The sequence below is a fragment of the Rhodnius prolixus genome, unplaced genomic scaffold (genome assembly GCF_049639745.1).
Source record: "Rhodnius prolixus isolate KJV_2025 unplaced genomic scaffold, Rpr scaffold_26, whole genome shotgun sequence".
In the NCBI taxonomy this organism is placed as follows: Eukaryota; Metazoa; Arthropoda; class Insecta; order Hemiptera; family Reduviidae; genus Rhodnius; species Rhodnius prolixus.
In genome coordinates this window covers 811075-883163 of record NW_027411596.1, presented here as the reverse complement: position 1 = coordinate 883163, position 72089 = coordinate 811075, and the positions used below count along the sequence as shown (strand labels likewise).

The 72089-nt window shown below is 41.2% G+C and overlaps 4 protein-coding genes across 4 annotated transcripts; all 4 read left to right on the top strand.

Annotated features, from left to right (window-relative positions):
* Positions 1-31391: 31391 nt before the first annotated feature.
* LOC141451997 (uncharacterized) lies at positions 31392-33287 on the top strand. The gene has a single exon (XM_074123817.1). The coding sequence runs from the start codon at positions 31392-31394 to the stop codon at positions 33285-33287; it is 1896 nt and encodes a 631-aa protein (XP_073979918.1).
* An 11897-nt stretch (positions 33288-45184) lies between these two features.
* On the top strand, positions 45185-54741 carry LOC141452039 (uncharacterized). Its single transcript, XM_074123858.1, has 2 exons — positions 45185-45543; positions 52789-54741. The coding sequence occupies exon 2, from the start codon at positions 53272-53274 to the stop codon at positions 54475-54477; it is 1206 nt and encodes a 401-aa protein (XP_073979959.1). The 5' UTR covers positions 45185-45543; positions 52789-53271; the 3' UTR covers positions 54478-54741.
* On the top strand, positions 49149-49586 carry LOC141451996 (uncharacterized). The gene has a single exon (XM_074123815.1). The coding sequence runs from the start codon at positions 49149-49151 to the stop codon at positions 49584-49586; it is 438 nt and encodes a 145-aa protein (XP_073979916.1).
* Positions 49659-52439, top strand: LOC141451995 (uncharacterized). The gene has a single exon (XM_074123814.1). It carries the CDS (start codon positions 49659-49661, stop codon positions 52437-52439), a length of 2781 nt encoding a protein of 926 aa, XP_073979915.1.
* Positions 54742-72089: the final 17348 nt, after the last annotated feature.

The window sequence follows — 72089 nt, the reverse complement described above, 5'->3', positions numbered from 1 at the left end:
AAGTTACCGTAAACGATGAACAGTTGGAACAGCAATTAGTTAATCTATTTAGTTCGTTGCGGGGTACTAAAGAGTATTGGCAACCTCGTCGCCAAGAACTCAATGCCATGACACGCGATTTTGGAGCGCCGACTTTTTTTTGTAACTTTGTCATGTGCAGAATATGATCATTCCGAATTATTGCAATACATTGTCAAAATTAATAAAGATGTTCCTAACGTAGAGAAAATGTCCGCCGGGGAGTTATGTGCGTTAGATCCGACTAGCGTATGTAGATATTATCATCGTCTCATCCGAAATATGTTCAAGTTCCTAATAAACGATAAAATAAACCCGGTATTAGGTTTCGTGAAACATTTTATTTGGCGCGTAGAATATCAAGAAAGGGGGCGCCGCATTACCACATGTTATTGTGGATTCGGGATAGTCCGGAAATTAATAAGATTCCTTAAAAAAGGTTGCCGATTTTATTAATACATATATTTGTGCTCGGTTACCAGATTCTTTAGAATCACCTGTCTTACACTCGTATGTACGGAAATATCAAATGCATAAGTGTAACTCGTACTGCCAACGCAAATATCGCCTTAAACAAAAAATTTATACTAAATGTCGGTTTCGATTTCCGCGTAAAGTTACCGACAAATTAATAATTAATGATATTGTTTCCACAATCGCGTCTAGAGTTAAATGTTTCGGTCCGAAACGTGTTTACGACTTGCCTAGACAGCGAAATGAGGTATCTATTAACGATTCCAACCCTGTCCTTCTATTAGCTTCCGGCGGGTTTAACGTAGACGTGCAATTTATTAAAGACAGAGATTTGAGATTAGTAATTTAGGTAACCAGTTACATTTCTAAAAAAATGAAAAAACGGAATTAGAAGATCTATGGGCTGATATATGTAAAGAATCGAATAAAAAAACGTTGTGGAGTTTAGGCTTAAAAAAATTAACGCATCGGCAGATCGGTTACTCGGGCATCATTTGTACGGTAAATCGGAAGATATGAGATATATCAGCACCACGTTTCGCGAGAATAGAAAACGATGTTTAAAACCGTATAACCAATTACAAAATATGCCGGCTAATTCTACGGATATATATTTGAAGTCATGGCTAGACGATTACTATCCGAATCGAACCGACCATCTAGAAAATTTAAAGTTGTACGATTTCTCTCGTTATTACGATCTTTCCCGATCTTGTTTATCGAAAGGGTCTAACTTTATAATCAGGTTAATTGGCATGTGATCGGAAAACACTTCTGGAATTACTCTATAATCTTGAACAATATGCAATAAATCAAACGCCAAAACGCACAAACAGAACACCCCCGTCCTGAAATATATGTATACTGCTCTTCATCTCCCGCAGTTCTACCATTCAATACAATTAAATTACAATTATCACAAGTTTCTAAAAACATTTTACCTCTATTATTTACAATTAAATCTTTTGAATTCCTATGTACATTCACATTACATCTACCTTCCATGTATTCAGCTGGTATAGACTGCAGATTACCTATTCTCACGTTTAAGTCACCTATTACAATAAATTTAAAAGATGAATTATTTAATAAATTATCTACAACATTAAATTCATTTGTCCAATTATTACAATTTATATAGGCCGGCAGGATATAAAAAAATGCTTGATTAATTTTACCTTGAACTAAAGTAATTTCTTGTATATCGACAAATCTGAATATATTTGTAATTAATTTACTAGATTTTATACCGTACAAAGAGCCCGCCTTCGCCCTTCCAAACACACTTTCCCTTGTTGCTCTTATCCAATACAAATTAAATCCACTGAAATACTTTTCCCACAAAACAAAATCTTTATCCTCTACAAATGTCTCAAAAAGGAAAAAAATATCAAAATTTTTAACAAAATCAAAAAAAGAAAAATCTTTTTTGTTACTTATTCCAGCAACATTATAACTTAAAATAGAGCAACTATCACCATAATTTACACATTCATTCGCACCTACCTCACTTCGTACTTGTACTTCATTGAACTCATAGCCTATTTTCTCTTCTCCAAAAAATGCTCTAGAAATTTGAGATCCTCTTCCTTCGCTGCAAGGCCCTCCTCATTATCCCAAAAGTACTTCCGGTTTGTGTAAAACAAATAATTACTTCTGAGTGAAACTCTAGCTTCCTTATCCTTAGTTAATATTTTTTGTTTAACTTCCGCCAACTTTCTTTTTTTTTGCCTGTCCTGAAGCGTCATGTCTCTGTTAATCCAGATGCCAGTACCCCTAAGTTTCCTTGTATTACTTAGGACCAACTGCACTTCTGCCAATTTCAAAAATTCCGCTAACAATATTTGACCCTGCCCAATAGAAAATACTCTATCTAACGACAATTCACTGATCCCAAGCACTCTCTCAAAAAATTCCTTAACCAATAGATACCAAATTATCACCTTCTTTGAAACCTGACAGACCTCCAATTATTAAATTCTTAGCTTTGGACTTTCTCAAAATCGCTTCTATGCTTTTCTTAATATTTCTATTTTCCTCCTTGAGGCATAAAACTTCTTTCTTCAAATTTTCATTTTCCGTTATTATAAGGTCTAATTTGTTTTCAAATGCTATAAAATGTTCTTTCGTTGGAAACATTGCGAGCTTAGCATCTAGCATATTATTTATTTTACTCAATAGAATATCATCTCTATCACTTGATTCTCCTTGACCCTTTTTACCCATAATTTCCTCAGGTGAAGAGTAACTTCTCCTTCTCTTAGTAAATCTATCTGAACTAGGAGTACCTTCTTTTATTTCTGCAATTTTTATTTCATTACTCATTGCCTGAATTACGCTAGATATTAGTAAATAATGTTGTTTTAAGAAAGCGTGGCAAACCTTACGTGATCCAACATCCCAATTACAAAACTTTGAATACCGAACAAGATCGCAACAAATATTACCACTCCCCTTTGATTCTTTTTAAACCTTGGCGAAATGAATCGGATATTTTAAAAGGTTTTCGGACATATCAAGAAGCGTTCGCGCATTATTCCCGGGAATTAAAGGTGGCCATGACTTATCACGATAAATTAATTATAATTGAAGAAGGAATCAAGGAACTTCACAGAAAAATTGTAGAATTCAAAGAAGAGAATTTCATAAATTTAGATGAGGATAATATTATCCGAGAAGTGCAGGATGCAGACGTGGCGATGTTAGAAGTTTGCGCGGCGATGTCTACCAACAATACTGACCGCGATAATAATGTATTTAACCTAAATGAAGATTAAAGCCGCCCCGCAAGGGGTAACTGTTGTATGCAGTTACTTGGGGAGTAGCGTCCCCACGGCTTCCTGAGCTCAATACATCATGCACATTCACCAGAACATTTCAAGCATACACTCATACACCACACATCCTACACTACAGATAAGGTCAAATACATTACACACTCTAGGGCTACCGTCCCTAGGCAGCCCCTCCACTAGACTCGGTAGCTGTGGGCTGATAACCCACTCTACTTAAATACCTATTATTACGAGACCTAACAACGCAGATGCTGGAAGGACTAAACGGCAACGACCTGGCGACTGTCTAAAGGATTTTAATTTTGGATTTTGGAATGTATTGACACTTTACAGACCTGGAGCACTTCAAGTGCTACTAAATGAATTAGGGAAGTACAAGGTTGACTTAGCAGCCATACAAGAAGTCAGGTGGACTGGCAGAGGGATACTAGAGAAAAAGAACTACTCTATATACTATAGCTGCCACGATAAGCTTCATACATTTGGTACAGCATTTATTGTGAATAAAAGATTAAAGGGAAAAATAATTGATTTTAAACCTATAACTCCGAGATTGTGTTACCTACGCCTAAAAGGAAGGTTCTCCAATTACAGTATACTAAGCTGTCATGCACCAACAGAAAATTCTGAGGCAGATGAAAAAGACGAGTTCTACGAGCTTCTTGAAAAAACGCTAGATGACTGTCCAGGATATGACGTAAAAATTGCCCTTGGAGATTTTAATGCCAAGATTGGGAAAGAAGAATTCTATCACCAAATCATAGGGAGACATAGCCTGCATGAACAGTCTAATGAGAATGGACAAAGGCTTATTCACATGGCTGCTGCAAGAAATATGACAATCGGAAGCACTCTATTCCCACATAAAAGGATTCACAAGGCAACATGGAGATCGCCAGATGGCCTTACTCAGAACCAAATAGATCATATGCTGATTAGTGCTAGTCATAAATCACAGATCATGGATATTCGGGTCTACAGAGGCGCTAACGTGGATTCCGATCATTACTTGTCTATTGCACGGTTTAGGGCTAGAATTTCTAATTCACGATGCGAATATAATGAAAAGATAAGAAAATTCAATACGCTAAGATTAAAGAATGAAGAAATCCAGACAAGATTTCAGGAGAAAATTGAACTAAACTTAGCTACCTCAGCTATTGGTGGGGATAGGTGGGAGCATTGTTCTAAAGCCATTAACGATGCAGCCCATGAGATAATAGGGCTTAATGAACCTAGAAAAAGAAATGATTGGTTCAATGAAGAATGCAGTCGTGTAACCAATGAGAAAAACAAGGCATATAAACAACTAATTGCAAGAAGAGGGACTAGAGCTTCTAGAGAGGAATACCGTGCTAGGAGAACAGCTGAAAAGAAACTTCACAGGAAGAAAAAGAGGCAAAGGGAAAATAAGAAAATTTCGGAGTTAGAGATGCAAAAGGAAAATAGAAATAGCCGAGCTTTCTTTCAGAATATTAATCAGGCAAGAGCGCCATTTAAGCCGAACGGCGCCTTCTGTAGACTGGAGGATGGGTCCTATGGCTACGGAGGAAAAGGAAATTCTTAATAGATGGGCACGGCATTTCGGAAATCTTTTAAACGATGAAACAAGAAATGAAAGCACCCAGTTAGCTATCCCTAATGATGATGAAATGGAGCCTCTTGATGAAGAAGAAATCAGGGATGCTATTAACAAAATGAAGAATTGTAAGGCCCCTGGGTGTGATAATCTTAACCCGGAACTGTTCAAGTATGGGGGCAAAAATCTTATAAAAGAACTGAGGGAACTGTTTCTCGAAATTTGGACTACGGAAGTTATACCCGATTCCTGGAGAAAAGCAATTATATGTCCCATCTTTAAAAAAAGGAGATCAGTTAGAGTGCAGTAATTACAGGGGAATATCACTCCTATCACAAAAGATGAGGGGATGCTGCAAGTTTTCGAGAGAAAAGTTCTTCGACGAATTTTTGGCCCTATTAAAGATGGCGCGATTTGGAGAAGAAGGAAGAATCGGGAACTGCAGCATCTATTCCAGGAAGCAGACATCGAAAAGGTAATCAGGCTTGGCAGGCTCAGATGGGCAGGCCATGTGGCAAGGATGTCTGATTTGGAAAAACCCAAACGGCTTCTGCAAGAAGAAGTACATAGGATCAGGAGAGTGGGCAGGCCCAAATTAAGATGGAATGATGGGGTATGCGTGGTAGAATAGTAAAAAAGGCGCTAATAACCCCGTAGTTAACGAGCAAAAAATAAATACAATAAAATAAATAAAAAATTAAAAAAATTAACCTAATTTATGAAATATTTCGCTTTTAAAATATTTTCAAATATTCAATAAAGAAAAAAAAAATTCAAATAATTATTTAATTTAGGAAAATATTAGTCTTTGAAAATATTTTAGAAATCAACAAAACACATGCTCTTCAACTTAATTATGATTTACCACTGGAAAAAGCACCCTTATCTGCTTATCATCAGAAGACAGACAGACACACATGTGATACAGTTACCAGCAAGGAAGGTGAAATTGAAATGGCCCTTATTGCTATAGCTAAATATCTAGAGACAAAAAATTATATTACCTAAAGAGCGTACTTACTACAGACTCCCTCCCACTCTTATTATTTATTTCACAAACATTCGGCGATTGGAAATATTTTTTAGCAAAATATTCTATTCTATTTATTCTAAGCAGATTCTTAAGTTGATTTTAATTTTTAAAATTTATTTTTGTTTATTACTCTTATAAAATACGAAGAATTTCAGATAAAATATGATATACAAACACAGAATGATCTAGTGCACAGGGGGTGTCAGTCATTGTTACCATGGCAATGGAACCATTAAACAACTCCGGCTCCTGCTCCAGCATTTTCTATTGGCTAGATTCAGTGAACGAAAAAATGGAACGAGTCTGGTTTCAAAAGGATTTAAATCACTCCGGATTCGACTCCACTAACTCCAGTAAATTTAACCAATGAAAATAGTAGAGTGGGGCCGGAGTTGTTTAACGGTTCCACTGCCATGGTAACGACGACTGACTCCACCTGCGCACTAGATCATTCTGTGTTTGTATATTATATTTTATTTGAAATTCTTCGTATTTTATAAGAGTAATGAACAAAAGCAAATTTTAAAATTAAAATCATCTTAAGAAAGCGTTATAATGTTTTTTGTATTCAAATGAAACGAATATTTAACTAAAAAATATTTCCAATCGATTAATGTTTGTGAAATAGGTGATAGAGTGGAAGTGATACTACAGTAAGTAAACCAGTTAGGTATTATTAAATTTTGGCTCAGTTTTACTTTGACCATGCTGCGGACATGTTCACGTTTAAACTTACGCCACTGAAGATAAGAGTAAGAGTGCCCAGCGCTAAGTTAAAGATTAAGCACACAGCTTTTTCTTTTTGTAAAAGAATAAGATTATATTTTTAAAGCTTGATAATCAATTCTCAGTAAATAAATATATCTTTCTTTTTCAGTAATTATTATTTTACTTGAAGGGTTAAATTTTTTTTATGGAAATAATTTCCTACCCATTTCCGTTTCTCTATCTTGAATACTCTTGAAGTAAGTTAACTCCAGTTTTCTAGTAGTCAAGCTAGATAATGACAAAACTGCATTGCTTTAATTTATATTTGACTAGCCTATTTTTGTGTTAATATTTGTATTACGTTGTTAATTTTATATTTATCAGAGCAATTGGAAATTAGGGAACTATTTAATGTGTGTTAAAGAAATACAGTTTTATTATTAGCAGGGAAAGCTAACTGTTAATGATATAATAATATAATAAATTGTGTGACATTTGTTCTTATGTTTAATCGTTCCAAACCTTCTGCTGCCTCATTTTCATTTTTATTTGCTTAACTTTTTTGGGGCGGTGGGGAATCACTTTTTTTTAAATAGGGATTTGAATCAACTCGTTCCACCAACGGACTGGTTCCAATGGAAATAGCCCATCACTAGTATAAAGTAAACATCCTTCTTATCACCCAGCGGCGACAGCACACTGTTAACCACAAAACTTCCTGTAATGTACTAGTAAGAAAACCACAAGCTGATAGCCCGTGCTAGACAAGCACACACACAAGTAGTATGATTTCGGGAGTCTGGGACTTTTTTTTGAGCACTGGCTAATAAATAACGAGACTCCGTCGATCTGGACAGTGGTATAGGCCACGCCCACCTCCCACCCCTCACTCATCTGGAGGGGGTTTTGGCCACCCCCACACATCACCCATCCAGAGGGGGTTTAAGCTACGACCACCAGGGGTGGATCCCTGTCCCCACGAGTCGACCCCCACCCCGAGGCTGCGCCCAGGGGTTGACCCCCACCCCGAGGCTGCGCCCAGGGGTTGACCCCCACCCCCGAGGCCACGTGATGGGGAGGTGCTCATCTCCTACGCCACAGGGGTGCTCATCTCCTACGTCACAGCTGGCTAATAATTAATGAGACTCACTGCTCATCTCCTACGTTACAGGGGTGCTCATCTCCTACGTCACAGGTGGCTAATAAATAAGGAGACTCACTGCTCATATCCTACGTCACAGGGGTGCTCATCTCGTACGTCACAGGTGGCTAATAAATAACGAGACACACTGCTCATATCCTACGTCACAGGGGTGCTCATCTCCTAAGTCACAGGTGGCTGACAAATAACGAGACTCACTAATACATAAAAAAACTTTTACTTAATACATAAAATACTTTATTAATCATGTTTTATGTAAAAAACCAGAATGTTTTCCATCTTCCATACTTAATACATAAAAACTTTATGTAATCCGTGTTTTATTTTTTTTTAACCAACCACTGCCAACACCAGAGAGAGGGAAAAAAACAAACAACTTGAATTACATAATAATTTATTGTCAAATATGTTTATTAACACAACATCAAATACAAAACAACCTTTTTTTTTTTCTTTTTTTTTGTTAAGTTGTTGCAGACGAGTATAAAAGGGGCTTTCCTTTTTATGCACTCTAAAAGGACAATCGGTTATTGTCCTTAAATCCAAAACTAGTTTGCAATATATGCATTTTATAAAAAGAGTACCCGTATAAATGAATCATAAAAACAAAGCACCTCTTTACTCACACCACCTACATCTTTACATCGATTAAAAGTGATTAACCTAACCTTATAATCGTAAAAATCTAAACTAAATTTATTATTAGCAGTCCAAGAAGCTAATCTAAATACATAATCTAATGAGCAAATATATGTGGAATTAGCATGGAATTTACATCTAAAAGTATGTGCTGGTGGTAATGTTTGAATGGGTGGGCAACTAAAATCCTGTAGATCATGCACCGGTTTATTGACTCTGTTGTAAAAATCTACACCGCTCCAGACCTTTTGTGTACAAATAATCACAGCTTTGTGTTTGAGTTTGGAGAATGACTTCAAAGTCTTCATACCTATGATGTCCGTCGGTGAGGGCAATGCCGTGGTGGTTGTTCTCAAGCCATCGGTTGGATGCACTGCTCAGGTTGTGGGCTTCACAATCAGGCAATTTAAACAACCAACAGCCAATTATTTGCTGGTTTATGCCTGCGATTGACATCTCCCGTACGATGAACGTTTCATCATCCTGGAAGTCTTTTCTTTTTTGATAGCTCTGCAAATCTATAATGAGCGGATACACAGCTGAGAGCGGAGTTTGACCCTAGCTTTGTTAGAGTTAACATGTGAATCTTATCTCTCTCTAATTTTTGTTAAATAAGGTGGTTTTGTCTTCAAAAAAGACCCTAGTTTTTTGTGTAGTAGTTAAAGAAAGTATTTTTGAAGCTTAGATAATATTTTTTAGCTTCTTAATTAAGTTAAAGTGTTAAATTCAGTGATTTTTTAGTTTATTTTATTTTATTGTTTGTGAAAAGATATTACAAGTGTACAGACATACGAATCAGGTGGGGAGTGCTCGTACAGGTAACTGGAGTGGGACAATTTTCAAGGTCATTTTAGTGCTCACTACTGTGGCTTATCATATTAACTAGAGCCGGCAGATTGAACGGACTTCTGATTTAATTTAATACCATTTTAATATTTTACGATTATCTTTAATTATTATTTTTATTTTTCTTTAAAATGGCCGAAATAAACACGAAAGAGGCTTTAGCAGAAATATTAGACAAATTTAAAAGCATGGAATTTAAGTTTGATGAGTTTAAAAAAGCGGTGAATGAGTCTAATGTAAACATGATTTTAGAAATAAAAGAAAGCACGGAAATCATGAAAAATAAAGTGAATGACTTGGAAAAAAGAATTGTATTCTTAGAGAAAGTGTCTGATGAAACTGTATCTGATACCAGTAAGCCGGAAGATTGGCGAAAAAAAAATTTAATTATCTACAATATAGCGAGCGAAGGAAGTGAAAATTTAAATCAATTGGAGAATATTGTTTTGTCGCTGTTTAGAGATAAATTACGGCTGGATATTACTCTGAAAGACGTAGATTATATCAGAAAATTAGGCAGAAATGAAACAAATAGACCTATTTTAGTAAGATTAATTTCTTATAGAACTAAAATAGAAATCTTGCGAAATTGTTATAAACTTCGAGGCTCAGAATATTCAGTTTCAGAAGACTTCCCGCTTGGTGTTCGTCAAGTAAGAAGTGAACTTTTGGAATTTAAAAAAATGGCAATGGAAAACAAAAAAAAGGCATTGTTGAGATATGATAAGCTGCTTATTGAAGGAAAATTATTTACTTTGGCAGAATTGAGGGAGCTAAGCCAATCAGTTAGGCAAGATGATTCAGCTTCAGGCACTGAGGAAGGAGGTTCGGGTGGTGAGGCTAAGGAGAGAAAATTGGTTAGGAGCAAAAATAGGAATAAACATGATCTTGGATTGTTGGGTTGGCTGCAGGGAAGAAAGAAGGACACAAAAGAGAATTCGGGAAATCAGGCGGTACCGGGCAGAAAGGAAGTAACCGGATATAAACGACCGAAGATGCATTCGAGTCCAGAATAGCAGAAAGAGAATCCGGAAGAATTATTGGCGATTAATGAAGATAATGGCACTGGAAACACTAATACTTTGGAATTGGAAACTAAGCATGTAAATAGTTTAACGTATGATTCATTTTATAAAATAATAAATATAGGGTTTTGGAATATTGGAGGTATGGGTGCCCTCTATCGCATGGATAGCGTTGAAATTCAAAATTTATTAAATTTAGATATAATTTGTTTATGCGAGACTTGGGTTCACTCAGATGACTTCAGTGTTCCATCATTCCTTTCTGATTATAATGCGTACTGTGTAAAAGCGGATAAAACATTTCGAAGAGGAAGGGCCAGCGGGGGCTTATTGATTTTAATTAAAAAGGCATTGAAACTGCAAGCTAAAATAATAAGTACATGCAATGTATGGTTATTTTTACTTCTGGAATTTGCAAATGATGTTTTAATTTTGGGTACAGTATATTTAAAACCAGATATAGCTTTTGATGTAATCATTCAAGATTTAAATCGGGAATTAATAGATTTTAGACTAAACTACGGGGAGTGTGGAATAATTTTTGGGGGCGATTTTAACTCTAGATTAGGAGAATCAAATATTTTGGATAACGACATTTTTGAAGGAACTTGTTTCAAAGGTTGCAGACAATCTGCTGATAAAGAGGTGAATAGGAAGGGTACATTATTAACCGAGGTGATGGAAAATAATGGTCTGTTTGTATGTAACGGAAGATCTTATAGTGACTTCCCAGCCAACTACACTTTTATTGGTCCGCAAGGAAAAAGTGTAATTGATTTAGTCTGGTTAGATTTTCTTATGTTAAAGTATATTTGCAATTTTAATGTGACTCCAATGACTTCAATTTCCGATCATCTTTTATGTAAATTACAATTGCAAATTGCATTAACAAGCACTGTTGCAGATAAAAAGTTTAGTAGTGTATGTAACAATAATAAAAATAATAATTATGCAAACAGAGAGATGGAAATAATCAAATTGGATCAAAATAAATTAGCAAATTTCACTCATGCGCTGAATTTCTCGGAAAACATTTATTTTAATAGCTCTTCGGTGGAGGAATTATATAACAATTTTCAGGGAACAATTAAGTCTGTAGCTCGTGATGTGGGTATGGTTCAACAATCACATAAATATACAAGTAATAATATTTATTATAGTAGGAATAATATTGACAATAAGTGGTTCTCGTCTGAATGTAAAAAAAATAAAAATTTAGTTAGGAAACTTTATAAAATGTGTAAAAAAAATTCATTTAGAGATGATTTATTGAAATTGTATTTAAATGCTAAAAAATCTTATAAAGACACTATTCTTCTAGCGAAAACTAATTATTTTCGAGAGGTGCAAGAAGTTTTTAATTCTGCATTAAATTCAAAAGATTTTTGGCAAGCGGTCCGAAGATTCCAAAACAGAAATTATAATGAAAATGTTATTAGTATGAGTGATTGGGAAGTCTTTTATAAAAATTTGTTTCCGGAACGTGCGATTAGTGATAGTAATTTCTTTGGTTTCTACAATTCTGAGTTGGACTTTCAAATCACATTAGAGGAGTTACAAATTAGTATAGAATTAACAAAAAAGAATAAAGCTACCGGACCAGATCTCATTAAAAATGAATTTTTAAAAACTTTACCATCTGCGTGGGTTCACTATATGTTGAATATGTTGAATATAATTTGGTCAAGGGAAATTACCCCTTCCGAATGGAATAAAGTTAATACCAAGCTGTTATTTAAAAAAGGTGATCGACTAAACCCAATAAATTATAGGCCAATTTCATTAGTTAACACGATTACTAAGGTTTTTACTAATATTTTGAATATGAGATTATCTTGCTGGGCAGAAAAGTATAAGATCATACCTAAGGAACAGTTAGGTTTTAGAAAAGAGAGAGGGTGCCGTGATGCGGTATTTATTTTGAGTTCTATTATTAATATAAACTTGAGACTAGAAAAAAGTAAAATATTTGCGGTATTCGTAGACTTTCGAAGAGCATTTGTTTCGTTAGATCATGAAAAATTATGGTTCAAAATGTTTAACATAGGTGTTAGTCCGAAATTCATAAGGGTTTTAAAAAAGTTGTATGATGAGGCGAAAGTGACTATAATAGAGGGAGGGATGAAATCCAAAGAAATTGAGATAACGCGAGGTGTGTTACAAGGGGAAGTATTGAGCCCTCTGCTGTTCTCACTATTTTTAAGTGATATAGTCAAATTTTTTGAGGATAACGGCGTGAGGGGAATCAATATTAAGACAAATAAAGAGTTATTAATGCTCCTTTATGCGGACGACATAGTTATCTTAGGTTCGTCTTGGAGGGATACCCAACATAAACTTAATGTTTTACAAAAATATTGCGATGAGAACTGTCTCGAGGTAAATATCTCAAAAACTGTTGTCGTACCTTTCAGTAAAACGGGCTCAATAAAAAATATTAAAGCTTTATACTATAATAAAGAATTGGTACAATTAAAATCTTCCTTTGTTTATTTAGGGGTTCCATTTTCGTCCAGCGGCAAGTTTCGCCGGGCATCGGAATATTTTGCTGCTAAAAGTAAAGTCGCTATCCCACAGGTTTTGAAAGTTCTAGCGAAATGTAAGTGCAATACATGGAAACCAAAAATTTTGCTATTCAATTCACTTGTTTCATCAGTTTCATTATATTGTTCTGAAATATGGGCTCTCCCTTACACGGATATTATTGAAAAAATTCAAATTAGATTCTTTAAGATATTATTAAATTTGCCGCTTCATACCCCCGATCTCTATATTAGGTTAGAAACTTGTCAGGTACATTTGAAGTCTATTGTATTTAAAAGAGCTTTGAAATGGTGGCTCAAATTACTAATGGAACCTGAGGAGAGCGACTTGAGATTATGTTTTGCAAGACTGATTGCTTTAATGCAAAGTAAAAATGTACCATATAATTGGGCTAAGTTTTTGTACAGCTCTTTAACAACTATTGGGGCACAAGATCTTTGGATAGCACAGAATTCTAATTTGTTAAAAGAACAATTCAAAAATTTATTGACGAGATTTAATAATAACTGTATAAGTGTAGATATAGACAAAGCGCTGACCTCCTCCTACAACCTTTATTTTAAAAATAGTTTACCCCCATTAACCGCAGAAAGCACATATCTTGTAAATAAAGTTCACATTAATAAAATCAAGTTAATAGCCCAAATTCGTCTGGCCTCGAAAAAATACCCATCTATCTGTATACAAGGGCATAAATTTAAATTTGACATAAAAAGGAAATGTATACTATGTAACCTGGAATCAGATGATTTAGTCCACTTCTTTCTAGCGTGCCCATCTCTTAACTCCCTTCGGGAGAAATATATAAATAGTTATATAATTGGTTGTGGTGAGCCTTTTTTGATATTGTTAACAGTGGACACTTTAGAAAAAATTAGTAATATCTTTTATTTTACTGTACAAGCTCTCCACTTAAGGGATTCTCTCCAAATTAGTTAAATAAGCAAAAATTTAATATTATGTACTAGTTATCCAAGAGTATATATTTTTTTTTTTTTTTTTTTTTTTTTATGCATAAGTTGTAACTTTTCTTTTATTTATTCTTAGTTCCTAGTTTTAGTTTAACCCAGAATTGTATATTATGTTTATTTGTTTATATATTTGCATATTCACAGAATAAAAGTCTAGAATCGTCATACAGTTGATCAATTGTTGGAGCTCGAAGCTTGGAAACGGCTTTCAGCCAGAGATTCCTCATTAGGGGAAAAAACTAGCGCATTATTGGTGGGAAATATAATGAAAGCTAAGGTTAAATTAGGTGCCGGTCGCACTCCTCGCCCTACATTTAATCAATTGGTAAAAACTGTGGCTGTTAATACCAAAGGTGATTGAAAAATATTTAAGAAAGGGTGGAATGGAAATGCGCAGTTTAAATGAGAGGTGGTAAAGTGGGGGACGCCACCAGTCTTCAAAAAACTTTTTAAATAGATACAATTCAACACTTTATTAATAATCTATAAAGGCAAATAAAACAAAATAAATGACTACAATAATGAGTGGTACAGGGCAATTGTCCAAGACAATGGGTAGCTGGTGAGGTGACTTTATACCTGTTAAAGTGCTTGACGTGCACTAAATACAATAAAATAGTCAAGTGTACAAGGCGATATGCACATGGGGATAAACAATTTATATAATTACAAAAGGGAAGAATAATTACAATAATTAATTGTCCAAGACAGTATGTAACTGGAGAAAAATAATTACGCTAATTACATACGAATATATATCTGTGGCTTAGTGCAAGAAGTACCAATGTCAGATTTTGGCAAAAATGAGTTAAAGTCTGTTTTGATATATAAACCATCAGAATTTTTCTTGTAAGAAGTGTCAAAGTCAAATTCAAAGTAGTAACTGAGATATTGAAAGTTACTAGTGCCAATGTCAAAATTTAGCATCAATATCTTTTTTTGTCAGAACAACCAAATAGGACATAGACTCGTAATCCTAAAGTAATATTTGAGAGGAAAGTACCAATGTCAACATTGGCACTTATTGAATTAAAATTTTTTTCCTTCTAATCTATATTGGCTGCACTGCAATGATATGTTTTACCGCTTTTTTATTCTGTTTCCCGCCTACCAAAGCTGATTTTCGTAACCTCAAGCGCTTCATCAGTTTAGTGCTCCAAAATTTCGCTTGCAAGTTTGGAATTTTAACTTTCATTTTATTTCTTTTTAGTAGTGGTTATTATTATTAGTGATATGTATTCAAGAAGCAAGAAGATTTTATCGCTATGCCAAGAAAGGAATGAAATAAGTATGATTCTTTTTCTTATACCATTTTACTGAATTAATTTACTTGTAACTTTTTTGTTTTTAATCTTTTATTGAAATTACTTGTAACTTATTTAGAAATTTAGCTTTATTAATTTTTCTAATTAATAAATCTTAACTATTTGTAGTTTTTGCCAAAAGTAATTTTTTTTTTTTAATTTAAACAGGACACGAAAAAGCTATATTGCCTGCAACTTCGGTTAAAGAAAAAGAATGTATACCGCAGCAAAGTGATATTTCATCAGATATTCACGAAAAAGCTAAATTGCCTGCAACTTCGGTTAAAGAAAAAGAATGTATACCACAGCAAAGTGATATTTCATCAGATTCTGATATATTTGAAAAAAATAATAAGGAAAAACAAATATCGGTGCTCACAAAAAAGCAAAGAACTGGGAAAGGAGAGAAAGCAGAAAGAAGAAGAAATTACTCGAAAACGGAGGCGCGATAGTTCACAATGGGAAAGAAATGTTCGCAAGTCAGCCAAAATTCAAGGTTTGGAATACACATCTACTGCAGGCGAAACTGTTCCACCCTGCTCTTGTAGGAGCAATTGTTCTATGAAGATTAATGAAGAACAAAGAAATAAAATTTTTCAAGAATTTTACAAATTATCGGGCAATTCACAGAATCAATTTATTGCGCAGAGAATTGAAGAAGTAGATAAAGTGGTGCAAAGGATTAGGAAGCCTGACAAATCAAAAAGTCGTCGAAATTTTACGAAGAAGTATTTCTTATCTGACAATAATGGAAACAGAATCCAAATATGCCAATTGATGTTCTGTTAAATAATGATTATATCCATCGCAAAATTAACACTTCTGGACAAAGTGTGGAGTGGGCGAAAGTAAAATAGATTAAATATAAAGCTGATTCACCGGGTAAAATGTTTTACAAGAATACCTTTAAAAAAGAAGAGCCCTTCCACGTTCTACAATTAAGCAGGACACCCCGAAGCAAACCATTTCCATCCAAATCTTCCATCACACAATTGACCCCTATTAATAAGTTTCCCATTCCTTTGCCTCGGAAAAAAGTTTCAGATCTGAAATTTTTATCAATATTTCTGAGCGACACTAGCAAGACATTTTATCAGTTGTTAGCTAATAGCGAAGAAACTGAAGATATTTTACCTGGTGAAAGAAGTGACGGAAGAATTTAAATAAAATGTTCATTTAAATGTAAAAATAACATCGTTTTATGTTTGTACAAATAATAAAAAATCAATTCATGCTCGTATATAAAAAAAAAAAGTTTGCTTTATAGTCTATGTCTAAAAAATAAAAAATAAAAATTTATAGTAAAGGTGCCAATGTCAGGAGATTTTCCATTATTATCCAACATTTTCCGACAAAACACTGTCAATAGTTTGCATTCGAAATTATTTCAATAGGTACATAACTAGGAGTGACTAGGATTTTGGTACTATTTGTTATATACAAGTGAATTCTAACGTCTATTTTCAACTCCAAATTTCTCAAAACCAGAAATATTGACTTTGGCACTTCTTGCACTAAGCCACAGATATATATGGTCCAACAGTTTAAAGATACGATTGCTCAGTGCACTGAGGCCCAATTTGTCCATAAACCTTGTGAACAGAAAACCAGTTTTTAATAGCACTTGTCACAACGTAAAAGCAAAAACAGACGCTAACATGGCCGACATTACTTCCCACAGTGACGCTTGGCTTTTCATGCAGACCAGCACATCCCCTCTCTCTCGTGCTCACCCAATTGCGCCAACTGACGCCTGGCACACTCTGGATAAAACAAGTCTGGGGGCCGCCACTATTGGGGAACCAAACATCCTCCCCCGCAGTGGACTCGCAGAGATCCACTTACTGAGTTGGCAGGGGGCATAGCTTCCGAATAGGCCGGCTGATGATACCCGACGGGGTTTTAACGTCTGCCACTCGTGCCACTTCGTCTCTTCCATAGTGGAGCCTGGCGATCCGTCCAATCGTCCACTGCAGGGGGGGAAGGTTGTCGTCCACTATGGTAACTATCTGACCCTCTGTCGCCGGGAAGGAGGGTGAATGCCACTTCAACATGGCTTGTTGGTCAAGTAGATACTCCCGATGCCATCTCTTCCAGAATTGGCCGTCAGTAAACTGCACCATTGTCCATTTGGACCTGAGGGAGGTGCGCGGCGTCAAGGAGTCACCAGTTGGCAGGGCGGTCAGTGGCCGCATTATTAAAAAATGACCGGGCGTCAATACCTGAAGATCATCTGGAGAGGAGGACACAGCACGTTTATGACGATATGTTGGTACTAAAAGACCACTTTGACACTTCCAACTACCCACCTACAAATAAATGTTTCTCGACACATAATAAGAAGGTGTTGGGTAAATTCTCCGATGAGACTGGTGGGGATCCCATTGAAGATTTGGTTGCATTAAGGCCTAAAATTTATAGCCTTAGAATATTTAAACGAGGAATTGTTGAAAGGCTAAAGACATCAAAAGGAGTGCCGTTAATAAGATCACTTTCGCCGACTAGCAAGGATGGTAATGTACAAAATTCTGTAGATCATTTGTATTCACAAATTATTATTTTATGATATTCAATAACCATTAATTGTTTTATATATTTATCTTTGTCAGAAATTCTGCTATAAATGACAAGGGGAGGGCAGTATAAAAAATGAAGCAGTTAAGATTCAAATTTAAATTTATTGAGGGGAGGAGTAAGGGTGGGGGACACCACCACACTTGAAATACCTTTATAACGGAAATAGTTTATTCACAATATAAATTTAGTAACAATGCTTAACAGAATTAACTAGTAAAAAAAACTTTATAATAAATCTTATCTTCAATATCAAGGCACAGTATTGGGGGAATAGTTACTTGAAAGGCAATTAACAGGCTGATTGGAGCTTTGAAAAATAATACCATGCACGGTATTGGGGAAAAAGACAGGTTTACAATAGTATATGTACAAGGCTGTGCACAGGGGTTTTTATATGCGCATAGGAAATACCACGCAGGGTATCGAGGCAAATACAATAGAAATAACTTTGAGCACCCCAGACAGGGGATGTCAATTGAGTTCGTTCTTTACAAAATTGTACAAAACTTACAGTAATTTTCCTGACAATACAACACTCAATGCTAGTCGGTACTGATAGCTTATCCGACACAGACAATTTAGGGAAAACTTGCACAAGGTTTTTACTAAAAACTTGTTAGAGAGAAAACGACGCCACAAGATGGCTGAACACTTGTTGCTTGACTTGTTAACATACGCACCCAATGAATCTGTCGTCACAAAAAGGGGGGCACATCGTCTGTGTCGCACCAACCCCCACTCTCTGCACACCAATACTGCCAACCAAGGGCCGATGGTGATAGAAAATTCTGACCCAGGGGGGCCGCGACCAGTGCGGGGACCAAACAATCTTCACATATTGCAAAGTAAATAAACAAATAAATAATAGCTAAACGTGTGTTTGAATGAAAATGGCGGCAGTCTTATATATAATGTACTGTATTTTAATATAATTATATTTAATTTCTAACCTATCACATTCAAAATTCTTTTTAAAAAAATTTCTTTACTTTAATAACTGAATTTTTCATTTGTTTGAATAAAATTGAAATATACAATTTATTTTGGGCAGGCTGAAGAGCCACAAAATTTGGATAAAAGAGCCGCATGAGGCTCGCGAGCCGCGTGTTGCCGACCCCTGGGCTAGACACATCATCATCATCTTCATCAAGGACGCAGTAGCCAATCTTTGTTTAAACTATGTACGTGATGAGAGGTATTTTCAACCGATGACATTGTTAGATATAAGTATGATTGTTATAAGCAGGTATGTTAAAAAAAGAAGCAATATTTTCACATTGGAAATACCTTGAACACTCAAATGTCAATTATTCAATGTATATTCCTATTTTTGTATTGATACTTATAATAAATGTTATTCAATTTTATATTGCTTTGAAGCTATTAAATTACATGCTGGCAGGCCATTGGCTTTGTCCGATTATATTGCTTTAGCATATTGTTATCCAGATAACACCTCTTTGATATTACAACATTGTCAATCAATTAAAATAACTGTTAAATTGTATTACTATAAAATGAAACCAAACATTCTTTCCAAATCTGGTGATAAGATATTATTATTTAACAATGACCAGCACAACTTTTGTGCTACATGTCACAACTTGCTCAAACCCCTGCCTAAAGGTGTACTTTGGTATTGTTATTCTCCAAGCTTGTGCACAAGCAATAGTTCTATTCTAATTGATTTAATTTATGATCAACAATATTGGTGCTTTAAATGTATTACATCCCCACTCTTTAGTGTACATCACCTCCGTTCTCCAGGCTCAGTTGTTTCCGTGCGCTCAATTGTGTTAATAATGGAGGAATGGTCTCTTGTTGAATCACACCCTTTCTTTTATCAATTTCAACAAGATTTCTCCAAACTTACTTTTACAAACAGAAATGAAAACTCTCTTCAATTTATGCTATTATACATTAAATTATTAGAATTGGAAACATTATTTCAAACGTATGTGACAAAATGTGATTATAAAGACTATCACTATGTAAATTGTTGTTGGTCAAATCCTAAATGTGAGGAAGGCCCGGATACTTGCAAATGTTGTAATATTTCTAGTTTATGTTTTGTTATAATCACCAAACTAGATGAAATCTAAAAATGTAACTGTATTAAGGTGTATTTGACGAAAACTGTAAATAATTTTAGTTATACCTAAGTGGTACATGTATATGCTTGTAAATATTTATAATGTAATAAACATCAATTTATAATTAAAACTTTTTTTTTATTTAACCCCAACAAATGATTAATTATGAGTTTTGTGGACGCGCATGCGGTGGTACGAGGATGTGTGTAGAGATGCGCACCTATGGGTGTGGACAACACTGTATTACGTAGGAGTTGAACACCTCTGTGAGCGCTTCCATGGTACAGGATGAGGGTACAGGATCGTTGAAACTAGCATCGTTGGATGCATAGCAAGGTCCGTTTCTTACCTATATGAGGGGTTAAGAAACATGGATTACATAAAGTTCATTAAGTATTGTAAGTATGGAAGTTGGAAAAAACATCCTGGTTTTTTTTTACATAAAACATGATTACATAAAATTTTTTTTAAGTATTAAGTAGAATACATAAAGTTTTTTTGTAGTAAGTAAAGTTTTTTTATGTATTAAGTATGATACATCCGAAGGGGTATAAACATAGATGGAAAACATCCTGGTTTACATGAAGCATGATTACATAAAGTTTTTTATGTATTAAGTAAAAGTTTTTTATGTATTAAGTATTATACACCTCCTCCGAGTCTCGTTATTTATCAGCCACCTGTGACGTAGGAGATGAGCACCCCTGTGACTTAGGATATGAGCAGTGTGTCTCGTTATTTATTAGCCACCTGTGACGTAGGAGATGAGCACCCCCGTGACGTAGGAGATGAGCAGTGAGTCTCGTTATTTATTAGCCAGCTGTGACATAGGAGATGAGCACCCCTGTGACGTAGGAGATGAACAGTGAGTCTCGTTATTTATTAGCCAGCTGTGACGTAGGAGATGAGCACCCATGTGGCGTAGGAGATGAGCACCTCCCCATCACGTGGCCTCGGGGGAGGGGGTCAACCCTGGGCGCAGCCTCGGGGTGGGGGTCGACTCGTGGGGACAGGGATCCACCCCTGGTGGTCGTAGCTTAAACCCCCTCTGGATGGGTGATGTGTGGGGGTGGCCTAAAGCCCCTCCAGATAGGTGAGGGGTGGGAGGTGGGCGTGGCCTATACCTCTGCCTAGATCGACGGAGTATCGTTATTTATTAGCCATGTACTCAAAAAAAAGACCCAGGACTCCCGAAATCATACTACTCACACACGCATGCATGTACATGTCTCAGTGTGTTTTTTAACTTAATACGATAAACGACAGCATTATTGATGACGATGAGCCTTCATTATTCTACACCTGTTTTACATTTTAAACGTGATTTCAATGTTTTAGTGGGGTTAACAAGAGCAAATATTAGTGTTAATAATAATAACTATAGTGCTGTTATGCATGTAGTAAAGAAAAAAGTTGAAATTAATCTATCAGTTCCTCAATGGCAACAACTACAGCAAACATTTGGTGAAATTCTTCATTATTTTGGAAGGATGAATAAACATCAAGATAAGAATGTAACGCTTATAGAAGAGAATAACATCTTTTTGTACCTTAGACATCATCAAAATAGAAAATTATTAACGCTTAAGGAAACAACAACGCCCAATTCATTAATTAAAGAAATAAATTTAAATAAAAAACAAATTATGTCAATTATTCAGAATGCATGGTTAATTAATAATTGTTTACATAATATAATTTTCCTAATACCTTTGGAAAATACAATTGTTATTACTAAGGAACGGATTTTTATGTATTAAAAATGCCAAATATTTAACTATAATTGCACTTATTTTCGTCAATTATGTGGAAAATATGTGATTTTCTTAAAATATTTTCTGGAATATTTAAGTAAAATGGACATTTTTTTTTTATGAAAATGGATTTTTTTTTGGGGGGGGCAAGTTATAATTATTTATACAAGAAAAGAATATTTTTACAATTTATAATAATTTATTAGGAACAAAATAATTTGTTTTTACAAGTTATAATGATTTATACAACAAAGAACATTTTTACTATTTATAAAAAGATGTGTTAAATTTTCATTTTTGAAAACTTCACTCATCGAAATTGTTTGCAACCACATGAAATTTCAAATGTTGGAACGTAAAGTGACGACGATCTGGGCGTAAGATGGACTTGTAACGACTAAAAGATCGTTCAACATCTACAGATGTTATAGGTGCCTTGCTGAAAGAAGTTGTAAAGGGTACACGATGTTCTGAGGTGACTTCTGTTCCACTGATAATATCAGAAATCTGTCAGATGGTCTCCCACCCTTTGTTCTTGCTCAGTACTTCTACTAGTTTTGATCTGATCAGATCTCCCTTACTCCCAGGTATTCCTTCCACCTTTTCGATGACTTTTTTAACGTTGGACACGTTTTCTGTCAGTCGAACATTTTGGGACTCAAGTTGGGTAATGGCTTGTGCAAGAAATACGCGTCAGAAATGAATGCAAGGTCGTTCCTTAAATTAGGTTTCTCGAATAAAGACTTGGCTGTATTTATCGCTACTGCTTCGTCTTCGAGATGTGAAAGGGCATTCTTAATTTTATTATAGTTTTCATTAAAACTGTCCGGTAGGACAGTTGTATAAGGGTTGATCATCAAAAACTGCACGAAAAAGCGTAACGTTGAAAAACACCTAACTTTGACAATTTTTTTCTCTTTTTCTATAAAAGATAAAATTCCCAAATTTTCTTTAAATCTTACTCCAAACCCTCCTTTATAACTGTAATTTTTTTGCAACAGCCTAGATTTGATAGATATTGAGAAAAAAGATGCTGAAAATGAGCAAAAACGGCATTTTCAAAAATTGTTCTTCTTCTTCTTCTTCTTCTTCTTCTTCTTCTTCTTCTTCTTCTTCTTCTTCTTCTTCTTCTTCTTCTTCTTCTTCTTCTTCTTCTTCTTCTTCTTCTTCTTCTTCTTCTTCTTCTTCTTCTTCTTCTTCTTCTTCTTGTTACCTTTTTTGTAAACAACGTAGCGCTTAAACGCGTGAACCGATTTTCATGAATGAGGTGTCATTCGAGTCGGAATGTTATGTAGATGCGCCTTTTGGGGGTCTCGATGCTGCACATTGAATGGGAGAGGAGTTAGCCCTCTTTATGTAAGGCCCCTTCCAAAATTATTATCATTAATTACTCTGTAAATCTTAGCCCGATTTTGATAAAATTTGGTAGGATGACAGGGTTAGGGCTCCCCTACGTAACATTAAAGCGACGATCTGCTCTTACACTTGTTAAGGGAAAGTATAGCAATCGTTTCAAATTATCGAAACGTGAACCGATTTTCATGAATAAAGTGTCATTCGAATCGAAATTTTGTACAGATTTGCACTTTAAAAGTCTCGACGCTGTGCCTCATAAGGAGGGGAGTTTGCCCCACCCAAGTAAGGCCCTTTCTAAAACTATTATTACCAATATTTCTATAACGGTTAGTCCGATTTTGATAAAATTTAGTAAGAAGAAGTGGTTAAAGCTCCTCTACGTGGCTGTGAAGTGCCATCATGCTTTTACACCTACTAAGAGGAAGTATTGCAATCGTTAAAATTTTCAATGAGTGAACCGATTTTCATCAATGAATTGTAGTTCGATTCAAAATCTTTGCCTCTTTGCCTTTTAGGGAGAAATACTGTAATCGCAGTTTATTTTTCTTACTCCTCTTAAAGGGAAGTACTGAAATCGCAGTTTAATTTTGCTATTTACGTACAAATTACCTTCCTATTTTATTCAAAACGCTTTCTCAAAAAAATTGTTATTGAGGATGGCTTGGAGACCGCAACTATAATCATTCTTTAAAAAGATCTGTCCAGTGGTAGTAACTCCGACTTAACACCTTTTCAGGTTATAATGATAAAATTAAATTTATTATTCCCAATTTTAATAAAATCTGTAAAGCAGATATGTAACTTTGCAAAAAATACAAAAAAGAAAATCTGTCCAAAAGGTACAAAAATCTCCTTAACAAAAACTTACAGTTTAAAATGTTAAGTATAAGGGTTGATTAAACGCCAAAAGGTACACAAATCAGCTAGTACCCAACATTTCATTAATACTTCATTGATATTATTTTAAGTAATTTTACTACATTAATTTTCATTAATATTTTTTTTGAATTTATTAGATGTTTCACAGACCCTTATGCTGGCCAGTTCATTCATTTTCTTTTTCTTTTTTTTTATGATTTAAGTCGCTTCAACAACTTCAACAATCTGCGGTTATTGGCGCTCGCAGCTTTTTTCAGTGCACTGCCGGCCTCCGGACAGTGTTCTCTCGTTACAGACAACTCTGTCCATCACCCGGACAGTGAGCTGTAAGAAGCTCTTAGAAAGAGAAAATCTAAGGGTCAGCAGCTGGATTCGAACCCGGAACCTCCACGTGGGAATCCAATATGTTAACCGCATAGCTAATCCCTTCCCTTTGTTCATTCATAATATTTTATTTTTGTTATAATTATGATAAAATGTATATTATATTTTCGTAGTTAAATAGGTACTTTATTTTAGCTTTATTCCAAATTATTCTTCTGATTTATCTTTATTATGCTCTTTATTCTGAATAGTCACATATATCGTATGTATGTACATGCACGTTAAAGTAAAAAAAGACAAAGGCAGAGTCGGGTACTATTTAAATTTGAATCACGGATTTAAAACAATATTTCAGTCTAGAATTCGTCTTTCCGAAGTATTCGTGAGCACAAATAACGCGTAGGTAATATCAAGTAAATTATTCAGCAATAATTATTCATTTCTCAATTGTAATTTAATTTAGTCCCTCTAATTTTACTTATAGTAAAATACTGGAATAATTATGTTAGCTGTCATAAAAATATGCATATCTTATTTATCTTATTACAGTCAATCTAAGTTAAATGGTGTTCTACTTGAACAAATATTGTGTAGATTAAAATGGCCAGCATAAGGGTCTGTGAAACATCTAATAAATTCAAAAAAATATTAATGAAAATTATTGTAGTAAAATTACTTAAAAAAATATCAATGAAGTATTAATGAAATGTTGGGTACTAGCTGATTTGTGTACCTTTTGGCGTTTAATCAACCCTTATACTTAACATTTTAAACTGTAAGTTTTTGTTAAGGAGTAGTAATAGTGAGCTGCTACCAGCCAAGTACCCCATCTTGTCAATATTGGTTCTGGTGGAAGGCACAAGTCTGGATAGAGATCTTTTAGCATTTTAATGCGACTTGGTGCTTTTAAAAACACTTTTTTAACCACTGTCATTCACAGTCTGTGGAAAAATATGAAAAAATATGTACATATTTTGATTAAATATGTAGAAATATTTATTTATTTTAATCAAATATGTATAAATATGCGATAACATCCAAATATGTGGAAATATGTGAAATAAAAGTAGACTCAAACGGCTTAATAAATGTCAGTATGAATACTTCTAGTTGAAAAACGTCTGTAAATTGCCTAGAAAAAAATATGTAAATACATACGAATCCGTTCCCTATTTATTACCAATGAAGTGAATAACCCGTCGGTTAACGACGACATGGTGGTGATAATGGTGTTGTTAGTTTACAACAACAATAAAATGATGATGATGTCACATCGTCCAATTGTAGGGGGGATGATTTTAGTATAAGGAACTTAAAAAAAACTAGTTCACATCTGTTGTATACTAAAGCGGCCAAGGGATGAAGTCCAGTATACAAGCTTTTCTTCACACCGCTCACAGGTACAAGTGACTAGATGGCCCTGAAAAGGACCGTTCACAAAAAATATGTCGGCGCTCAACTAGCCTATGGCGCTCCCTAGCGGGGAAGCCGTACAGTTGGGTGGACTTGAAAAGGGCCGTTCACACTGTTGGTTGAGATGACTGCGCCGCTCCGAAAATGGCTTGATCCCAGCGCGAGGCCATAGCAAAAGTGAAGTGAGAGGCCCTGAAAAGGGCCGTTCGCGAATAACAGTCAACCGGCTTTGGGAGCCCGGGCAGTGTGGCCAGCACCGCGATAAACCCCGGTACCAATTGGCCTGGTCCTCGCTCGTGTTTCACACTGTGGCAGCGCTGGTGATTCGGCTTGCCTTCGTAGCTGGTGAACTAAAGCGGCTCGTGTGCTGGGCTTGGTCCTCGCTCTTGTCCCACACTGTGGCAGCGCTGGTGATTCGGCTGGCCTTCGTAGCTGGAGAACTAACGTTACGTCACACCTCCCGCCTAAGACCGGGACAACTTAGTTGGTCCGGTCCTTCAACTGGTTCCCTTATATAAATACAGTATTACGGAGTCGGAACCCCCTTGCGTTCATTGTATTTTTTCAATTCGGAGACGTGCCAAGAGCCGGTATCTTTCCCTTTTAACGTTGACAGCTGGTAGACAGTTGGCGAGTGCACCCCGGTCACCCGTAACGGACCCTCGTAACGCGGGGCCAACTTCGCGCTGTAATGTTTAGCAATGACGTATTCGCGGCCTTCAATGACTTGGGATAGCACTGCTCCCAACCCCGTACTGCTTGCGTCCATTTGTAGCTGGAACGGATAATCGAACTGTGGCCGAGCTAACAGTGGTGCAGTTGTAAGTTTGGTTTTGAGCTCCTGGAACGCCCTCTCTTGCTCTGCTCCCCAAGACCATTTACGATTCTTCCGTAATAGTTTATTTAGAGGATCTGCCACTGTGGCCATGTCTGGTACAAACCGACGATACCAAGAGCATATGCCCAAGAATCTCCTAAAGGCGCGAACCGTTTTAGGTGGTGAAAGGTCTCGGAGGCAAGAGGTCTTCTCCGGGTCCGTACGCATACCATTTTCGTCCACCACGAATCCAAGGTAGCGCAACTCTCGACACCCGAATTCACATTTTTCTTGATTTACTTGAAGGCCAGCTTCTCGTAAACGGGTTAATACCTGGGTCAGGTACTGTACATGGAGAGGGAAGTCCGGGGTAGCTACCAGGATATCATCGAGGTAAGCAAAGCAATAAGGGGCCATACTCGGGTCAATGATGTTATCCATTAGTCTTTGGAAAGTAGCTGGAGCATTAGTCAGCCCAAACGGCATCCAGGTGAACTGGTAGTGGCCCTTGCCAGGGACACTAAATGCTCTGAGCTCATTACTTTCCTTGGCTAGTGGAATCTGGAGATATGCCTCCTTAAGGTCTATTTTAGATAAGTACTGAGTTCTCTGTAGCCCACCAAATAAGCTGGTCATATTTGGTAACGGATATGCGTCCTTCTGCGTAATGGCATTCACTTTCCGGAAGTCAATACGAAATCTAAGTGACCCGTCTGGCTTTTTGACCATAACTACAGGCGAACTCCAAGGGCTCCTTGACCGTTCTATGACTCCGGCTTCTAGGAGGCGATGGACTTCGGCGTTAATAGCAGTCAATATTTTGGGCGATACCGGATAAGGGCGCTGCCTAATAGACTCAGAACTTAAAATTTTGATTTTATGTGCAATTTGCACTGCTCGTTTGCCGCATTCTTGGTTCAGGGCTTTCCCTATTACGGCTTCGAGGGTTTGTTCTTGGGATCTACTTAGGGCCTGTATACCTCCTAAGCCTGCTACGTCTTCGGTCGGAGATTGGTCAAACCTAAAGGTCACCTTGGGATTACTTCCAAAGGAATATTTATCCTGGCACGCAAATATGATCAAGTCAAACTCTTTTATAAGATCTATTCCAATGATAATTTGGCTTGATAAACCTGGTAATAGATAGAGAGTGGTCAGTTTAGTGCTCTTCCCAATGGTCAGTGAACAGTCTACGGATTTATTCACTAACACTTGACAACCGATGGCTAGACGAACTTGAGTAGCGGTAACGTGCTGGATGTTCATACTGGAAGGTACCTCGGACGGGGATATAAAGGACATACTTGAACCAGTATCTACCAACCCTAGCACCCAGACATTACCCACTTGTACCCTAAAATGCCACCGTTCGCTTTTGCTAGTAATAGGGCAAGCAAGTGGTCCATTATCAGATAGGTTCGGGGGGCGGTTACGGACCCTCTTCAACGCCTCTCGCTTCCGTTTCCCGACTTGCATTTGGAACAATCTTCTGTGGACGCTTTCTGATTGCCACAATTCCGGCTGAAGCGTCTATTAGATTTAGGACAATGTTCAAAGTAGTGACCCACTTCTCTGCAGTTCCAGCAGCGCCGCAGTGTGAGAGGCGTAGGCTCTGTTTTCTCTTCCCTAGAGAAGGGAGCCCGCCTGATAGGTGTTCATCCCGCTTAGGTGTCGCCTCCACAGTATCGAGAGTGGCAGTGGTACATGCTGACTCGGGAATTAGGGACTTACTTTTGGGGGGTGGAGGTCGGTAATTCCGTGCCTGTCATGGAGAAGTTCATACTCCTGCCCAAGTTCTAGCAACCGAGGGATGCTGTAGGTGTCACCTTATTTAATATATGTCATGTAATCCGGATGGATATTTCTAAATATCCACTTAAGCTGAGTTCTTTCATCTGGAGGTGGGTCTAATTTACTAAGTAGGGTGCACAGGGCCACCACAAAATCCCCTAGTCTTTCGTTTATCTCCTGTGTTCTTTTCCGAATTTCTTCTTCCAGTTGATCCTGGTAATCGGCCGAAATATACATCTCTCGAAAATTCCTCACAAAAGAGTCCCAAGAACTCCACAACGGACGATTGAGACGATACCATTGTAGAGGAAGTCTTCCTAACAGTCCCGGTAAACAACCAAGCAATTGGTCGCGAGAATATTGTACGCGATGCAATTTTCTTCAAGCCTTAACAAAAACTCATCCGCGCTTAGGCGAGGGGAATTATCGTAAAGGAGATCCCATTTTCTTACGATCTGCATGGGGGCAGGTCCTACTAATACTGTTGTAGGGGGTTCCACCTTGGGTGGTAATATCTCAGACCCTCGATCTTCAGGTCCAGAGGCTGGGTTCCACCCCGTTCGGAAACGATCTTCACTTAAACACTTGCTTAAACGCGCTCTCATTTCTTGAACCGTTCCTTCCGCACTAATCCCAAACTTACGATACGCGCTTTGCAAGGATTCCTTTTTTAATTCATAGATCCATCCCACATTCTTACCTTTAGTGCCTGCCTGGTCTCCCGCCTCAGCTTCACCCCCGTCAAGATCCATACCTGCTCTAATTTACTTACTGAAGTACAAGGGAAAATTTTTTCTATTATCTTTATTTTTAATTTTTTTTTTGAAGAGGAAGGGAAGGGGGAAAAGATATATTAAGAGAAAAGAAATACATATATTAAGGAAAATACCAATTAAGAAAAATACAACTAAGGGAAAAAAAAAATATATATATGTTAAGAGGAAGGTCAGGGAATTTCGTATCTCCAGTAGTGTGTGGCAACACTGAGGAGCGGCCAATTCAAATTCAGCACCGAAGCAATCTGTTCTCTTATCTAATTTTTGTTTCTTTCTTTCCTTTAGTTTTTTGTTTTATTTCTTAATATTTATTTGTATTTATTTATCTCTATTTATTCTTCTTTACTTATTTATTTTTTTATTTTTTATTTATTTATTTTATTTTTTATCTTATTTATTTCCTTATTTTTAATTACGAGGCCAAGTAGAGCTAGCTAAGCACTAAGCAACAGGTCATGAATAAAAACAAATTGCTGAGTGTAAATCATCGAATAAAATAATCTATTTCATTAACAAAGAACGGATAAAGTATTGTGAATAAGTGCGGACAGCAAAACAAATATCCACATAAACAGTCGTCGGGTTACTGACAACAACAATAATAATTGTTCTTCTTTTATATTTCTTTATTTATAGTTTCAATACGCCCGAGTTTCATGTGACCAAAGTACATCCCACCAACATCAACCAGCGTATACTATGAAGTTGTAACTAACTATTCGGACCGACAATGCTCTTACAAACTCATTACATTTACCTTCTGCTGATTTCCATTCCTCATTTACATTAAAATTAGTCATTAAATACCATGACATCATGACATCCTTATGAGGAAGAAACCGATTTCCTTTATTTATTAATGTTTTAAGTTTTAATGAAGAGCAGTGTCTGCCCCACGTTGGGCGCCAATTTGTGACACTACCAATGGTAGGGTCGTCTAGTAGACGCGGTTCCGCTGATGTGGTCAGACTAGGGCAAGGAACTTCCGAGGAGAACGAATACTCACAATAACAATAATCACAATGAGGGCAAAAAATAACTAAGTCTAGGATATGTTACAACCTTATATTTAATAGACCAAAACAAAATTAAAATGAAATATCATTGATAAAATAAATAAAATAAAATAAGGATCCTTCACCTAATTTACATATAATTTATAACCTGATATTATTGTTAATGACTGAACTAAAATATTTATTCCTTAAATATAATATAACCGAAACACAAAATAATCTAGTGCACGGGGGGGAGAGGTTGGGTTAATAATTGTTTGGTTTGGCGATTAATTTTTCCCTGCAAGTCCTGGTGGTCTGACGAGGACAGGGGAACCACACCACACACAGTACCTGATGGGGGCGGCACAGCAACCTACTTCCGCCGATGGTTCCTGGCTATTCGTGGCTCGAGCCAGCGGTTTCTCTTTCTCGATGTAGAGTGGAACGTTTTCTTAGAAGCGGGTTGGCCGGTTAGCTCGATTCGTTCAGATCTTCGCCGCTGCTAAAGCGCTGTCTGTCTCGCTCTCACTCCAGCACTGAAGTACTCCAGACTGCTCCACACCCCTCTCCGACTGCAATACCCCTCTCACCCTACCACATTCCCCCGACTGCACTTGTTTGAAGCTCTTCTTGCTCTTCTTTGTTATTATTATTATTATTAACACTCTTATTATTCTTATCATCATTATTATTAAAATTATTGCTATTGTGACCATTTTTGACTGATTAACCTACTTTTCGACGTTACGTCACACTCTGTACCGTCCAAAGAACCACACTGCCATTCCAGAGCCTTGAGAAAGATTTTTTAAAATGGGCTATTTGCCTCTTTTCCTTCTTTATTTTTCTTTAATAAACAATCATATCTAATATATAAAATTCTCGTGTCACGGTGTTCGAACTTGAACTCCTCCGAAACGGCTCGATCGATTTTTGTGATCCTTAGCGTGATTGTCGGCCAGGGTGGAGAATCGGCCAACATCTATTTTTCATCCCCCTAAATGTTAAGGGTAGTCCACCCCTAAATTTTTTTTTTATTTTTTAGGCAAAATTTTTTGTTTTTATTTTTTTATGACACATCATACAAAAATACATACAACCCTAAATTTTTACCCCTCTACGATCAACCCTTATATTTTATTTGTAAACTTTAATTTTTTTTAGTAAAATTTTTTTTTTTTTTTTGTGATGACTTACAATAAAAAATCTCATATTACTCTCAACTTTTCACCCCTCTACGATCAACCCCTATTTTTTATTTGTTAATTATAAACTTTAATTTTTTGGCAAATTTTTTTTTTTATTTTTTGATGACTTACAATAAAAAATCTGGAAAATGGCGGACAATCTTTCATTAAAACTACCAACAACGCAGACATCGACATTGACAATCGTTGGGTGGTACCATATTCTCCTCTGCTGAGCAAAACCTTTAATGCTCATATAAATGTTGAGTCATGCAGTTCGGTGAAGAGTATCAAATATATTTGCAAGTATGTGAATAAAGGAAGTGATATGGCTGTATTTCGGATTGAAAATAATAATGTTCATTCTCCTCCGTTGAATCAAAATGATGAAATCACGAATTACCAAATTGGCCGGTATATCAGTTCCAATGAAGCTGTCTGGCGTATTTTCGGTTTCCCAATTCATGAACGGGATCCAGCAGTTATCCATTTAGCTGTCCATCTTGAAAACGGCCAGCGCGTATATTTCACGAACGATACAGCGCTTGATCATGCTATAAATCCACCGAAAACTACGCTCACCGAATTTTTTGAATTGTGCAATCGTGCGGATGCTTTTGGTGCCTTCGCACAAACACTGCTCTATTCTGAAGTTCCGCGGTATTTTACATGGGCTCAATCGAAAAAATGGATACCCCGCAAGCAAGGGATACCAGTTGATGCGTGCCCCGGTTTATTCAAATCAAATAGTTTGGGTCGTGTATATACCGTCAATCCAAGGCAGACTGAGTGCTTTTATCTGCGACTATTGTTGGTTAATGTCACCGGACCATTGTCATTTCAAGATATACGGAAGGTAGATGGACAACAGTATCCTACGTATAAAGATGCATGCCTTGCTCTAGGCTTGCTAGAAGACGACAATCATTGGGACAGCATGCTTGCTGAAGCAGCATTAAACTGCACAGGAACACAAATTCGTCTACTATTTGCTATAGTACTGACTACATGTTTCCCGGCCCGAGCACAAATGTTGTGGGATAATCACAAAGATTCAATGACTGATGATATATTGTATCGACATCGTACAAGGTGCAACGATCTAACAATATCATTCAGTGAAGCAATGTACAATGAAGCATTGATTGCTATCGAGGATCTTTGCATTGCTATTGCGAATTTACCAATCAGTCATTTCGGTATGGGCTCACCGAATCGAAGTGCATCTGATTTACTCAACACAGATATGAATCGTGAACTACAGTACGATACTGTACAAATGGCGAGCATTGTTAGCCGCAATGTTCCACTACTTAATGATGAACAAAAAATTATCTACGACCGTATCATGCTGGCAGTTTCGGCAGGACAAGGAGGATTCTTTTTTTTAGATGCACCAGGTAGGACTGGCAAAACATTTCTTATTTCGCTACTTCTTGCCGAGATACGATCAAAAAATGGCATCGCATTGGCCGTTGCATCTTCTGGCATTGCAGCAACTTTATTAGATGGAGGCAGAACAGCTCATTCAGCATTTAAGCTGCCGTTAAACATTAAAAATAATCCAGATGCAGTGTGCAACATAAAAAAACAATCGTCTATGGCCACAGTGCTGAAACAATGTAAAATTATTATCTGGGATGAATGCACTATGGCACACAAACATTCGCTTGAGGCATTGGATAGGACATTAAAGGATATAAAAAACAACGATAAACTATTTGGCGGCACTTTGTTACTCCTTTCAGGTGATTTCAGACAAACACTTCCCGTTATTCCGCGTTCAACCTACGCTGATGAAATCAACGCGTGCTTAAAATCATCGCGACTATGGCGTAATGTTGAAAAAGTACAACTGACGGTGAACATGCGCGTTCAAATGCTTCAGGATCCATCCGCCGAAACTTTCTCTAAACAACTGTTAGATATTGGCGATGGGAAAGTTGCTGTACATGAAAATACTGGATGCATAAAATTACAGACGGACTTCTGCACAATCATCGACTCGCAAAATAGTCTCATCGATCACATATTTCCCGACGTACACACACAATATGCAAATCATAAGTGGCTGGCAGAAAGAGCGATCTTGGCAGCTAAAAATGTGGACGTCAATGGGTTAAATTTAAAGATACAACAGCTGTTGCCTGGGGACTTGGTGTCATATAAATCTATCGATGCAGTTTGCGATACCAACGAGACTGTGAATTATCTATCCAATTGAGTTCTTAAATTCATTGGATTTGCCAGGCATGCCACCACATCATTTACAATTGAAGGTTGGATCTCCGATTATTCTACTTCGAAACTTAAACCCACCACGGCTATGTAATGGCACACGATTAGTCATTAAAAAATTAATGAAAAACGTTATTGAAGCCATCATCTTGAATGGCAAGTTTCAAGGCGAAAATGTGTTGCTGCCACGAATCCCTATGATTCCTACAGATGTGCAAATTGAATTCAAACGCACTCAATTCACAATTAGATTGGCATTCGCTATGACAATCAATAAGTCACAAGGACAAACATTGTCTGTATGTGGCTTAGATTTGGAAACACCGTGCTTCTCCCACGGACAACTATATGTGCGATGTTCTCGCGTGGGAAAACCATCCAGTTTGTTTGTGTTGGCTAAAGCCAAAAATAACTAACCAAAAATATTGTACACTCTATTGCGCTAAGAGATTAATTTTTTTTTTTTTCAACTGCCATAATTGATAGTAAAAATATAAATATTTATTTTTGATGTTTAGATAGCTATCAAAGACTGTTGTTTAAAATATATTCGTTACTCTAATAAAGATTTATTTATTAACCTAAATAAAACATACTTTTATTCTTTATAATGCATTCGATTATAAATACTTCCCCGCACACTTATAGTAGATAATTATTTTTATTTAACTATAAAACTGTTTCCTAGAAATAACATACATGGCAAAACAACGTTTGCCGGGTCAGCTAGTATACATATAAAAATTATATTTTTCCTATTTACAAAAATTCTGTAGCTGTTCAATAGTAAAGTAAAGTTGGGGTTCCAACAACATCCATATATTGTCTAGTGTTACTCACCTCTATATAATCATCATCATGAAACCACTAATTATTGATTTACAAGGATTTCAAAAAAGCAAGTCTCCATGATGAGGATACATTTATTGTTCGTGAAGTGGCCATTGCTGACACAAACCTACACATAATTGGCAGTTGGTTGTTTAAATTACCCAATAATAATAATGTCAAGTTTTTCTTGTCCTTTTACTAAGAAAACTTTACCTACACAACTAGTGCCTGCCACTAGTTATTTTAATATTATGTGGGTTTGATTAAATAATAAAACTCGCTAAAGTTGTAAGTAATAACCTGATTTATTCACACATTAACATTAACTAACATTAACATTTACTAGCAACTAACGCTATTCATTAAAATCACCATTTACAACAGTCACAACAGTTTACTGTAACTCACTTCGTAACGCCACAAAACTGTTCCCCGACTGACCACTGGTCCGCACTGCACCGAATTGCACTAGTCTCAGCTGCACTAACACAGCTCTACTCATCAACTGACTAATTGCCTGACTAGCTAACTTTGAAGCACTACGCAACACTGACTCTCTCAATACTAACTCAGAACTTGACTAAAACTCTCAAAACTCAAAAACTAACTGCTCTAAAAACTGAAAAGTAGAAAACTGATTAACAACTCATTAAGAACTAACTTCTCCAGCGTGTCTGCCTCCTTTTAACTGCGACTGCCCCACTCCGTCTGTGTCACGCCTACCAGCGGGTCACTGGCTGAGGAAAACACATACTGCCACCACCCCAATTGGGGCCGCCCTCGTCCAACCTTCTGTCACACTCCAACTCCGCCTGTATTGCTCCCACCTGCCGCTCATTGGCTGGAAAACACATATTGCCACATTCACAACTAGGGCCGCCTCCTCCAATTCTCTGTCTCTCTCCAACTCCGTCTGTCTCACTCTCACCTGTCAATCACTGGCTGGGAAAACACATATGCTACCACCCCAACTGAGGCCTTTCTCTTAGCTGGCTTTTACACAGCGGAGGACCATTACAGGCTACGGTCACTAAACTCCTTGAACAATCTAGCCCTTTCCTTTCTAGTTCAGGTAGAGTCCGGCCCTTTTGTCTACACAGTGGTGGCCTGTTACCGGCTTTGGTCGCTTAACCCCTAGAACAATCTAGGCCTTTCTTTTCTCCTCAGGTAGAGGCCGCCCTTTTGTTCACACAGTGGTGGCCTGTTACCGACTTTGGACGTTCAACCCCTAGAACTATCTAGGCCTTTCTTCTCTGCCCAGGTCAACTTCGTTACAATAATAACGAGAAGAACAACCACTTATGCTGTGCTCCAAACAGATGGCTTATGAAAAATCACCATGTAATTAACCACAATGCTGGCAATCACCCTTACGATCAATTCATCATCATTGAAAAATATTCAAGAAAGGGGGGAATGGACATAGGCAATTTAAATTAGAGGTTGGAATAGTGGGGGACGCCACCAGTCTTCAAAACACTTTTTACATAGATACAATTCAATACTTTATTAATAATCCATAAACTCTGAGAACAATAAAATAGTCAGATGTACAAGGCAATATACACGTGAGGATAAACAATATATATAATTCCAAAAGGGAAGAATAATTACAATAATTAATTGTCCAAGACAATATGTAACTGGGGAAATGACCTTGTACTTAACAACGTGCTTGACGCGCACTAAATACAATAAAATAGTCAAATTTACAAGGCGATATACACATGAGGATAACCAATTTATATAATGACAAAAGGGAAAAATAATTACAATAATTAATAGTTCAATACAATAAGTAACTGGGGAAATGACCTTGTACTTAACAACGTGCTTGACGCGCACTAAATACAATAAAATAGTCAAATGTACAAGGCGATATACACATGAGGATAACCAATTTATATAATGACAAAAGGGAAAAATAATTACAATAATTAATAGTTCAATACAATATGTAACTGGGGAAATGACCTTGTACTTAACAACGTGCTTGACGCGCACTAAATACAATAAAATAATTACGCTAATTACATACGAATATATATATATATATGTTGTCCAACAGATTAACGATTTGTCCATAAAACTTGTGAACAAAAAACCAGGTTTTTATATCATCAAACTTTTCACAATGTAAAAGCAAGAAAAAGGACGCTAACATGGCCGACATTACTTCACACAGTGACGCTTGACCTCACGTCCTACCAGCGCCTCCCCTCTCTCCTCGTGCTCACCCAATTCCGCCAACTGACTCAGGGAAAAAACAAGTCTGGGGGGCCGCCACTCTTGGGGAACCAAACATCCTCCCCCGCAGTGGACTCGCAGAGATCCACTTACTGAGTTGGCAGGGGGCAAAGCTTCCGGACAGGCCGGCTAATCAGTCCTGAAGTTGTCTTGACCTCAGCCACCCTGGCCACGTCGTCTCGGCCATGGTGAAGCTTGACGATTCGGCCTATGGACCACTGCAGGGGAGGAAGGTTGTCGTCCATGATCATGACTATTTGTCCCACTGCCGCGGGGAAGGAAGGCGAATGCCATTTGAGCATGGCTTGCTGCTCGAGGAGGTACTCCTTGTGCCATCTTTTCCAAAACTGTCCAACAGTGAGCTGTGCCATTGCCCATTTCGATTTGAGCGCAGTGCGAGGAGTTAAGGAGCTATCGGGAGGTAGCGCAGTCATAGGTCGCATAATCAGAAAGTGACCTGGCGTCAGGACTTGCAGGTCATCTGGCGAGGACGAGACAGCGGTAAGAGGTCTGGAATTTAATATGGCTTCAATTTGACAAATGATTGTGAGGAAACACTCCATGGTGGGCTCTTGAGTGCCTAACATGACCTTCAGTAATCTTTTGGTAGATTTAACGGCTGCTTCCCAGAGACCTCCGAAGTGTGGTGCTCGAGGGGGGATGAAATGCCACTCGATGCTTCTTTTGTTGGATTCTCTTAGAATGGCCTCCTGAGACTTGGCGTCATTTAGTAGTGCAGATACCTCCTTGAGTCTTCTTTTGGCTCCGACGAAGTTAGTGCCGTTATCCGACCAAATGTGACTCGGCACACCCCTCCTGGCAACAAAGCGGTTCAGGGCAGCTAAAAATGCCTGTGTTGTAAGGTCTGTGACTAGTTCCAGGTGTATGGCCTTGGTGGAAAAACAGACGAAAATGGCGAGGTAAGACTGGAGGACTTTGGCTGAACGCAGGGAAGCAATTTTCACGTTGAAGGGGCCCGCGTAGTCTATGCCAGTGGTGGCGAAGGGTGATGAAGCGCTGACTCTTCCTTCGGGCAGTTGACCCATGAGTGGGTTGAAGGGTGTTGGCTTGACACTGAAACACTTGTTACAGGCTCCCAATTGTCGGCGGACAACATTCTTACCATTAACAATCCAATATCGACTTCTCAAAAACGCATGAGTGGCAGTGGGGCCTACGTGGAGGTTGGATAGGTGGGCATTTTGTATGACCAGGGCCGTGAAGGGGTGTTGCGAAGGCAACAAGGCAGGGTGCTTTTGATATTCGGGGACATCGGCCAGTCTGAGTCTCCCTCCGACTCGCAACACTCCATCAGTGTGCAGAAATAGGCCTAACGTTTTAACGAGGCGTAGTCTAGGCCGAGGGGACTGAGCATCCTCAATTTCTTCGGAAAGCGAGTGCTGTTGGGCTCGGACTATTAGAACTCGCACGGCTTCGCTACGTTCCTTTACATTCAATGGACCTGACATACGATGTACTGGATTTTTAGTATTGTGGGCGAATCGCAGGCACCAGGCCACTACATTTTGCAGAGTGTACAGACTGGAAAATTTAGACTCTAATTCCTCAGGGCAGGGCATTACACTTGACACGTTAAGGGCCTGGGAGCGAATTTCTGCTCCTACGACAGGGTCAGACAAATCGGCATTTACTGGCCCAAGGGGCCATGACTCGTGGTTTGATTTCAACCAAGGGGGACCTTCCCACCATAACTGGTGACTCACTAATTCTTGAGGACGTACTCCACGTGAGGCACAGTCAGCAAGGTTTTGTGAGGAGGAGATGTGGAACCATTGCGAGGCGGGTACTTTTTCTAAGATAGTAGCAACTCTATTTCCCACGAACACCTTCCAATGCGGAGGTGGCGTTGCTGTAATCCAGGCCAGGGCAATGGTAGAATCCGAAAAGGCTAAGATGTTCTGAGTGGTTATCTGAGGGAAAAGTAATCTGACCTTATTAATCGTAAGGGCAAGTAGGTGGGCCGCACAAAGCTCCAGACGAGGGAGCGTGACCGGTTTCATGGGGGCCATTCTGGCTTTAGACATGACCAGGCTAATGACAGTGTCCTCAGACTGGGACACGAGGTAAACCACGGCCGCATAGGCTCGCTCAGACGCGTCAGCAAAACCCACCAAATAACACTTAGGATTGGGTAGAGACAAAAATCTAGGGATGTGAATTTTAGACAGGTCAGGCAGGGAGACAGCGAACTGAGCCCATTCCTGGACAATTGACAAGGGCAGGGGATCATCCCAATCAAAAGAGGCTTGACAGACTATTCTAAATATTGCACGAGCAAAAACTGTTACGGGGATCAGCCATCCCAAGGGGTCAAAAACTTTTGCAATCTGACTGGCTAATTGTCTTTTAGTTTGAACATTAGGCACGGAACGGATTAGAAAGTGGAAGTAATCTTGAGCAGGGTTCCAACAAAGTCCGAGGATTTTCAATTGTGACTCCTCATCGTTTTCTAAACAGACTGAGGACATGGCTGGAAGTAGATATTCAGAGGGTATTTTATTTAATAATTGCGGTTGATTTGAGGCCCACTTTCTGAGTTCAATTTGAGCCTGACTCAATAATTGGATTAACTGATCTCTGGATTGCAATGCCACTTCTAGAGTAGGGCCTCCTCCAGAAATGTCATCCACATAGGTACGGTCGCGGAGTATCTCAGAGGCCAGGGGAAAGGAAGCCTGAGAGGTCAGAGCTAATTCTTGAAGGACGCGACATGCCAAGTAGGGGGCTGACGTGGTTCCATAGGTCACAGTGCACAAACGGTACTCCTGCACTGGTTGGCTCGTGTCAAATCGCCACAGTATGCGTAACAAATCCCTGTCTTCCGGGGGGTGTTGTATCTGTCTAAACATTTGGCGAATGTCGGCCGTAAAGACCCATTTGTCCACTCTAAATCTGGTAACCACCTTCCAGATATCGAGCTGTAAACGGGGTCCAGGGAGCAAGAGCTCATTGAGGGAGATGCCTGAAGAGGACTTCTGGGAAGCGTTAAATACTACACGAATCTTCTCCGGGGGATCGTCTGGACGGTGTACCGCATGATGGGGAATATAATAGACAATTTGACCTGACTTGAGAGGAGGGGCCAGTTCCATATGATTCGAATCTAAGTAGTCTTGCATAAACTCCACATAGGGAGCACGGAGATGTGGGGACTTGGCATGACGGGATTCAGTTTGTAGGAGACGCCTTAAAGCAATCTTTCTGGATTCACCGAGGCAACACGGACTGGTTTTAAATGGCAGTGCTACTGAAAACCGACCATCAGGAAGTCGGAAATGTGACTTCGAGAAGCACTCTTCAGCCTTCAATTCGTCCGGGGTGAGAGGCGAAACCTCCGACACTTCCTCCAAGGCAAACATTCTTTCCATCAGGCGTGACAAGACTAGGTCAGGGGGGTGTGATATAGATTGGGGGATTTTACCCGAGCCGAGTCGGAGTACCGTGGGTTGGGCAGGAATTGCCGGCATATGAGTGACTAGAGAGGGACCAACAGGTGAATCAGAACCTTCGGAGAGAGCAACCCCGGCAGAAGTTGTGGTGGGGGGCAGCGTTTCAGGAAGGAAGGTATTACAAGTTTGCAGCGGCCGCCGCGTTCTAATCAGACGTTGAGGTTTCGGGGTTGGAAGTTGGATAGCCAAAGTTGGAGGAGTGGGCTGCTGAGTGATGACTTCCTCTTGGGGAGTAGACCTGGCTTGGGCGGAGGACACAGACAAACTAGGGGGGCCTGATTGTCCGGACTGCGCGGGGAGTTCAGGGTTATTGCAAGCAAGCTGTTCCGACTCGGACCGGTACAAGAGGGTTTCGGCCGAAGGCTTGTTTTCTGGGCTAGACTGGTTAGCAAGGCCCAAATTGAGATGGAATGATGGGGTATGCGTGGATGCCAGAGACCTGCTTGGAGTGAGGAATTGGAAGGTTGCTGCAATGGATAGGAGTGACTGGCGGAAGCGGATTGAGGAGGCCAAGGCTCAGTAATGGGCTGTAGCGCCAGTAGTAGTAGTAGTAGACTGGTTAGCAGGTGCCTTAGGAGCTGGTAGTTGACCATATTTATGCTTGAACAAAATTCTATAATAGGTCCGATATAACTTGGAGTTGGACCTGCTGTCCTTGACAGAAGCGTGAAAACAAACCCGCCTCGAGGGGAAGCTTCTCAAGGGGCCAGACATAATCCAGCCAAGAGTTGTTAGTCGGGCGTTGGGGGAACCATTTTGTGCCCGGATTATTTGACTAAGGTCGATGGCGTCAAAAACCGAGGCTGAAAATACTACGTCTATAGGACTCGGTTCGTTAAAGTTTGGGTCGGCTAACTGTTTATCCGCCAAATGCTGCCAATCCTTAACAGGGAAATAAGAGGACGGTGCATCTGGGACAGTCTTGGTGACTATGCGGAAGGGGACTTTGATTTGGGAAAATGGGGGACATTGCCTTACATTGGTAGAAACTTGACCTACGACTTGGGTGGCGATGTTGCCTCCTATCCCTCGAATCCCACCTGACATAGGGTTATAGTTCAATTTACTTTCTTTGGCGAATTTCTTGGACATCAAATTTATCTCACTGCCTGAATCCAGCAGGGCACGAGCGCGATACCACTGGCCATCTCCTCCAAGGAGGTAAACCAGGGCAGTGGGGGATACCGACAAATCGGAGGGGAAAGACTTCAAAATAGCTTTGCTTTGTGGATTAGGTCTATGACACAAGTGACAGTTTCGGCGAAAACTCGACAAAACATGGCAGGACTGGGGAATGGTATCGCGCGGGCCGAATCCCTAAAAGGTAGCTTTTGGTGAATCACTACCAAAGTAGATAGTTGGGAGTGAAGAAAGGGTGCTGCTACCAGACGAAGTCGAAGGATAAGAAACGTCATCTCGAAGGTGGGGAACTGCCCTTCTGGGAGAAGGGTCAGGAAGTTTCTTAGTCAGCTTAGGGCTTAAAGACATTAACGGGGGAATGACAACATCGGGTAAAGTCCTTTGACTTAGACTAGAAGAGGGGGGAGGAGGGTGAAGGGTGGTGTGATGAGCACCAGCGCACTCCAAACACCCAGCACTTCGAGGGCATTGAGCCACTGAGTGAGATTTGGAGAAACAGTTAACACATAAGTGGTTCTCAGTGATGAAACTCCATCTATTACTCACTGGCAGTCGCAGGTATTCGTTACAATTAGATATCAGATGCCACTCGTCACAAAAGTAACAGCGTAAGGAGTGGACTGGAGGGGAAGGAGCTCTCGATGTGGAGGGGGGTGTCCGTCGGGCAGGAATAGGAGAAGAGGATTTCTTGGGTGAAGGGGGCGGAGACTTAGCTGATTTGGGTGTGTGGGTCTTGGAGGGCTTCAAGGTGGAGACAGCCCTAGGCTTAAAGAATGTTCTAGGAAGGGAAGGGGTTTCAGATTGTTGGGAGGAGGGGCCTTCAGGGAGACGACTAGAGGGAGCTGTCCCGTCTTGGGGCGAAGAGGTGGATTTCCTTAATGTTATTTTAGGGGCGAACTTGTCTTCTTGATTTTTCAAGAATTCCAGCACTTGTGCACTTTGGGGCAGTTCATCAAAGGATCTTAAATACTTCTTCCTAAACTCCTCTTGGAGGTTAGCAGACAAGGCCGACAGAATTACATGACACAAAAGGAAGTCCAACGGCTGGGGAATATCGTGTTGATCTAGTAGCATTTGCCTCCTTGAAATCCAAGCGATACATTCATCAATGGTGGGGTTCCCTTCCGGGACCTGAAGGAAGGTTTCGAACAACGCACTGGCGGTACGCAACTTGCCTTCATAGCGAGCATCCAAGGTCTCCCAGGCAGAGCTGTAACCTTCCTCTGTAGGCGTGGAATTCTGAATAATAGACAGAGGGGGGCCTTTCAAGCAGGACTTAAGAGCTTGGAGACGCCTATGAGGAGGCAGGGACAATTTATTGATCTCAAACTGGAAGGTGCGCTTGAACTCCTGGTAAGCGAGAACATCCCCTTCGAATGGGGTGATCTTTGGAATCACCAATTCCTGTAATTGTCTCCTCGCGAGTTCGACCACCGACTCGTCCGAGACCAAGACTTGAGAAACTGGGCCAGGAGGGGCAGACGCGCAAAACGAAATAGACGAATCTAGAATAGGTGCAATCCTTGACAAATGGACTAGCTCAGCTTGGGCAAAGCTTTTTGTCAAGGCTCTGGCAAGCGGACCTCGTTCCTCTGGGACCAGTGCTCGGAGCCATTCCCACACTTCCCCGTCCACAGTCTGGGACAACGTCAAAAACCCGGAGGAAAGCCGCTGGCACGTAGTTACAATTTCGGGAACATCAGTGTCCAAGGTTTTTGCATTCTGTGTCCATCGATCAAGCCTGTCAATGAGGTATCGGCACTTGATGGCTTTAAGATCTGCATCACCCCCTGACAGCATGGACATTGAGGGAGTATCCTCCATTGACGGAGTGGTTGGGCTTGCAGGGGAGGGGGGAGGAGTGTCGTTGCCGGAAGTAAATGAATTACCCATAATTAACCACGGCTGGAGGGACTTACAATACGAAAATTATACACAAGTTACAATACAATAAACAAGAATAATAACAGTACAAAAAATAGACAAAATAACTAACATAGACTAAGTAACTTAGTAGCTAATGCCCGTAACACGTATAAAAACACAAAATGAAAAAATACAATTAATTAGGTGTACTAATGTAAGAAACAAAGCTGAAATAATAGTGTTCTGAAGACTGTTCCCGGGTTTCGGCACCATGAAAAATATTCAAGAAAGGGGGGAATGGACATAGGCAATTTAAATTAGAGGTTGGAATAGTGGGGGACGCCACCAGTCTTCAAAACACTTTTTACATAGATACAATTCAATACTTTATTAATAATCCATAAACTCTGAGAACAATAAAATAGTCAGATGTACAAGGCAATATACACGTGAGGATAAACAATATATATAATTCCAAAAGGGAAGAATAATTACAATAATTAATTGTCCAAGACAATATGTAACTGGGGAAATGACCTTGTACTTAACAACGTGCTTGACGCGCACTAAATACAATAAAATAGTCAAATTTACAAGGCGATATACACATGAGGATAACCAATTTATATAATGACAAAAGGGAAAAATAATTACAATAATTAATAGTTCAATACAATAAGTAACTGGGGAAATGACCTTGTACTTAACAACGTGCTTGACGCGCACTAAATACAATAAAATAGTCAAATGTACAAGGCGATATACACATGAGGATAACCAATTTATATAATGACAAAAGGGAAAAATAATTACAATAATTAATAGTTCAATACAATATGTAACTGGGGAAATGACCTTGTACTTAACAACGTGCTTGACGCGCACTAAATACAATTAAATAATTACGCTAATTACATACGAATATATATATATATATGTTGTCCAACAGATTAACGATTTGTCCATAAAACTTGTGAACAAAAAACCAGGTTTTTATATCATCAAACTTTTCACAATGTAAAAGCAAGAAAAAGGACGCTAACATGGCCGACATTACTTCACACAGTGACGCTTGACCTCACGTCCTACCAGCGCCTCCCCTCTCTCCTCGTGCTCACCCAATTCCGCCAACTGACTCAGGGAAAAAACAAGTCTGGGGGGCCGCCACTCTTGGGGAACCAAACATCCTCCCCCGCAGTGGACTCGCATGGTTATCTGAGGGAAAAGTAATCTGACCTTATTAATCGTAAGGGCAAGTAGGTGGGCCGCACAAAGCTCCAGACGAGGGAGCGTGACCGGTTTCATGGGGGCCATTCTGGCTTTAGACATGACCAGGCTAATGACAGTGTCCTCAGACTGGGACACGAGGTAAACCACGGCCGCATAGGCTCGCTCAGACGCGTCAGCAAAACCCACCAAATAACACTTAGGATTGGGTAGAGACAAAAATCTAGGTATGTGAATTTTAGACAGGTCAGGCAGGGAGACAGCGAACTGAGCCCATTCCTGGACAATTGACAAGGGCAGGGGATCATCCCAATCAAAAGAGGCTTGACAGACTATTCTAAATATTGCACGAGCAAAAACTGTTACGGGGATCAGCCATCCCAAGGGGTCAAAAACTTTTGCAATCTGACTGGCTAATTGTCTTTTAGTTTGAACATTAGGCACGGAACGGATTAGAAAGTGGAAGTAATCTTGAGCAGGGTTCCAACAAAGTCCGAGGATTTTCAATTGTGACTCCTCATCGTTTTCTAAACAGACTGAGGACATGGCTGGAAGTAGATATTCAGAGGGTATTTTATTTAATAATTGCGGTTGATTTGAGGCCCACTTTCTGAGTTCAATTTGAGCCTGACTCAATAATTGGATTAACTGATCTCTGGATTGCAATGCCACTTCTAGAGTAGGGCCTCCTCCAGAAATGTCATCCACATAGGTACGGTCGCGGAGTATCTCAGAGGCCAGGGGAAAGGAAGCCTGAGAGGTCAGAGCTAATTCTTGAAGGACGCGACATGCCAAGTAGGGGGCTGACGTGGTTCCATAGGTCACAGTGCACAAACGGTACTCCTGCACTGGTTGGCTCGTGTCAAATCGCCACAGTATGCGTAACAAATCCCTGTCTTCCGGGGGGTGTTGTATCTGTCTAAACATTTGGCGAATGTCGGCCGTAAAGACCCATTTGTCCACTCTAAATCTGGTAACCACCTTCCAGATATCGAGCTGTAAACGGGGTCCAGGGAGCAAGAGCTCATTGAGGGAGATGCCTGAAGAGGACTTCTGGGAAGCGTTAAATACTACACGAATCATGACCAGGGCCATTAATTAGGTGTACTAATGTAAGAAACCCTGGGTCATTTCCCCAGTTACATATTGTATTGAACTATTAATTATTGTAATTATTTTTCCCTTTTGTCATTATATAAATTGGTTATCCTCATGTGTATATCGCCTTGTACATTTGACTATTTTATTGTATTTAGTGCGCGTCAAGCACGTTGTTAAGTACAAGGTCATTTCCCCAGTTACATATTGTCTTGGACAATTAATTATTGTAATTATTCTTCCCTTTTGGAATTATATATATTGTTTATCCTCACGTGTATATTGCCTTGTACATCTGACTATTTTATTGTTCTCAGAGTTTATGGATTATTAATAAAGTATTGAATTGTATCTATGTAAAAAGTGTTTTGAAGACTGGTGGCGTCCCCCACTATTCCAACCTCTAATTTAAATTGCCTATGTCCATTCCCCCCTTTCTTGAAGATTTTTCATGGTGCCGAAACCCGGGAAACAGTCTTCAGAACACTATTCAATTGTTTTTTCTTTTTTCTTTTTACATTGTAAGTAATCTCGTCTTTTCTTAAAATAATTTGTTTATACCTTAGTTTTATTTCAGTTTGAATATTGACAGTTTTGATTTGACAACTGTCGGGTTTTTCCTTTTTTGTTATGTTCAGTTGTGTTTAGTTTATATAACATTGTTTGCTGCTTTATTGTATTATTAGTAAATGTAGTTAAGTTAGCACACGTTGCTTATTAGCTACCAAGTTACTTAGTCTATGTTAGTTATTTTGTCTATTTTTTGTACTGTTATTATTCTTGTCTATTGTATTGTAACTTGTGTATAATTTTCGTATTGTAAGTCCCTCCAGCCGTGGTTAATTATGGGTAATTCATTTACTTCCGGCAACGACACTCCTCCCCCCTCCCCTGCAAGCCCAACCACTCCGTCAATGGAGGATACTCCCTCAATGTCCATGCTGTCAGGGGGTGATGCAGATCTTAAAGCCATCAAGTGCCGATACCTCATTGACAGGCTTGATCGATGGACACAGAATGCAAAAACCTTGGACACTGATGTTCCCGAAATTGTAACTACGTGCCAGCGGCTTTCCTCCGGGTTTTTGACGTTGTCCCAGACTGTGGACGGGGAAGTGTGGGAATGGCTCCGAGCACTGGTCCCAGAGGAACGAGGTCCGCTTGCCAGAGCCTTGACAAAAAGCTTTGCCCAAGCTGAGCTAGTCCATTTGTCAAGGATTGCACCTATTCTAGATTCGTCTATTTCGTTTTGCGCGTCTGCCCCTCCTGGCCCAGTTTCTCAAGTCTTGGTCTCGGACGAGTCGGTGGTCGAACTCGCGAGGAGACAATTACAGGAATTGGTGATTCCAAAGATCACCCCATTCGAAGGGGATGTTCTCGCTTACCAGGAGTTCAAGCGCACCTTCCAGTTTGAGATCAATAAATTGTCCCTGCCTCCTCATAGGCGTCTCCAAGCTCTTAAGTCCTGCCTGAAAGGCCCCCCTCTGTCTATTATTCAGAATTCCACGCCTACAGAGGAAGGTTACAGCTCTGCCTGGGAGACCTTAGATGCTCGCTATGAAGGCAAGTTGCGTACCGCCAGTGCGTTGTTCGAAACCTTCCTTCAGGTCCCGGAAGGGAACCCCACCATTGATGAATGTATCGCTTGGATTTCAAGGAGGCAGATGCTACTAGATCAACACGATATTCCCCAGCCGTTGGACTTCCTTTTGTGTCATGTAATTCTGTCGGCTTTGTCTGCTAACCTCCAAGAGGAGTTTAGGAAGAAGTATTTAAGATCCTTTGATGAACTGCCCCAAAGTGCACAAGTACTAGAATTCTTGAAAAATCAAGAAGACAAGTTCGCCCCTAAAATAACATTAAGGAAATCCACCTCTCCGCCCCAAGACGTGACAGCTCCCTCTAGTCGTCTCCCTGAAGGCCCCTCCTCCCAACAATCTGAAACCCCTTCCCTTCCTAGAACATTCTTTAAGCCTAGGGCTGTCTCCACCTTGAAGCCCTCCAAGACCCACACACCCAAATCAGCTAAATCTCCGCCCCCTTCACCCAAGAAATCCTCTTCCCCTATTCCTGCCCGACGGACACCCCCCTCCACATCGAGAGCTCCTTCCCCTCCAGTCCACTCCTTACGCTGTTACTTTTGTGACGAGTGGCATCTGGTATCTAAGTGTAACGAATACCTGCGACTGCCAGTGAGCAATAGATGGAGTTTCATCACTGAGAACCACTTATGTGTTAACTGTTTCTCCAAATCTCACTCAGTGGCTCAATGCCCTCGAAGTGCCGGGTGTTTGGAGTGCGCTGGTGCTCATCACACCACCCTTCACCCTCCTCCCCCCTCTTCTAGTCTGGGTCAAAGGACTTTACCCGAGGTTGTCATTCCCCCGTTAATGTCTTTAAGCCCTAAGCTGACTAAGAAACTTCCTGACCCTTCTCCCAGAAGGGCAGTTCCCCACCTTCGAGATGACGTTTCTTATCCTTCGACTTCGTCTGGTAGCAGCACCCTTTCTTCACTCCCAACTATCTACTTTGGTAGTGATTCACCAAAAGCTACCTTTTAGGGATTCTGCCCGCGCGATACCATTCCCCAGTCCTGCCATGTTTTGTCGAGTTTTCGCCGAAACTGTCACTTGTGTCATAGACCTAATCCACAAAGCAAAGCTATTTTGAAGTCTTTCCCTTCCGATTTGTCGGTATCCCCCACTGCCCTGGTTTACCTCCTTGGAGGAGATGGCCAGTGGTATCGCGCTCGTGCCCTGCTGGATTCAGGCAGTGAGATAAATTTGATGTCCAAGAAATTCGCCAAAGAAAGTAAATTGAACTATAACCCTATATCAGGTGGGATTCGAGGGATAGGAGGCAACATCGCCACCCAAGTCGTAGGTCAAGTTTCTACCAATGTAAGGCAATGTCCCCCATTTTCCCAAATCAAAGTCCCCTTCCGCATAGTCACCAAGACTGTCCCAGATGCACCGTCCTCTTATTTCCCTGTTAAGGATTGGCAGCATTTGGCGGATAAACAGTTAGCCGACCCAAACTTTAACGAACCGAGTCCTATAGACGTAGTATTTTCAGCCTCGGTTTTTGACGCCATCGACCTTAGTCAAATAATCCGGGCACAAAATGGTTCCCCCAACGCCCGACTAACAACTCTTGGCTGGATTATGTCTGGCCCCTTGAGAAGCTTCCCCTCGAGGCGGGTTTGTTTTCACGCTTCTGTCAAGGACAGCAGGTCCAACTCCAAGTTATATCGGACCTATTATAGAATTTTGTTCAAGCATAAATATGGTCAACTACCAGCTCCTAAGGCACCTGCTAACCAGTCTACTACTACTACTACTGGCGCTACAGCCCATTACTGAGCCTTGGCCTCCTCAATCCGCTTCCGCCAGTCACTCCTATCCATTGCAGCAACCTTCCAATTCCTCACTCCAAGCAGGTCTCTGGCATCCACGCATACCCCATCATTCCATCTCAATTTGGGCCTTGCTAACCAGTCTAGCCCAGAAAACAAGCCTTCGGCCGAAACCCTCTTGTACCGGTCCGAGTCGGAACAGCTTGCTTGCAATAACCCTGAACTCCCCGCGCAGTCCGGACAATCAGGCCCCCCTAGTTTGTCTGTGTCCTCCGCCCAAGCCAGGTCTACTCCCCAAGAGGAAGTCATCACTCAGCAGCCCACTCCTCCAACTTTGGCTATCCAACTTCCAACCCCGAAACCTCAACGTCTGATTAGAACGCGGCGGCCGCTGCAAACTTGTAATACCTTCCTTCCTGAAACGCTGCCCCCCACCACAACTTCTGCCGGGGTTGCTCTCTCCGAAGGTTCTGATTCACCTGTTGGTCCCTCTCTAGTCACTCATATGCCGGCAATTCCTGCCCAACCCACGGTACTCCGACTCGGCTCGGGTAAAATCCCCCAATCTATATCACACCCCCCTGACCTAGTCTTGTCACGCCTGATGGAAAGAATGTTTGCCTTGGAGGAAGTGTCGGAGGTTTCGCCTCTCACCCCGGACGAATTGAAGGCTGAAGAGTGCTTCTCGAAGTCACATTTCCGACTTCCTGATGGTCGGTTTTCAGTAGCACTGCCATTTAAAACCAGTCCGTGTTGCCTCGGTGAATCCAGAAAGATTGCTTTAAGGCGTCTCCTACAAACTGAATCCCGTCATGCCAAGTCCCCACATCTCCGTGCTCCCTATGTGGAGTTTATGCAAGACTACTTAGATTCGAATCATATGGAACTGGCCCCTCCTCTCAAGTCAGGCCAAATTGTCTATTATATTCCCCATCATGCGGTACACCGTCCAGACGATCCCCCGGAGAAGATTCGTGTAGTATTTAACGCTTCCCAGAAGTCCTCTTCAGGCATCTCCCTCAATGAGCTCTTGCTCCCTGGACCCCGTTAACAGCTCGATATCTGGAAGGTGGTTACCAGATTTAGAGTGGACAAATGGGTCTTTACGGCCGACATTCGCCAAATGTTTAGACAGATACAACACCCCCCGGAAGACAGGGATTTGTTACGCATACTGTGGCGATTTGACACGAGCCAACCAGTGCAGGAGTACCGTTTGTGCACTGTGACCTATGGAACCACGTCAGCCCCCTACTTGGCATGTCGCGTCCTTCAAGAATTAGCTCTGACCTCTCAGGCTTCCTTTCCCCTGGCCTCTGAGATACTCCGCGACCGTACCTATGTGGATGACATTTCTGGAGGAGGCCCTACTCTAGAAGTGGCATTGCAATCCAGAGATCAGTTAATCCAATTATTGAGTCAGGCTCAAATTGAACTCAGAAAGTGGGCCTCAAATCAACCGCAATTATTAAATAAAATACCCTCTGAATATCTACTTCCAGCCATGTCCTCAGTCTGTTTAGAAAACGATGAGGAGTCACAATTGAAAATCCTCGGACTTTGTTGGAACCCTGCTCAAGATTACTTCCACTTTCTAATCCGTTCCGTGCCTAATGTTCAAACTAAAAGACAATTAGCCAGTCAGATTGCAAAAGTTTTTGACCCCTTGGGATGGCTGATCCCCGTAACAGTTTTTGCTCGTGCAATATTTAGAATAGTCTGTCAAGCCTCTTTTGATTGGGATGATCCCCTGCCCTTGTCAATTGTCCAGGAATGGGCTCAGTTCGCTGTCTCCCTGCCTGACCTGTCTAAAATTCACATCCCTAGATTTTTGTCTCTACCCAATCCTAAGTGTTATTTGGTGGGTTTTGCTGACGCGTCTGAGCGAGCCTATGCGGCCGTGGTTTACCTCGTGTCCCAGTCTGAGGACACTGTCATTAGCCTGGTCATGTCTAAAGCCAGAATGGCCCCCATGAAACCGGTCACGCTCCCCCGTCTGGAGCTTTGTGCGGCCCACCTACTTGCCCTTACGATTAATAAGGTCAGATTACTTTTCCCTCAGATAACCACTCAGAACATCTTAGCCTTTTCGGATTCTACCATTGCCCTGGCCTGGATTACAGCAACGCCACCTCCGCATTGGAAGGTGTTCGTGGGAAATAGAGTAGCTACTATCTTAGAAAAAGTACCCGCCTCGCAATGGTTCCACATCTCCTCCTCACAAAACCCCGCTGACTGTGCCTCACGTGGAGTACGTCCTCAAGAATTAGTGAGTCACCAGTTATGGTGGGAAGGTCCCCCTTGGTTGAAATCAAACCACGAGTCATGGCCCCTTGGGCCAGTAAATGCCGATTTGTCTGACCCTGTCGTAGGAGCAGAAATTCGCTCCCAGGCCCTTAACGTGTCAAGTGTAAGGCCCTGCCCTGAGGAATTAGAGTCTAAATTTTCCAGTCTGTACACTCTGCAAAATGTAGTGGCCTGGTGCCTGCGATTCGCCCACAATACTAAAAATCCAGTACATCGTATGTCAGGTCCATTGAATGTAAAGGAACGTAGCGAAGCCGTGCGAGTTCTAATAGTCCGAGCCCAACAGCACTCGCTTTCCGAAGAAATTGAGGATGCTCAGTCCCCTCGGCCTAGACTACGCCTCGTTAAAACGTTAGGCCTATTTCTGCACACTGATGGAGTGTTGCGAGTCGGTGGGAGACTCAGACTGGCCGATGTCCCCGAATATCAAAAGCACCCTGCCTTGTTGCCTTCGCAACACCCCTTCACGGCCCTGGTCATACAAGATGCCCACATATCCAACCTCCACGTAGGCCCCACTGCCACTCATGCGTTTTTGAGAAGTCGATATTGGATTGTTAATGGTAAGAATGTTGTCCGCCGACAATTGGGAGCCTGTAACAAGTGTTTCAGTGTCAAGCCAACACCCTTCAACCCACTCATGGGTCAACTGCCCGAAGGAAGAGTCAGCGCTTCATCACCCTTCGCCACCACTGGCATAGACTACGCGGGCCCCTTCAACGTGAAAATTGCTTCCCTGCGTTCAGCCAAAGTCCTCCAGTCTTACCTCGCCATTTTCGTCTGTTTTTCCACCAAGGCCATACACCTGGAACTAGTCACAGACCTTACAACACAGGCATTTTTAGCTGCCCTGAACCGCTTTGTTGCCAGGAGGGGTGTGCCGAGTCACATTTGGTCGGATAACGGCACTAACTTCGTCGGAGCCAAAAGAAGACTCAAGGAGGTATCTGCACTACTAAATGACGCCAAGTCTCAGGAGGCCATTCTAAGAGAATCCAACAAAAGAAGCATCGAGTGGCATTTCATCCCCCCTCGAGCACCACACTTCGGAGGTCTCTGGGAAGCAGCCGTTAAATCCACCAAAAGATTACTGAAGGTCATGTTAGGCACTCAAGAGCCCACCATGGAGTGTTTCCTCACAATCATTTGTCAAATTGAAGCCATATTAAATTCCAGACCTCTTACCGCTGTCTCGTCCTCGCCAGATGACCTGCAAGTCCTGACGCCAGGTCACTTTCTGATTATGCGACCTATGACTGCTCTACCTCCCGATAGCTCCTTAACTCCTCGCACTGCGCTCAAATCGAAATGGGCAATGGCACAGCTCACTGTTGGACAGTTTTGGAAAAGATGGCACAAGGAGTACCTCCTCGAGCAGCAAGCCATGCTCAAATGGCATTCGCCTTCCTTCCCCGCGGCAGTGGGACAAATAGTCATGATCATGGACGACAACCTTCCTCCCCTGCAGTGGTCCATAGGCCGAATCGTCAAGCTTCACCATGGCCGAGACGACGTGGCCAGGGTGGCCGAGGTCAAGACAACTTCAGGACTGATTAGCCGGCCTGTCCGGAAGCTTTGCCCCCTGCCAACTCAGTAAGTGGATCTCTGCGAGTCCACTGCGGGGGAGGATGTTTGGTTCCCAAGGAGTGGCGGCCCCCCAGACTTGTTTTTTCCCTGAGTCAGTTGGCGGAATTGGGTGAGCACGAGGAGAGAGGGGAGGCGCTGGTAGGACGTGAGGTCAAGAGTCAGTGTGTGAAGTAATGTCGGCCATGTTAGCGTCCTTTTTCTTGCTTTTACATTGTGAAAAGTTTGATGATATAAAAACCTGGTTTTTTGTTCACAAGTTTTATGGACAAATCGTTAATCTGTTGGACAACATATATATATATATATTCGTATGTAATTAGCGTAATTATTTTATTGTATTTAGTGCGTGTCAAGCACAGGTGTTTTGAAGACTGGTGGCGTCCCCCACTATTCCAGCCTTAATTTGAATTGCTTCTCTATCCACCCCCCTTCCTTTTGAATATCTTTCATGGTGCCGAAACCCGGGAAACAGTCTTCAGAACACTATTCAATTGTTTTTTCTTTTTTCTTTTTACCTTGTAAGTAATCTCGTCTTTTCTTAAAATAATTTGTTTATACCTTAGTTTTATTTCAGTTTGAATATTGACAGTTTTGATTTGACAACTGTCGGGTTTTTCCTTTTTTGTTATGTTCAGTTGTGTTTAGTTTATATAACATTGTTTGCTGCTTTATTGTATTATTAGTAAATGTAGTTAAGTTAGCACACGTTGCTTATTAGCTACCAAGTTACTTAGTCTATGTTAGTTATTTTGTCTATTTTTTGTACTGTTATTATTCTTGTCTATTGTATTGTAACTTGTGTATAATTTTCGTATTGTAAGTCCCTCCAGCCGTGGTTAATTATGGGTAATTCATTTACTTCCGGCAACGACACTCCTCCCCCCTTCCCTGCAAGCCCAACCACTCCGTCAATGGAGGATACTCCCTCAATGTCCATGCTGTCATGGGGTGATGCAGATCTTAAAGCCATCAAGTGCCGATACCTCATTGACAGGCTTGATCGATGGACACAGAATGCAAAAACCTTGGACACAGATGTTCCCGAAATTGTAACTACGTGCCAGCGGCTTTCCTCCGGGTTTTTGGCGTTGTCCCAGACTGTGGACGGGGAAGTGTGGGAATGGCTCCGAGCACTGGTCCCAGAGGAACGAGGTCCGCTTGCCAGAGCCTTGACAAAAAGCTTTGCCCAGGCTGAGCTAGTCCATTTGTCAAGGATTGCTATTCTAGATTCGTCTATTTCGTTTTGCGCGTCTGCCCCTCCTGGCCCAGTTTCTCAAGTCTTGGTCTCGGACGAGTCGGTGGTCGAACTCGCGAGGAGACAATTACAGGAATTGGTGATTCCAAAGATCACCCCATTCGAAGGGGATGTTCTCGCTTACCAGGAGTTCAAGCGCACCTTCCAGTTTGAGATCAATAAATTGTCCCTGCCTCCTCATAGGCGTCTCCAAGCTCTTAAGTCCTGCTTGAAAGGCCCCCCTCTGTCTATTATTCAGAATTCCACGCCTACAGAGGAAGGTTACAGCTCTGCCTGGGAGACCTTGGATGCTCGCTATGAAGGCAAGTTGCGTACCGCCAGTGCGTTGTTCGAAACCTTCCTTCAGGTCCCGGAAGGGAACCCCACCATTGATGAATGTATCGCTTGGATTTCAAGGAGGCAAATGCTACTAGATCAACACGATATTCCCCAGCCGTTGGACTTCCTTTTGTGTCATGTAATTCTGTCGGCCTTGTCTGCTAACCTCCAAGAGGAGTTTAGGAAGAAGTATTTAAGATCCTTTGATGAACTGCCCCAAAGTGCACAAGTGCTGGAATTCTTGAAAAATCAAGAAGACAAGTTCGCCCCTAAAATAACATTAAGGAAATCCACCTCTTCGCCCCAAGACGTGACAGCTCCCTCTAGTCGTCTCCCTGAAGGCCCCTCCTCCCAACAATCTGAAACCCCTTCCCTTCCTAGAACATGCTTTAAGCCTAGGGCTGTCTCCACCTTGAAGCCCTCCAAGACCCACACACCCAAATCAGCTAAGTCGCCGCCCCCTTCACCCAAGTAATCCTCTTCTCCTATTCCTGCCCGACGGACACCCCCCTCCACATCGAGAGCTCCTTCCCCTCCAGTCCACTCCTTACGCTGTTACTTTTGTGACGAGTGGCATCTGATATCTAATTGTAACGAATACCTGCGACTGCCAGTGAGTAATAGATGGAGTTTCATCACTGAGAACCACTTATGTGTTAACTGTTTCTCCAAATCTCACTCAGTGGCTCAATGCCCTCGAAGTGCTGGGTGTTTGGAGTGCGCTGGTGCTCATCACACCACCCTTCACCCTCCTCCCCCCTCTTCTAGTCTAAGTCAAAGGACTTTACCCGATGTTGTCATTCCCCCGTTAATGTCTTTAAGCCCTAAGCTGACTAAGAAACTACCTGACCCTTCTCCCAGAAGGGCAGTTCCCCACCTTCGAGATGACGTTTCTTATCCTTCGACTTCGTCTGGTAGCAGCACCCTTTCTTCACTCCCAACTATCTACTTTGGTAGTGATTCACCAAAAGCTACCTTTTAGGGATTCGGCCCGCGCGATACCATTCCCCAGTCCTGCCATGTTTTGTCGAGGTTTCGCCGAAACTGTCACTTGTGTCATAGACCTAATCCACAAAGCAAAGCTATTTTGAAGTCTTTCCCTTCCGATTTGTCGGTATCCCCCACTGCCCTGGTTTACCTCCTTGGAGGAGATGGCCAGTGGTATCGCGCTCGTGCCCTGCTGGATTCAGGCAGTGAGATAAATTTGATGTCCAAGAAATTCGCTAAAGAAAGTAAATTGAACTATAACCCTATGTCAGGTGGGATTCGAGGGATAGGAGGCAACATCGCCACCCAAGTCGTAGGTCAAGTTTCTACCAATGTAAGGCAATGTCCCCCATTTTCCCAAATCAAAGTCCCCTTCCGCATAGTCACCAAGACTGTCCCAGATGCACCGTCCTCTTATTTCCCTGTTAAGGATTGGCAGCATTTGGCGGATAAACAGTTAGCCGACCCAAACTTTAACGAACCGAGTCCTATAGACGTAGTATTTTCAGCCTCGGTTTTTGACGCCATCGACCTTAGTCAAATAATCCGGGCACAAAATGGTTCCCCCAACGCCCGACTAACAACTCTTGGCTGGATTATGTCTGGCCCCTTGAGAAGCTTCCCCTCGAGGCGGGTTTGTTTTCACGCTTCTGTCAAGGACAGCAGGTCCAACTCCAAGTTATATCGGACCTATTATAGAATTTTGTTCAAGCATAAATATGGTCAACTACCAGCTCCTAAGGCACCTGCTAACCAGTCTAGCCCAGAAAACAAGCCTTCGGCCGAAACCCTCTTGTACCGGTCCGAGTCGGAACAGCTTGCTTGCAATAACCCTGAACTCCCCGCGCAGTCCGGACAATCAGGCCCCCTAGTTTGTCTGTGTCCTCCGCCCAAGCCAGGTCTACTCCCCAAGAGGAAGTCATCACTCAGCAGCCCACTCCTCCAACTTTGGCTATCCAACTTCCAACCCCGAAACCTCAACGTCTGATTAGAACGCAGCGGCCGCCGCTGTTCAAGAAAGAAACACAAGTATACATCAGGATGTAATTATTTGTTCTCCAAAGGTATGGAAAAATGTCAATTTTTAGAAAAGAAATTGGATAAACCTGTCTAAAATCACTCGTTATTGGTAAGTATTAAAAAAAAATAAATAAAAATATTATTACGAACATATTCTAAGTGTTTATTCTGCTAAAAGTGTCAAGATTACCCTCCTAATGATAAAATATTCTCAAGTTAAATCACAACCCTAACCAGGTATTAAATCGTACATATTATTCCTAAAAAAAAAAGTTAATCCTCCTCTAATGAACAAATTCTAAGTAATAAAAATAACATTAAAATGTGATAAAATTATATTATATTATAAAATTATATTAAAATTTGATAAAAAAAAATATATTTCCAAGTCTTAATAAGTGTAAAAAAAAAAAAAATATTTTTATTCCTTTAATCAAAAATATTCCGTCCTAATCTCTCTCTCTCTCAGTAAGATGTCGAATTAAGATGCTATTGGGTGACATTAAAAGCACCAAAAACACACATATTACAATGGGAGAGGTTACATTAGGTTATCCATAACCTTGCACTAAAATAACTCATTAATGGTAAGTATTAAAAAAAATAAAATAAAAATATTATTACGAACATATTTTAAGTGTTTATAGTGCTAAAAGTGTCAAGATTATGCTCCTAATGATAAAATATTCTCATGTTAAATCACAACCCTAACCAGGTCTTAAATCGTACATATTATTCTTAAAAAACAAAAAAAAGTTAATATTTATTCTCTAATGAGCATATTTTCTAAGTAATAATAATAACATTTAAATGTGTGATAAAAAATATTTCCAAGTCTTATAAGTGTAATATTTTAATCCTTGTTATTAACCAGTGATAAGATGTCGTATGACGTCATAATGTGCGCGCGCAACCTCTGGCAGACGGACGCTCATGTGCGCGCAACCTCGGTCATACTGACAGCATAGAAGTGGGCCGACGTACGTACGCGCACGGGGTGAGGTAGCGGGGGATCCCCCTGCAATCCCTCGCCCTGTCACCCATAAGGCCGCGGCTCAAAAATCAGACCCTCAATGCCCGAAACCCTACTACTCATACAATTTTTTTTTTATTATTATTATTATTTAATCATATTTATATAACAAGCACAAGGTCAAGGTTTAGCGCCCCGCCCCCCAAATCTCTTACCATCCAATAGGCTTGTAAATAAAGATGAAAAAATGCATATATATATATTTTAAACCATTTTTTTTTATTAATCATCCTATAATTTTAGTAAGCACAAGGTAAAAGATACCGTCACATGCCACACCCCCAATATTGTGCCTCTAGCTCACACAAGGGAGGAGGAGGACTATAACAAGGGGGGTATGTCTTGTGACGTAGGACTTGCGGTCCTTGTGACGTAGGAGATGCGCTACAAGGAAAATACCTCTATTATTTTGCGTCATCGTGACGTATTGTGTCGAAGTGTTGACGTCACACCCCCATTCAAAATTAGGATGAGGGGTATGACGCAGGGGCGTCATCACTTGTGGCGTAAAAATCCGTCCTAGGACCACCGAAACTGTGCTACTAATGAGTTCCGTTGTTTCTAATTGAATCTAAATTCGCAATGGCGCGTTCATTCATTTTAATATCCTTTTGTAGGGTGTCGCGCATACTCGTATATGCACCTCTAAAATGAGGAATGTCTTAGACAAAATTTAACAAATCTATATTTGTGAGTGCTCTGTCAGGAGGAGGAAGTGGTCCTTTCTTGACTAAACCATTACCAGTTTTATATAGATTGAGAAGAAATCCATTACCAACATGCTGCTTTTCCATTTTTCTATTATGTCTTCTCATTTTCTCTAAACGATCTCTCGCCTCTTGAGTATTCTTGACTGCTTTAGCTATTGCTGTAGCGCCTCCAGCTAAACTTCCTAGAGCAGAAAGTCCTGCGAATAAAGGCACTAAAAATGGTAGAATACCACCGGTTCTAGGCACTGGTAACACTCTTGGAATTTTCCTTATTTTAGTTTTATTTTTAATGTAACATTTAGCCTTTCTCAGAGCTTTCTTTGAACCATCACTATTGGAAAATAATGGTGAAGCTATACGAGCTGCATTTATCACATCTTTAACGGAAACACCTTTACGACGTTTCCCACCGCCCAATTTCACTTTAGCTTGCATAACGTTTGTAACAGCCCAGGCTGCTGCATTCTCCCCAAAGATGCGTCACTTGCACTCTTTTTAAGTTTAGTTCCAGGACCACAATAATTATAACCGGGAATGTGTGCTTCAAATGGTAGTTTGTCGATCACTGAGTGTATAAGTCCTCTCCCGACGGATTTCTTTCTCATTATGATAAAAGTATTTGCTACGTGAGCGTTTATATAGCTAGTCATGCGTCTAGAGAAACAAAGTGAAGATTACCAATTTATAATGTACTACCTGATGTTGAGAACTTGGCCAGTCGTAATGGTGTCCTCTTACCGAATAGTATAAGAGCATTGATCTGTGGAACATCTGGTTCAGGTAAAACCAACCTAATCACCTGTTTAATTCTACATCCAAATGGATTGAAATTTGAAAATATTTACGTATGTAGCAGATCGTTACAAGTATTTATACTTGAGAGAGGTCTGTACTTGTTTATACTTGAAAGAGGTATACGGGTGCCGGAAGTGGGTTTTCCACAGTAAACGATACTAACCAGGTGCCCACGCCTGAAGAGGCTAAAACAAACTCCATTATTATTTTCGATGACATTGCTATGGATCAGCAGGATGTTATTAGACCGTATTTCAGTATCAGTTGGCAAAGATCCATTGATTGTTTCTTGATTGGTAGGTCATAGCGGACATGAAAATGAAATAGAATCTATTATAGAAGAGTTGAGAGAAGCTGATATAATCTACTAAAACTATGAAAATGTCATTAGTTTTGCCTGCACAGGTCACATGTCTACAATAGATAAATTTGGGAAACCGTGTTCGCAGAGTCCGTTAGATTAGATTAGATTAGACTAGGGCGGCCTCAGGGCCTACGCCACTGCGACCCCTTTGGGTCTATTGTGGCTCTCCTAACTTTAAAGCTCACCCTCCAGACCTGTCCTTTTAATTAGACTCTTAATGCTGGAAAATGACTTTTGGGTAAAACTCACAGGCCTTGGTTTTTCCTCCCCGAGAAGTAACACCCTTAGCCACACGAGCCCCTCACACTGACACAACACGTGTAGTGCCGTTTCCTCCTCTTCCTGACAGAACCTACAAAGGCTATCATCTGCCAGGCCCATGCGATGCATGTGTTTTCTGAGTCTGCAGTGGCCAGTTAATAGGCCTACAATCATCCTGATAGTCCCACGGCCTTGACGGATTAATTCTGCAGTCAGCCTCGGCGAATAGCATTTAATAAAATCCTTCGCCTGTCTCTGCCCAGTGGTGGCAAGCCACCACTCCTGAGACCTACTCTGCACCCATAAGTTAATGGTCACAGTCTTAACACACTTCGGAACCCCAAAACAGGGCTCCGGGCCAACGAAGTATCCCGCAGAGCCTTCCCGGGCCAATAAATCTGCCGCTTCGTTACCCTTATGTCCTGAATGACCAGGTACCCAGACCAGAAAGACCTTATTTTGGTCACTAATTTCCTTCAGGACACCCAGACAGTCCCAAACCAGTTTTGAGTTAACCTGATAGGAACTAATTGCCCGTAGAGCAGCCTGACTATCCGAGAAAATTACGACCTTAGAATTAATAATTCCTCGCCCTTCAATCTCGGTAGCACAGAACCTAATTGCAGCTAGCTCAGCCTGAAAAACTGTAGCTAGTTTCCCTAGGCTAACCGAAAAGCTACATTTCGGCTTCACCCCGTACACTCCTGCTCCCACACCCTCCTCCATCTTGGAGCCATCAGTGTACCACATTGAATCTCCCAACACTGGGGGTCCACGTCTCCAAGCCTCCCGGTCTTCAATACAGACTTTGAACGGCTTGTCGAAGTTATATTGGGAGTCATAAAATCCGAAGGCAGGCCCAAAATAGGATCGGCCTCCAGCTCCTCGTATAACTTTTGATATGCTCCTCCATGCCTGACGGTAATAGGAGCTTGTCCTTCCATAAGCCTAACGACAACGGCCCTTGTAACGCCCTGAATGTATATGTGCAGTGGGGGCACATTTAACAAAACCTCCAAGGCCGCAGTAGGGGAAGTCCTCATGGCACCTGTGACACTCAGGCAAGCTAGCCTTTGAATACCACTGAGCGCCCGGACTCCACCCACCTGCAAGTTTTTTGCCCACTAAGCCACCGCCCCATGTGACACCATGGGTCTTACTACACTCTTGTAAATCCAGAGTGTCATCTTAGGGCTTAGTCCCCAACTTTTCCCACACAGCCTTTTACAGTATCCTAAGGAAACTTTAGCCTTATGGGAAATCATGTTTAGGTGAGAATTCCACGTGAGCCTTTTATCAAAGATAACCCCAAGATACTTGGCTCCATAGACTCCCCCCAAAATTGGTTGCACCAATCCATCCAGATTCTTCTTTCTTGTGAAAGGAACAACCCTAGTCTTTTGCGGATTGATGGAGAGGCGCTCCGCTCTACTCCATCTATCCACAATATTAAGCGCTCTCTGCAATCGCTCCGAAACTGTATAAGCGAATCGTCCTTTAACAACCACTGCCAGGTCATCAGCAAAACCCAAGCAGTAGAAACTTTCCGCCGTCATTTTCACCAAGAGGTCATCGACCAGAATTGTCCACAGAAGGGGAGACAAAACACTCCCTCTGCGGGCAACCCCGCGCCATCCTAACCTTTACTGAACAATTGTCTAATGTGGCCATAACAGTGCGGCCTAATAAATTAGACTTGATCCACTGACAGATAGTTGGTGCCAGGCCACTTCTTGACAGGGCATCAATTAACGACATAGGCGAGACATTATTAAATGCCCCTTGTATGTCTAAAAACGCGGCCATTGCAAATTCTTTGTCCTCTTGGGACTTTTGAAGTAGCCTGTTAAAATCATCCAATGCAAGATCCACAGACTTGCCTGCCTGCTAGGCATATTGACGATCACTAAGAGGTTGAATTCCTAGGATATCGTCCCGAATATGTCTGTCTACAAGCCTTTCCAATGTTTTAAGTAGAAAGGATGACAGACTAATCGGCCTAAATGACTGCGGTGCTTGGTCCCCTAATCTCCCTACTTTGGGAAGAAACACGACCTTCACCTTTTGCCATGTTTCTGGAATGAACCTCCAGGCCAAACAGCCTCTGAGAATTCTTCACAGGAATGGCATCAACACCTCCCCGGCCTTTTGCTTCCACATGGGAGGTCGCCCATGGAGATCTCCATCGCCTCCACCCCTTCCTCCTTGGGATATCCTTCACACGTGGGTAATACGAACAGAGCGTTACTGAGGGCCTCCATTTCCCCCTCCAAACCACTCTGCCCTCTCGGCGAAGACTCATTATCACTATCATTTTCAGGGCCTGTGCCCTTCGACACCAACTCCTTCTCATCTCTTGATGTCCTAGCCTCTTCCGGGCCCTTATACCTTGGGGTCTTAACTCTGAACTTGACTTGACCCCAACCGAAGAAAGGAGACATATTCAGCCTCCTTAATTCGTCTATAGAAGCCCTGTCCATGGAAAACGTCCATACTCGACCGCCTTCCACGGGTTTACAGCCCCAGACTTTCCAGTTGTCGGTGCGCAACTTATCATTGCCCACCTCCAACCGCCTAAGCACTATGTCAGCTTCCAAACTATTACCCTGCTCATCGGGGATGAATACAACTGCGGTTTCAGGCCTTAGTATATCCTCCCCTAACAGTGGCAAAAGGTTGGCCCCCTCCCAGGGTCTAAGTTTTGGGACAGTGTCCCTAAGGCACTCTGCACTGATTTGATCAGCACAGGTGGCCAAGACAAACCCCGGCCTATACATGCATTTGGCAAGCCTAACCTGCATGCTACCCTTTGGGATTTGGTCATATTCCTTCAGCACAGCATACTGGATGGCGGTAAGCCTCTCCGGAGCCAGCTGAGCCTCGGGGTACCCCTCCTGCACAATGGCAACTTTGACAAAGGAGAGGGCCTCGCTGTAGGATTGCTCCCCAGCCCTGGCCTTGGCCTTCTTTGCCGGCTGCCACTGTTGTGGAGACTCCCCCTCCGACCTGGATCTTTTAGCTGCCTTAGAGGTATGCTGAACCCAGCGGTTAAAATTGTCCCTTAAGACCTGCCTTTTGGCCTGTATATATTCCTTCCCAGCCATTACAAGGGCAGCGACTCTCTTTTTGGAGCTTCCCGAGATTTTTGCCGAATGCACTTCAGCATCCGCCATCATCTCGATAGCCTCCAGAGAGTCTTCCCTAAAGCCTTGGGATCCCTCCTTAGTGACAGGTGTCCTGGGGTTTTCTGCCACGGCTATACCGACAGGAGGATTATTCCCCTTCCCTTTGCCACTACCGGGTCCTAACCTTCTACTCTTCTTTCCCCTATCAGCGCGTACAGGTCCTGTGGCCCCTGTTGTGCTAGGGTGCACCACTGCCTTGGCCTTACTGGATTCGGAACCATCGGTTCCTCCATCCTGGCATGTGGCAATATTTGGTGCCTCTAGGTGTAGCGTATGGAGTTGTTTATGCGGTGCATGTTGTTTATGTTGTTTGTGTTGTTTTGCCTTTAGTTGTGTCTGCTGTGGTTGTGATTGCTGTTGAGGTGTTTGTTGTTGTTGTTGTGTGTTTGTGTTAGTGTCAACATTTTTAGTTTTTAAAACCTGTGACACTACCAATAGTAGGGTCGTCTAGTAGACGCGGTTCCGCTGATGTGGTCAGACTAGGGCAAGGAACTTCCGAGGAGAACGAATACTCACAATAACAATAATCACAATGAGGGCAAAAAATAAACAAATCTAGGATGTGTTACAACCTTATATTTAATAGATAAAACAAAATTAAAATGAAATATCATTGATAAAATAAATAAAATAAAATAAGGATCCTTCACCTAATTTACATATAATTTATAACCTGATATTATTGTTAATGACTGAACTAAAATATTTATTCCTTAAATGTAATATAACCGAAACACAAAATAATCTAGAGCACAGGGAGGGGGAGGTTGGGTTAATAATTGTTCGGTTTGGCGATTAATTTTTCCCTGCAAGTCCTGGTGGTCTGACGAGGACAGGGGAACCACACCACACACAGTACCTGATGGGGGCGGCACAGCAACCTACTTCCGCCGATGGTTCCTGGCTATTCGTGGCTCGAGCCAGCGGTTTCTCTTTCTCGATGTAGAGTGGAATGTTTTCTTAGAAGCGGGTCGGCCGGTTAGCTCGATTCGTTCAGATCTTCGCTGCTGCTAAAGTGCTCTCTGTCTCGCTCTCACTCCAGCACTGAAGTACTCCAGACTGCTCCACACCCCTCTCCGACTGCATTACCCCTCTCGCCCCTACCACATTCCCCCGACTGCACTTGTTTGAAGCTCTTCTTGCTCTTCTTTGTTATTATTATAATTATTAACACTCTTATTATTCTTATCATCATTATTATTAAATTTATTGTTATTGTGACCATTTTTGACTGATTAACCTACTTTTCGACGTTACGTCACACCTCCCGCCTAAGACCGGGACAACTTAGTTGGTCCGGTCCTTCAACTGGTTCCCTTATATAAATACAGTATTACGGAGTCGGAACCCCCTTGCGTTCATTGTATTTTTTCAATTCGGAGACGTGCCAAGAGCCGATATCTTTCCCTTTTAACGTTGACAGCTGGTAGACAGTTGGCGAGTGCACCCCGGTCACCCGTAACGGACCCTCGTAACGCGGGGCCAACTTCGCGCTATAATGTTTAGCTGCGGATGAGAGGGTATGAGTTTTCTTTAGGACCAGTTCTCCTACCTGGAAGGTGACTGCCCTCCGCCTGATGTTATACCGGTTGCTTTGGCGTTGGCTAGCCTTTAGTAAATTTTCCTCCGCTTTGGCTCGCACCTGGTCCAGTATCTCGAACCTCCGCGCCCATTCTTGGGAGGTCTCCGTCCTTTTCGGGAGCGTTTGAGAAACTCTCTCCCTCCAGGAATCAGGTTGAGGCAGCTCCCGCCCTAAATTCAATAGAGCCGGGGTAAACCCCGTAGACTCTTGAGTGGCTGAATTTAGGGCGTACATGAATTCAGGCAGGTACTTATCCCAATCCTTGTGATCCTCACTCACGAATGTCGTAAGCATGGGCTTAATGGTACGGTTCGTGCGCTCCACGAAGTTCGCCTGTGGGTGGTACGGACAGGTGCTGTCCCACCGGAAGCCGTAAGTCCCCGATAGCTCCTGTAATGTTTTATTGAGGAACGGCGTGCCCCGATCTGACAACATCGCGTGTGGTGCTCCCCAACGGTAGACTACTTTTCGGACCTGGTCTGCGATGACCTTAGCTGTGGCTGATCTAAGAGGTATTATTTCCACCCATTTCGTAAACTGATCCTGGAAAACGAGAATGTACTGATGCCCCTTGCTAGTTCGAGGGTAAGGGCCCATTAAGTCAGTGGCGATTACTTCCCAAGGCCCCACTATCTTTCGGGGGCCCATAAACCCTGCTGGTCATACTTATTACGTTGGCAGTCCTGACAGTGCTTAACGTAATTGTAGACATCACGAAACATCCCCGGCCAGAAGTAAGCACCTGAAATACGATGGTAGGTTTTGTGCGTCCCCAGATGGCCACACTCCGGTCGGTCATGATTATCCATCAGTATTTCTTCCCTCCTACATTTGGCACCACCAGTTTCCATCTGCCCTCTGTTTCGAGTTGCTCATACTTAGGATTATGCCGGTGAATATATACACCACCCACAATGCGCCAATCCGGGTGGTCATCCGGTCTGTCTGTCACCCCCTTTAATTTATTGCGGTACCACGAGTCATCCTGTGGGATTGGGTATCTTCCACTACCGCGACTTCTGCTTCAAAAATTCGTCGCATTCCTTCTCCTTGTACGGAATGCACTTCGTCATCCGGTGACTGGTCCTACGACTAGCGTAGGCAATGACGTATTCGCGGCCTTCAATGACTTGGGATAGCACCGCTCCCAACCCCGTAGTGCTTGCGTCCGTTTGTAGCTGGAACGGATGATCGAACTGTGGCCGAGCTAACAGTGGTGCAGTTGTAAGTTTGGTTTTGAGCTCCTGGAACGCCCTCTCTTGCTCTGCCCCCCAAGACCATTTACGATTCTTCCGTAATAGTTTATTTAGAGGATCTGCCACTGTGGCCATGTCTGGTACAAACCGACGATACCAAGAGCATATGCCCAAGAATCTCCTAAGGGCGCGAACCGTTTTAGGTGGTGAAAGGTCTCGGAGGCAAGAGGTCTTCTCCGGGTCCGTACGCATACCATTTTCGTCCACCACGAATCCAAGGTACCGCAACTCTCGACACCCGAATTCACATTTTTCTTGATTTACTTGAAGGCCAGCTTCTCGTAGACTGGTTAATACCTGGGTCAGGTACTGTACATGGAGAGGGAAGTCCGGGGTAGCTACCAGGATATCATCGAGGTAAGCAAAGCAATGAGGGGCCATACTCGGGTCAATGATGTTATCCATTAGTCTTTGGAAAGTAGCTGGAGCATTAGTCAGCCCAAACGGCATCCGGGTGAACTGGTAGTGGCCCTTGCCAGGGACACTAAATGCTGTGAGCTCTTTACTTTCCTTGGCTAGTGGTATCTGGAGATATGCCTCCTTAAGGTCTATTTTAGATAAGTACTGTGTTCTCTGTAGCCCATCAAGTAAGCTAGTCATATTTGGTAACGGATATGCGTCCTTCTGCGTAATGGCATTCACTTTCCGGAAGTCAATACAAAATCTAAGTGACCCGTCTGGCTTTTTGACCATAACTACGGGCGAGCCCCAAGGGCTCCTTGACCGTTCTATGACTCCGGCTTCTAGGAGGCGATGGACTTCGGCGTTAATAGCAGTCAATATTTTGGGCGATACCGGATAAGGGCGCTGCCTAATAGGCTCAGAACTTAAAATTTCGATTTTAAGTGCAATTTGCACTGCTCGTTTGCCGCATTCTTGGTTCAGGGCTTTCCCTACTACGGCTTCGAGGGTTTGTTCTTGGGATCTATTTAGGGCCTGTATACCTCCTAAGCCTGCAACGTCTTCGGTCGGGGGTTGGTCAAACTTAAAGGTCACCTTGGTATTACTTCCAAAGGAATATTTATCCTGGCTGGCAAATATGGTCAAGTCAAACTCTTTTATAAGATCTATTCCAATGATAATTTGGCTTGATAAACCTGGTAATAGATAGAGAGTGGTCAGTTTAGTGCTCTTCCCAATGGTCAGTGAACAGTCTACGGATTTATTCACTAACTCTTGACAACCGTTGGCTAGACGAACTTGAGTAGCGGTAACGTGCTGGATGTTCATACTGGAAGGTACCTCAGACGGGGATATAAAGAACATACTTGAACCAGTATCTACCAACCCTAGCACCCAGACATAACCCACTTGTACCCTAAAATGCCACCGTTCGCTTTTGCTAGTAATAGGGCAAGCAAGTGGTCCATTATCAGATAGGTTCGGGGGGCGGTTACGGACCCTCTTCATCGCCTCCCGCTTCCGTTTCCCGACTTGCATCTGGAACAATCTTCTGTGGACGTTTTCTGATTGCCACAATTCCGGCAAAAGCGACTATTAGATTTAGGACAATGTTCAAAGTAGTGACCCACTTCTCTGCAGTTCCAGCAGCGCCGCAGTGTAAGGGGCGTAGGCTCTGTTTTCTCTTCCCTAGAGAAGGGAGCCCGCCTGATAGGTGGTTCATCCCGCTTAGGTGTCGCCTCCACAGTATCGATAGTGGCAGTGGTACATGCTAACTCGGGAATTAGGGACTTACTTTTGGGGGGGTGGAGGTCGGTAATTCCGTGCCTGTCTTGGAGAAGTTCATACTCCTGCCCCAGTTCTAGCAACCGAAGGATGCTGTAGGCGTCACCTTTTCTAATATATGTCATGTAATCCGGATGGATATTTCTAAATATAAACAGTCGTCGGATTACTGACAACAACAATAATCATTGTTCTTCTTTTATATTTCTTTATTTAGAGTTTCAATACGCCCGAGTTTCATGTGACCAATGTACATCCCACCAACATCAACCAGGGTATACTATGAAGTTGTAACTAACTATTCGGACCGACAATGCTCTTACAACTTCATTACATTTACCTTCTGCTGATTTCCATTCCTCATTTACATTAAAATTAGTCATTAAATACCATGACATCATGACATCCTTATGAGGAAGAAACCGATTTCCTTTATTTATTAATGTTTTAAGTTTTAATGTAGAGCAGTGTCTGCCCCACGTTGGGCGTCAATTTGTGACACTACCAATGGTAGGGTCGTCTATTAGACGCGGTTCCGCTGATGTGGTCAGACTAGGGCAAGGAACTTCCGAAAAGAACGAATACTCACAATAACAATAATCACAATGAGGGCAAAAAATAACTAAGTCTAGGATGTGTTACAACCTTATATTTAATAGGCAAAACAAAATTAAAATGAAATATCATTGATAAAATAAATAAAATAAAATAAGGATCCTTCACCTAATTTACATATAATTTATAGCCTGATATTATTGTTAATGACTGAACTAAAATATTTATTCCTTAAATGTAATATAACCGAAACACAAAATAATCTATTGCACAGGGAGGGGATGGTTGGGTTAATAATTGTTCGGTTTGGCGATTAATTTTTCCCTGCAAGTCCTGGTGGTCTGACGAGGACAGGGGAACCACACCACACACAGTACCTGATGGGGGCGGCACAGCAACCTCCTTCCGCCGATGGTTCCTGACTATTCGTGGCTCGAGCCAGCGGTTTCTCTTTCTCGATGTAGAGTGGAACGTTTTCTTAGAAGCGGGTCGGCCGTTTAGCTCGATTCGTTCAGATCTTCGCCGCTGCTAAAGCGCTCTCTGTCTCGCTCTCACTCCAGCACTGAAGTACTCCAGACTGCTCCACACCCCTCTCCGGCTGCATTACCCCTCTCGCCCCTACCACATTCCCCCGACTGCACTTGTTTGAAGCTCTTCTTGCTCTTCTTTGTTATTATTATTATTTATTAACGCTCTTATTATTCTTATCATCATTGTTATTAAATTTATTGTTATTGTGACCATTTTTGACTGATTAACCTACTTTTCTACGTTACGTCACAAACCTTCTCTAAAAACTTCCCACGGGTAGCTAGGGATCTAAAAGTCCGCCCAACCAGAGCCCCGCATGGCCAGATAAGGCTACTTACTACCGGGGGGTCGCCTGGTACCCCGGAGGATCCGTTTTCGGCACGTATTAAAAAAAAAAAAAATAAAAAATAAACCCTGTGCCAATTATCCCTCGGCACGGAATCCCACAAACCTTGGATTGGGGGGTGTTTTCCAGAGCTGCCCCCGGGGACACCACCCTGGTGACGAGTGACTTCCACCCTAAGCCACCCGGGATTTTTATCGACATCCATGTCTAGATCCGCCGAGTTTAGTTATCCAGCAGGGCCACCTCTTGCAAGATGTAGTATCACTTGATGCTACGCTCGGACGGTCTTGTACTCGTAAATAGAAGGTGAAGCCTTGACTATTCACCCTGGCGGAGCCCCCTGAGCTTCCCCCTTGACCCCTGCAGATAGGAAGGAGGAGGAGGAGTATGTTGACTTTAAACATAAACGACTCACTGGAATAGACGATCCGGTGGACATTTATGACGCAGTTAATAAGACAACTTCAAAACTATTATATAAAACTGGCTGATTTAGAGGAATATATGAGAGTATATTTTACAAAATTAGAGAATGAAAGAGAAAATCTGGTCACAAAATCATACCTGTTGAATGTTTACGATTAATCTCGACTACAGCGACAACCATCTTTGTAAATCGTATATTTGAAGTTATGAATAATAGAATAAATCTATTGCCGCCGCATACACCTGTTACAGCCTTTCTGTTGAAAAAAGTTTTAGAAACGTGATGACCAACATCAAAGAGAAAATAGTTGATGAACTTCACAAACCATCACGGGTGCATTATTTTAGACGGCAAAATATTTTAAAAGGAATGGATGATCTATGAGTCTATGACAAATGAATCTCATCGAATTCCTGCCTAAGGCACGTAAAAATTACGGTTTCAAGTACATTGACAGCGATTGATTGTTTTTCCAAGTTTGCCTTCGAAAAGCCGGTAAAGTCCAAAGGAAGAAAAGATATTGTAAAAGCTTTGGAACATACTCTTAGTGGTAGAGGACGCATTCCAGAAAATATTCAAACAGATAATGGCAAGGAATTCTACAGTGCTCATTTCAAGCAGCTTATGAAATCATATCAAATTAATCACTACAGTACATTTAGCAAAATTAAATGTGCCATTGTTGAACGATTTAATAGAACATTTAAAGGATTAATGTATCGTTTATTCAGCCTCCAAGGTAGTAACAAATATATTTGTCATTTATCTCGCCTAATAGACATGTATAACAATACAGTTCACCGAACCATTGAAATGAAACCTTCAGAAGTGAATCAGAGTGTCGCATGAATTATTGATGATGAAGAGGAAGTGGAGGAGGCAAAGAGGTGAACCACGTTTTAAGGAAGGAGATTATGTTCCCATTTCCAAAAATAGAACTGTATTCTCTAGAGGTTTTACACTAAATTGGTCAGCTGAAATATTTAAAGTTGTAGCTGTTCGCAGGAAAATACCTTACACTTATCTTTTAGAAGATATGTCCAAACAACCAATTCAAAGAGCATTTTATTCGCAGGAATTACAGAAAACTAAATTCAAAGATGTATATCTTGTGGAGAAGATATTGCGTAGAAAACATGATAAGGTGTACGTGAAATGGTGGGGGTTCCTCAAACCATCTTGATTTTCGCCTTCACTTTAGTGATATCTTTCGTACAGTTAACATCATCATGGAAGACCTGGAGAGTATAATCTCACACCACTTATACGGCCGATTCAGATAGGATTTAGACAGCATCAAAGTAGTTCTTGGAGATTTCGTTAAGGCTGCTATACTTTTGAAAGTTGACTCAGCCATCAAAGACCTGGAGGAAATAGCCAAGGAATATAGACAAAGGAATACAACTGATGGATATCATTATGCAAATTGTGCCTGGGCAAATGAAGATTATGAAGAGGGACCTGATACATGCCTTTGTTACTCGTATTACGCATATACAGGGTGTTTCAGGGTTAGGTGTCCTATCAGAAAATATGAATTTAGGGCCTCAATACAAGAAAAAAATTTCCTATGAAGGTATGCCCGTTAACGCTTTGTTTATGAGATATTCACGTCTAAAGATTTTAGAACGAATGATAAATTGATTGTATAACTGCTAAAATCATCTTGTGTCTTTAACTGCACATACCAATATTGACATTTTACGGAATAATACCTTCTGGAATTTGCACTTTCTGAATAATAACTCTTTCTCAATAACATTTATCAGTTTGACGCTTTTACAGAATTCGCCTCAATTATGCTTCGCATTTATTCTAACAGTGTATATGCCGATAAGGTGCTTGTGTACGGTTTTTGCAAAGCTGCCCGTCGTGAACATTCCGTGCGATTTCCGAATAAAAGATTACCATGAAAGATTTTATCTTTAGGTCAAAATTTCAACGTCTTAGAGTAACTAGCATATTTGCTTTAATGCCAGATGCTATGGAGCTCTTGTCCCTTAATGAAATGAAAGGAGTGCGACAATATTACAATTTGTTGATGATAATCCGCCCGCCACTGTACGAAGAGCTGAATTACATATTACGCAAACTCTCTAAGGAGAGTAAGGAGAACTCTCTCTGGAGATGGACTTCACCCATAGCATGATCATCGGTACGACATTTATTACCTAATCGAGAATTTTGTCAAAGAAATTTTTACGATTGGTATTTAAATCAAGTTGATCTTAAGCCACAATTTTCGCATCATATTCTCTGAACGGTGTGACACTATCAATGGTAGGGTCGTCTAGTAGACGTGGTTCCGCTGATGTGGTCAGATTAGGGCAAGGAACTTCCGAGAACACCGAATAATCACAATAACAATAATTACAATGAGGGGAATAAATAACAAGTCTAGGATGTGTACAACCTTATTTTTACTTGACAAGACAAAGATTAGAATAATATTAAACAAAAATAAAAGGATCCTTCACCTAATTTACCTATAATATATACATTGATCTGTTTTGTTAATAACTGAAATAAAATATTTATTCTTTATATATAATATACGAAACACAAAATAATCTAGTGCACGGGGGGGGGGGTTAGGTTAATAATTTTTCGGGTTTGGCGATTAATTTGCCCTGCCAGTCCTGGTGGCTTGACGAGGAGGGAGGAACCACACCACACTCAGTACCTATTGGGTCACCTGGTTCTGCCGATGGTTCCTGGTAATTCGTGGCTCGAGCCAGCGGTTTCTGTCTCTCGGTGTAGAGTGGAACGTTTAGAAGAAGAGGGTCGGCCGATTAGCTCAATTCGTTCTGCTCTTTTCCGCAGCTAAGACGCTCTCTGTCTCACTCTCCCTCCAGCACTGACGTACTCCAGACTGCTCCACACCCCTCTCCGACTGCATTACCCCTCTCGCCGCTACCACATTCCCACCACTGCACTTGTTTGAAGCTCTTCTTGCTCTTCTTTGTTATTATTATTATTATTAACACTCTTATTATCATTATTATTAAATTTATTATTATTGTGACCATTTTTGACTGATTAGCCTATTTTTCGACGTTACGTCACACCTCCCGCCTAAGACCGGGACAACTTAGTTGTCTCGGAGGCAAGAGGTCTTCTCCGGGTCCGTACGCATACCATTTTCGTCCACCACGAATCCAAGATACCGCAACTCTCGACACCCGAATTCACATTTTTCTTGATTTACTTGAAGGCCAGCTTCTCGTAGACTGGTTAATACCTGGGTCAGGTACTGTACATGGAGAGGGAAGTCCGGGGTAGCTACCAGGATATCATCGAGGTAAGCAAAGCAATGAGGGGCCATACTCGGGTCAATGATGTTATCCAT

Bases quoted from the DNA above. Each gene is read 5' to 3' on its own strand.
- LOC141451996 (XM_074123815.1), top strand. From the start codon at position 49,149: ATGTTTGCCTTGGAGGAAGTGTCGGAGGTTTCGCCTCTCACCCCGGAC.
- LOC141451997 (XM_074123817.1), top strand. From the start codon at position 31,392: ATGGCTGTATTTCGGATTGAAAATAATAATGTTCATTCTCCTCCGTTG.
- LOC141451995 (XM_074123814.1), top strand. From the start codon at position 49,659: ATGTTTAGACAGATACAACACCCCCCGGAAGACAGGGATTTGTTACGC.
- LOC141452039 (XM_074123858.1), top strand. From the start codon at position 53,272: ATGGGTAATTCATTTACTTCCGGCAACGACACTCCTCCCCCCTTCCCT.